The sequence below is a fragment of the Canis aureus genome, chromosome 38 (assembly GCF_053574225.1).
Source record: "Canis aureus isolate CA01 chromosome 38, VMU_Caureus_v.1.0, whole genome shotgun sequence".
NCBI classification, from domain to species: domain Eukaryota; kingdom Metazoa; phylum Chordata; class Mammalia; order Carnivora; family Canidae; genus Canis; species Canis aureus.
Window position 1 is genome coordinate 13415172 of NC_135648.1, and position 72089 is coordinate 13487260.

A 72089-nucleotide genomic window follows, 5' to 3' on the forward strand; every position below is an offset into this window, starting at 1 on the left:
TGAATTTAAGCATTTTTTTTTTAAATGCTTAAATCGCTTTCTGCAATCCTCATGTATTACATGATCCTTTGTGGGGTTTTGGCAGTGTTGTTTCTCCTCAATATCTTATCTCTCCTTATGGATTGTCATTCTTCCAAGTGTATACTGGAGCCAGATGCCAGATCTTAGACCAGCTTTCCACAGTTAACTCTGCCCATCCCTCTTAAACTTGGCGTTCAGTGAATATGAAGTTGATAGCTTATAATCAATCAAACTGAAAGTATTTATAACACAGAAAACTGCAAACACCTCAAATGAGGGCTTCTCTTGTCCCAGAATGCCAATTGTTCAACATTTGTCTACACACTACTGCCTGGCATAATGCTTAGATTTAATAAATATTTTTGAATGAATAAACCAATAAATTAATGTTTGAGACCATATTAACATTTACATAAAGGTAAATTAGAAGACAACTTATTCAGGCTTTTCATAAATTAATATGAATATTAATAACCTTTAAAAATTGTCTTGACAAAAATCAGTACATTATTTGATAGAACCAAGGGTTTGGAGATAGTGAATCATCTCTGCCACCAAGTGATAACCTGCTTGCAAGCTTTTTTTTTACTCCTCACTTCCAGGGGCACTGAGAGAAAATGAAATAAAATAGTCAATTTGGAGTCTTTTGAGTTAATAGAGGAGAAGATAGATTTCTATGCAGAAGTTATTAGGTAATATAAGTAAAAGAACAATATGTTTTAAACTCCCTAAAATTTGCACTTAATGTTCTCTGATCCAGATGCTATGTTTTGAACTAAAGAACAAAAAAATTCAACTAGCCATGGGTATTTAAATTCTCTTGGTCCTGATGAGAGAGAAAACTATAGGGTTATTTGGTTTAGTAGTGAAGATAGTGAGGAAGAAAAAAGTCTGTTTTTCTCTATATACTCACATAGACACTCAGAACATTTCTGTAGTCTGGTCATCAGATGTGTGGGTGTTTTTCCCACACTAAGTAATTCTCTGATTTTTCGGACACCAGCTGGGTGTGCTACAAATTTACTCAATTCTGACACTATGTACCTGGAAATAGCATCAGATTCCACAGATTTAAAGCTTATTCACAAAAGACTCCTTTTCTGCCTAAAGGCAGAGTATGAATTCTTCTTTTACTAGAGACAGACTCATCAGTCCAGAGATGCCACCAAAAGAAAACGTAAATAAGCCTTACTCCGTTAGCTCCCTTTCCCGGGTCTCCAGGATCGTGCCCTGGACCAAAGGCATGCGCCAAACCGCTGCGCCACCCAGGGATCCCAGCTCCCTTTCCTATAATTACTCTCCCATAGTTTGACACCTGTGGAAGCCAAAAACTACTTTCCTTTGTCTTGTCCTTTCTCTACAAATTCATTGTTTCTCTTTGAAGATGCTATGTAAGCTTGAATTATAAACTGCTGTTTCGAGTTACTTCGGTTTGATTTCTCCTACATGAAATGCACTGCATGTGTTAATAAAATGTTTTTCTTTCTTTCAAGAGTGCACAAGCATGGGAAGGGAGAGGGAGAAGCAGGCTCCCCCTGAGCAGAGAGCCTGAAGCTGGGTTTCATCCCAGGATCCTGGGATCATGACCTGAGCTGAAGGCAGATTCTTAAAAGACTGAGCCACCCAGGTGCCCCCATAAAATGTTTTTCTCTTGTTAACCTTTTAGAATTACAGCTGAAAAAAAAAATAAAATTACAGCTGAAAACCTAAGATGAGTAAAGTTTTGCCTTCCCTACATTGCCATAGTATTTTTCCATTATCAGATAGGTTGTCAATATAAGGTCAATATATGACTTTGCTAAAAGGTCATACTTTCACCCCTGTCATTATTCATATCTGAAGATATATTCTTTTTCTTATCTTTGCTGCTCCTAGGCTAGTTCAAATCCTTATCATCTCTTGACTGGATTATTGAAATAATCTCCTAACGAGTTTGCCAATTTGTATCCCACATGACCCAGTACTGTCTTTTTTTTTTTTAACACAGCAATCAGTATGATGCTCATAAAACAGAAGTCAGAATATGTCACTCGTTAACACTGAACCTTCCAAGAGCTGTCATGCCATTGAAAGGCAAAGCTTAAACCATTGCAACTGCCCACAGGGCCCTACACTGTCTGATCCTTAATACTTCTCTGATCTGATTTTCTTCTAATCTACCTCTTTCCGACCACCACCACCCCAGACTCTCTTTGGTCCACTCACACTGGCCCCTCTTGCTGTGTCTTAAAGACAGAGATTTTGAACCAGCTATTCCCTGTGCTGAGAATGCTCTTTCTCAAGATGTATACTTAGTTAACTAAGTTTGGCTCCTTAGATTTTGGCTTAAAATGTTACCTTCTCTGAAATCTCTATTTAAAATTGCCAGTTGCCACCTCTCCCCACCTACCCCCTTGCCCCAACTATTGTGTTTTTCTGTTTCATTTTACTAATAGCAAACACTTCCTTCATGTAATGTATCTCCTTCTAACATGAGAATTCAGGTTACATATGGTAAAGTATTTATTCACAGCTGTGTCCCCAGTGTCAAGAAGAGCGCCGGGCATATACTAAGCACTCAATAGATATTTCATGAGTGAATGAATAAATGAATAACAACAAGGATATAAATCCAGAATACTGAACTTCAAAATTAACATCTTAATTCTGGTAGTCAAATGATCTGATTTCTAATCAAATTTCCGACAATATATGACTTTCGCAAATGTTAAGAGCAAATGGTCTTCAGGGGATTCATTTACTTGGAGAATGTGTTAACTTTCTCTTGATGCTAAAAATACTGCAGAACTATCTTTAGGAATCCTATAGATCCTTAGAATATTAAGCAGCAAATCTCTTGGAATCCTTCCTCCTTTTCTGCTGTCAAAATCTACCAGTAATCGGTGCTTAATTCAAAGGATAGCTCCTGGGGCAGCCCAGGTGGCTCAGTGGTTTAGCACCACCTTCAGCCCAGGATGTGATCCTGAAGACCCAGGATCAAGTCCCATGTTGGGTTCCCTACATGGAGCTTGCTTCTCCCACTGCTTGTGTCTCTGCCTCTGTCTTTCTTTCTCTCTCTCTCTCTCTCTGTCGCTCACAAATAAATAAAATCTTAAAAAACAAAAACAAAGGATAGTTCCTTCATGAAGCAATTCCCAATTAATCTGTTGTTCATCTTTGAGTTGTCCTTAGTATCATAATTTACACATCAAATTTCTTATCAATTTATCAAATTACTTTTTAATTATATCTATATTGTACTTGAATTACCTTTAATCATTAGCTATCTGGGTCTTTAAATATTAGGCACTGGTGTACTCTGAATCAATCATAATAACCCATTAAAAATATTTTTGATTGGTGTGAGAAGATTCAATTTATTACTTGATCAAATTTTAATTACTTATTTATTATCCAATTTCTTTTGTTTAAAGTACAATTCAGAAATCTGTGTAGTATAAAATAAAAGAATAAGACAAATATTAAGTAAAATAGTTAATTTAAAATTGTAGAATTCTATATTGATTCAACTTAGGAAAGAAAACACATCAAAAAGCAATTTTTCAAAGGTCATTTTCTATTTGGAGAGATAGATTTAAGATTCTAAATCAAGGAATATGTTCACTGAAATTTACATGAAAGTTGGACCTTTATAAGGAAACATGAAAGACAGTGCACTCCAAAGAAAAGAAATGAAAGTGTCTCTTCCCATCTCTTGAACCTTCATGGCACTTATTTTTTTATTTTTAAAGATAAATGGTTACTATGATTTTATGTTTCACAGTTATAATTAGAAGTTATAAGACCCCTAACGAGAAAACTCACTAGAACCACTTTTAAATAGACTCACATATTTTCACCTTCACTTAGAAAGTGGATGAAAAAACTATATATAGCTTTAAGAACATAATATTAATATTAAATACCATTTGTTGAATGATGGAAGTATTGATGCTTCTTTAAATGTATATGTGTCTTTACATGTATAAAAACAAGCAGAGTTACTTTAAAAATCTCTGTTTCGTAAAAAAAAAAAATCAGATTGAATTACTGGATACTCTATATTTCAGGTTATTTCTTGTCAATCCTTGCATCTGCCCCCACAACCTTTGCATCCCACAGTACTTTCTTCTCTCCTTATTTTTGAACTAATATTGAAGCCATGTGCTTTGGCATCCTGATTTCTCAAATGACTCCTATAGGATTGTTAGATAAAGAAAATGTGGAATCAACTTAGGTAAAGAAAATGTGAAATATTGTGTTCTGAATTCATGTGCATTTTAGGCACAACTAAAAAGTAGGTTTGGAAAACACGTATCATCAACCTCTACCTCTACCTCTGTCTATACCTCCACCTACATCCATATTTATATCTATTAATTTCTACATTCATATCTATATGCCTTGAACATTAAGTTCCATTTAGCTTGTGAATGGTGAGTATCCCAGAAGAGAAGATGACTCATTATATCCATATTGTTGAACTTCACAAACTTAGATCAATTTTTCACGTTCACAGAATAAAAATGAGAACTTTGCAATACCTCTTTGGGCTAGAAAGTTGAAACCTTCCAACTATGCAGCTTCTAGGAATTTATTTCAGTGCCTGAGGTGGCTCTCTTTAAACTTAAAAGGAAACAGACAGAAACTCTAAATGGCAAGCATGTGATGACTTTTATCTGCAATATAGCAAAATAAGTAAAAAGAATGTTATATTTCTAAATACTCAAGAAAATGAGAGAGAATTCAATCTTTTTGTAGGGAGAAAAGAAACTTTTTTTTTTTTTAAAGAGGAATATTATCTTTGAAAAGATCTGAAAAAAAGAAAAAATTAAAAGATATGAAAAGTACTGTTAAAACATATGTGCTACTAACTCTGGGAAACAAAGGGTTGTGAAGGAGAGGTGGGCAGGGAGATGGGGTGACTGGGTGACAGGCACTAATGAGGGCACTTGATGGGATAAGCACGGACTGTTATATGTTGACAAATTGAATTTAAATAAAAAATAATAGAAAAAATTAAAAAATAAAGTTCCATAAATGTAAAAAAAAAAAAAAAAGTATGTGCTTATGGTATACCAACAATTTTGAAAAGATTTTGGCAAGAAAAAGCAAAACACATTTTATATCTCATTCATATGTAAAATTATTTCTTTTTTTAAGATTTTATTTATTTATTCATGAAAGCACACACACACACAGAGAGGCAGAGATCCAGGCAGAGGGGGAAGCAGGCTCCATGCAGGGAGCCTGAGGTGGGACTCGATCCGGGGTCTCCAGGATCACACCCTGGGCTGAAGGCAGGGCCAAACCACTTAGCCACCTGGGCTTCCCTATAAAATCATTTCAAAACAAACATATACTTTAGGGTGCAAATATATACTCTAAAGTATTTGATGAAACTGTCACATATTTAACTTATAGGAAGATAGAAATAAAGAACGGCTTAGGGGATAATTGAAGATGTTTCTGGGAAGAAATTGATTCAGAAGAACATATAGTCATCCAATAAGAAGAAATATGGTGAAAGAAGTGGATTCAAAGTTTTTTCTTCATTCAGAGGAAGAGAATCAAAACTATTTTTTGAAAAATACAAATAAATCACAAGGAGCAGCTAAATAGAAAAGGTATGAACAACAGTGCTAATTTTCTATAAGAAGATTATTATAAGAAGGACAGTAAAAAACAAAAAATAGACTGAGATTCTCATTAACATATTCCATAGTGGGGAGAAGCAGCCCAAGTGGAGAGTAGAAAGCCCCGTGAGAAAATAAAGCAAATCTCTCCAGAGTATCTCTGCCTACAGAAGCATGAGGCAGATGGTAGGCCACAAGGACTTTCAAAGTCAACACATGTTAAAGAATTGTAAAAATCAATACTTTACCCAACTGCAGCAACCAAAAGATGGGACATAATTCATTAAGTTGAACTACAATGACATTGTCATTTTTGTAGGTCAGACTCACTGAATATCATCAGGAAGAAAGCATATTACCTGAGTTCAATAAATATCACTTTCAGTTGTTATAATAATAAAATAACACATTGAGAACAGTATGGAGACAGCAGAGTTAAAGAAGCAAGGCAAACCCAAACTATTACAAACTCGTTAAAAATGAGACCCAGGGGATCCCTGGGTGGCTCAGCGGTTTAGCACCTGCCTTCGGCCCAGGGCATGATCCTAGAGTCACAGGATTGAGTCCTGCAAGGGGTTCCTGCATGGAGCCTGCTTCTCTCTCTGTCTGTGTCTCTCCCCCCTCTCTCTCTGTGTCTCTCATAAATAAATAATATTTTTTTTTAAGTGAGACCCATAGTAGGCTGGAATAAATTGTGCTAAAAATGTAATGACTGACTTAAGATAGACCCAGCAACCACTTTAAAGGAAAAATAAACAAATAAACAAAAGGAATTAGCAGGAAAATTGTAGATGAAAAAGACAAACTTACCTGATGTAAGGATGATTGGTGTCCCTAAGGAGTGAATCCTGTAATGGGAAAAACATATATTTAGAAACATAATATAGGATGATATTCTTGAGATAATGGAAGAATTAAATCTGTATATCTAAAATGAACTGGAATGCCTAGGCAATTTGACATGGAATAATTAAGGTTGAGACAAATCCTTGTTAAGCAATTAAATGTTGAGAATGAAAAATAAGGACTATTCTCACACAGCCAGAAAAAGCAAGTCAGGCTGGTGTCAGACTTTATCAGAGCAGCCATCAATATGAGCAGACAGTGCAGCAATCTCTATTCTCAAAATATAGAGATTCAGCAAATTGCTGTTTTCATTTTTTAAAAATAGTTTTGGGGTGCCTGGGTGGCTCAGTTATGCGTCCAACTTTTGATTTGGGTTCAAGTCATGATCCTAGGGTTGTGAGACCCCACAATGGGCTCTACACTGGATGGGGAGTCTGCTTAAGATGCTCTCTCTCCTTCTCCCTCTGTTCCACCCTCTCTTGTGCCCATGCAGCACTTTCTCTTTCTCTCTCTCTCAAACAAACAAACAAAAAAAATCAGTTTTTTTCAAACACAAAATACTTTGGGAATACAGAGTACATTTAATCATATTTTAAAACAAAATGCTTGGATGATTAAATCCACCTGACTCTGACATTAATCAAAATAAATTAGGGAGAATAAGAAATATTTTGGCATATGGACTGATGAGCAATGACACAATTTAAATACATAAAGTGAATTAAATACTTGAACAAAATGTAAATACTACAAAGTCTCAGAAAATAAAATAATTGTAAAGCAAAGAAAGGAGATGAAAAAGGAAAGAAGAGGAAAGTGATGTAAGCAAGTCAATCAATTCATCATAGGAAAATCAACTCATCCCATAATATGTAAGACTTAAACATGAAATTAAACGATACCTTCTAATTCATAATGCTTTTCATCATACATTTTTTCAATCTAGAGATCTCTTTGAAGGTTCAGAACTTAGAGTAAAATTAATATATTTTTAAAATCATGTAACTTCTTCAGTTATTTTCTGCTGAATTCAAGATAATTGTAATTAATGCTTTAATTTAAATCATTCCATATTTTTTTAGATTTTATTTCTTTATTAGAGAGAGTGTGAGAGCACATGAGGTAGAAGGAGAAATAAGCTCCCCACTAAGCAGGGATCTTGACTCTGGGCTTGATCCCAGGACCCTGGGATAATGACTCCAGCCCAAGGCAGCCACTTAACTGATTGAGCCACCCAGGTACCTCTAAAACATACCATTTATAGAATTAATCTCTGATTGAAAAATTTGTTCTGTCTGTAGATGTATATCCATCCTTCTATTCACTTTTTGGTCCAGAGAAATGTTAATACTGCTTATTTCTGGATAGTAGGTTTTTTTTTTTTTTAAGATGTATTTATTTTTTTAGAGAGAGAACATACAGATGCAAGTGGGGGTCAGAGAGAGAGAAGCAGACTCCCCACTAAGCACAGAGCCTGACACGGGACTATCTCACAACCCCAAGATCATGACCTTGACAGAAATCAAGAGTTGGACACGTAACCAACTGAGCCACCCAGGCACCCCTGGATAGTAGGTTTTTAACTATTATGTTGAGTTTTACCTCTAACTTTTTTGGTTTTCTTTAGTTTATTGAATTGTGGGCATATATTATTTTTTAAAATGATAAAGTCACAAAAAATGATAAAGTCACTACTTTGAAAACATATATGCACTGGTTGGTGATTTTAGAAATAAAGAAATGTATTCATGAGATCAGTTGATTTTTACTTTATACATTTTTATACTATTGATATGAATTTTAAATATCATATTGTAAGCTATTTCAGGGCCTGTTTCTGAAACTTTCCTTATGATTGAAAAACTATTGTTGCACTTAATTAGAATCTGTGGATAATTTCATTGAAGTATGTTGATGAAGTATCTTAAAATATAATTTTTAAAGATATTAATTTCATTTGGAAGTTACAGGTGTATTGATCATCTTACTGATTTGCTTTCAAATGTGATGATTTTGCAAAAGCACTTCATAAGCCCACTCTACATTTTCTACTTTCATACAAAAATGAGCAAACGATTAAGAGTGTACAATAATACAATGGAAATTTTCAGATGATTTTATATGTTATAAGTAATTAGTAACAAAAAAAAAAGAAAGAAAGAAAGAAAAGTGAGTATACCTTTTAGTGTGTAATTAAGAATTCCAGAGTCTTACATACTTGTCACACCCAATATTCTTAACTATTTATAGTGTTTAATGTTTTCTGTTGTATAGTTTAGTGATGGAACAACTTAAAGTTAGATTCTTTTAAAATTACATATGACATGGAAAATTCTAAGACTGTGGAATTAAAGGAATTGAATGTTTTTCCTAAAAAATGAGTTAGAATAGTTAACAAATATTAAAGAAAATAAAAAGAAATGGAGGACTCATACCAAACAAATTTAAGACTTACTAATAAAGCTAATTAAGACATTGTGATACTGACAAAAGAGTAGATAAAATAGAACAGATCCAAAAATAGACTCACATAAATATGGTTAACTGACTTTTGACAATGCAAAGGTAATTCAGAGGAGAAACATTTTTCTTCTCAACAAATTGTGCTAGAACACTTGGATGCACATATACAAAAAGATGAACCTAGATGCAGGTGTTACCCCCTATTTAAAAATTAACTCAAAATGTGTCATACACCTAACTGTCACAATCTACATGATCTTGGTTTGGTAATGAATTTTCAGATGTAATCGCAAAAGTATGATGTACAAAAGAAAAAATTGGTAAGTTGGAATTTTATTAAAAACTTCTGAAAAAAAAACAAACTTCTGCTTAAGTTTAATAAAATGGAAAGATGAGTCACAAACTGGGAGAAAATATTTGTAAAACACATTTGGTAAAGAGCTTGTATCCAGAATATACAAAGAATATTTAAAATTAAACAACATGAAAACAAACCACCCAACTAAAATGGGCAAAAGATTTATACAGACACTTCACCAAAGAAGATACACATATGGCAGATAAGTATGCAAAAAGATTCTCAACATTTTTTTTTGTCATTAGGAAAATGAAAATTAAAGCACATTATATTAGAAAGCAAAGATTTGGGGAACAAAGAAAATTTAAGGGAATATATGCCCTCATTACATTCTGATAGAAGGACTAGGTAAATTCTTATGATTTTAGTTGATGGTCTGTTAGCCAAAGGAAGTAAAATATTTTTCCCTTGCCTTCCAGATAACAGGACTGAAGAACACATGGTGATGTATATTTGAACTGTTACATGCTTTAAAAAATAATTTACAAGAGAAATAATAGACTGAATTTCTCCTTTGCCTAATGAATGAAACTTCAAAGATACTGCTAGATATGAATACCTTAAGAAAGAGATCACCAGCTATGTTTTATCTTATGGTTATGTATTACCTTTGCTTTAAACTATGTCTGGGGAACAAACAGAAGCATTCGTTATGTTCATTTTCTATTTTATAGCAAGATGGAAAATAAGCTTTCTCTGAAGAGGCCCAAGTGGGATGCTTCCAGGCATTTCTGGTAACTTGTAATACCACGCTGCCTGAAATGATGGTGATATATTCTTTACTTAACTTTACAAACTTGCAGGTTTTATTATTAAAGAATACAAAAGAATTGAATAACACTGACTTGCGATGGAATAATGTTGCCCTAGAAAATGTAAAAGCAATCATTTTGTAATGTATAATTCATTCCTTTGTAGGACAATCAGAAAATTGTTTTCCTGTCTGGATTGTTCTGAATTTTTACTCTAGCTGGAATCATCATTGTTCTCATTCAGAGTGTATAGCCATTTACACGTGGGAGAATAGTAGACAGTTCGATTAATCTAGTAATTATTTGACATCCAAGATTATTCCCTGACTGACTTTAGTTTCCTTTCTGTTAAGAGTTTGTTTGTGTTCATTTATCTTTTAGAGGATAAAGATTATCCCAAATGTCCTGTGAAGGAAGTTAAATAAGGCAAAATATCTCATCCTATCACATGAAATTCATGCAGATGAGCAATTCCATGTTATATGTGTAAAACACCTGAATGAGGCAGAAGGTAAACAGGACAGAGAATATATTTCCTTATTCTGGTGTGGATTGACTGCCAATTTGATCTTTATACAGTCCTCTATTCTCTTAGTGCCAGCATCTGCTGAGCACCAATTCCTCTTGCTTCTATAACGAAGGCTTCTGGTTCATGGCTCAGGTTTTATCCATACGTAAATCTCTCTTGCACTATTCTATTCATTCTCTGGAGGAAATCAACCAGGTTTCTGCACTGTTTTTTTTTTTTTTCCTTCAACTTCCACAGATCGTTAACTAAACACATTTTTATTCAAAATAACTATGTGCCATCCACTCGTCCAGATGCTTGGGATAAGTTTATAAACAAAGATTCCCATTTCTTGGAGCCCACAGACTCCTGAGAGGTGGCAGGTGATAAGCAATACCTCAATTAAGTGAATTATATATGTTAGAGGTAAAAAGTGTTATGAAGAAAAAGTGGCGAGCAGACCACTTTGCAGAAAAGAGTGATCACAAAGGATGGTCTGGACAAAGACTTGAAAGAAGAGAAAGAGTTTGCCAGAGAGAGTGTGGTTAAGTGCATTGCAGGAAATAGACTATTAGAAGATGGGAAGAAGTTTTTAATTTTGATATAGTCTAATTGATCTGTTTAGTTCTGATGCCTGTGCTTTTGTTATTGTATCCAGGAAATCACTGCCAAATCCAATGTCATGAAGATTCTCCTATATGCCAAACCCAGTATCATGAAGGCTTTCCTCTATGCTTCCTTCTAATACTTTTATAGTTTTGACTCTTATGAATAGGATCTATTTTAATTACTTATTTATAAATGCATCTATTTTAATTATTTATTTATAAACCTATTTTTCCATGCTACTTTCTTAGTGATAACAGCAAAAGGAGGATGTTCTCTATTTATGTATTCCCCAAGCATGAAACACTATGTCTGATATAAGTTGTTCATAAATGTTGGATGACTACAAAATAAATGAATGATTAATAATAAAAATGAAAATAAGATCTTCCTATCTTGGGGATAGGTCTCAGCATTCTACTTGTATTAAACTCATTTAGTTCTCACAAAACACCTCTTAAGGAAGAAAGGGATGCACTGAGATGTTAAATTACTTGACCAAAATGATATTGATGGGCAACAAACCTTGGAATTCATGTGCATATATATTAAATGTTGAAGCCATTTATAACAGTATCTTCTAAATGGCAGAGTAGAGTGTAGGTTCACAGATTTGGCTTAGCATCATAAGAGCTTTAAAAAATACAGTCTTGGACTACACCCCAGATCCACTGAGATACTGAGAACTGGAATTTTAAAAATTGTCTTGGGTATTTTATATGCAGTCAGCCTGACATCTGCCTAAGCAAAATTGTTTGCGAATCACTGAACACTAAGATTCCTCATTTGTACTTGTACACAATAGGACTAGAAAGTGCTTGAAATGTATTCTTGCTGCTGTTATTTGCTATTCAAATTATCATCTTCCAAAGACAATTGAAATTATTTGACCAGAGAAGGTATACTCCAGGGACTTGTAGAGCTTGACTTGCTAAACTAGGGAGTATTATTATCATTAGGAGGTAAAACAAGGGTATTAAAGAAATGTAGAGCCTCCACCTGCATGGTAAGCCCTGAAGTAGGTGAGTGTGTACATTAATGTGCACAAATCACATAGAAATAAAATGGAAAGAGGAGCTCACAGACACTTACTCCAAGCAGCCTACTAAGGGTGGGCAATTTGTTTTTTGAAAGAGCAAAATAAGTTTTGAGAGAGACCATTAATGACTAAAGAATGAATTAATCAACTCAATGGATGTGTAATGCCTCCCTGAGTCATATAGAATTTCAACTTAAGCTACCAATTATCTTTCACGCTCCTTACCAAACATCATTCTGCCCTACAGAGTATAGAAAACATTTGAAAAAGTGAGGGGGCAGGGCAAGATGGCAGAAGAGTAGGGTCCCAAGTCAACTGTCCCCACCAACTTACCTAGATAACTTTCAAATCGTCCTGAAAACCTACAATGCAGTCTGAGATTTAAAGAGAGAACAGCTGGAATGCTACAGAGAGAAGAATTTGTGCTTCTAACAAATACAACTCGTTTTTAGCCACTCTGCACTGAGCAAAATGACTAGAAAGAAGAACTCACTACAAAAGAATCAGAAACAGTACTCTCTGCCACAGAGTTACAGAGTTTGGATTACAATTCAATGTCAGAAAGCCAATTCAGAAGCACAATCATAAAGCTACTGGTGGCTCTGGAAAAAAGCATAAAGGATTCAAGAGACTTCATGACTGCAGAATTTAGATGTAATAAAGCCAAAATTAAAAATCAATTAAATGAGATACAATCCTTCCTTCCTTAGGAAGGAAGCTGAGGAAAAAAGAGAAAAACAATTAAAAGATCATGATGAAAGGTTAAGGGAAATAAATGACAGCTTCAGAAGGAAAAATCTACGTATAATTGGGGTCCCAGAGGGCACGAAAGGGACAGAGGACCAGAAAGTGTATTTGAATAAATCATAGCTGAGAACTTCCCTAACTTGGAGAGGGAAACAGTCATTCAGATCCTGGAGATAAAGAGGTCTCCCAACCCCCCCCCAAAATCAATAAAAATCATTCAACACTCGGCATTTTATAGTGAAACTTGCAAATTCCAAAGATAAAGACAAAATCCTTAAAGCAGCAAGAGACAAGAGATCCCTAACTTATATGGGGAGAAATATTAGATTAACAGCAGATCTCTCCACAGACACCTGACAGGCCAGAAAGGGCTGGCAGGATATATTCAGGGTCCTAAATGAGAAGAACATGCAACCAAGAATACTCTATACAGCAAGACTCTCATTCAGAATAGAAGGAGAGATAAAGAGCTTCCAAGATAGGCAGAAACTGAAAGAATATGTGACCACCAAACCAGCTCTGCAAGAAATATTAAGGGGGACCCTGTAAAAGAAGGAGGAAGTCCAAAGAAATAATCCACAAAAACAAGGACTGAATAGGTATTATGATGACACTAATTTCTTATCTTTCGATAGTAACTCTGAACGTGAATGGGCTTAATGATCCCATCAAAAAGGTGCAGGGTTTCAGACTGGATAAAAAAGCAAGACACATCTATTTGCTATCTGCAAAAGACTCATTTGAGGCCTGAAAATAAAAGGTTGGTGAACCATTTACCATTCAAATGGTCCTCAAAGAAATCAGGAGTAGCCATCCTCATATCAGAGGATGTAGTAAGAGACTGTATCTCAAAGACTGTAGTAAGAGATGGAGAGGGACACTATCATACTTAAAGGATCTATCCAACAAGAGGACCTAACAATCATGAATATTTATGCCCCTAATGTGGGAGCTGCCAGGTATATCAATCAATTAATAATCAAAGTTAAGACATACTTAGATAGTAATACACTTATACTGGGAGACTTTAACATGGCGCTTTCTGCAAATGTCAGATCTTCTAAGCACAACATCTCCAAAGAAACAAAAGCTTTAAATTATTGGACCAGATGGATTTCACAGGTATTTATAGAACTTTACATCCAAATGCAATAGAATACACATTCTTCTCAAGTGCACATGGAACTTTCTCTAGGATAGACCAATTACTGGGTCACAAATCAGGTCTCAACTGATACCAAAAGATTGGAATTGTCCCTGAATATTTTCAGACCATAATGCTTTGAAACTAAAACTCAATCACAAGAAGAAATTTGGAAGAAATCCAAACACGTGGAGGTTAAAGACCATCCAGCTAAAAGATGAAAGGGTCAACCAGGAAATTAACGAAGAATTAAAAAGATTCATAGAAACTAATGAGAATGAAGATACAACCATTCAAAATCTTTGGGATAAAGCAAAAGCAGTCCTAAGGGGGAAATACATCACAATACAAGCATCCCCCCACCCAACCCCCCAAAAAAACGGAAAAAAACTCAAATATACAAGCGAACCTTGCACATAAAGGAACTGGAGAAAGAACAGCAAATAAAACCTACACCAAGCTGAAGAGAGTTAATAAAGATTCGAGCAGAACTCAATGACACAGAGACCAGAAGAACTGTAGAACAGATCAACAAAACCAGGAGTTGGTTCTTTGAAAAAATTAGTAAGATAGATAAACCATTAGCCAGCCTTATTAAAAACAAAAGAGTAAAGACTCTAATTAATAAAATCATGAATGAAAAAGAAGAGATCACAACCAATACCAAGGAAATACAAACGATTTAAAAAACATATTATGAGCAGCTATATGCCAATAAATTAGGCAATCTAGAAGAAATGGACGCATTTCTGGAAAGCCACAAACTACCAAAACTGGAACAGAAAGAAATAGAAAACCTGAACAGGAAGAAATAGAAAACCTGAACAGGCTGATAACCAGGGAGGAAATTGAAGCAGTCATCAAAAACCTCCCAAGACACAGAAGTCCATGGCCAGATGGTTTCTCAGGGGAATTCTATCAAATGTTTAAAGAAGAAACAATATCTATTCTACTAAAGCTGTTCTGAAAGATAGAAAGAGACGGAATACTTCTAAACTCGTTCTATGAGGTCAGCATCACCTTGATTCCAAAACCAGACAAAGACCCCACCAAAAAGGAGAATTATAGACCCTGATGAACACAGATGCAAAAATTCTCAACAAGATACTAGCCAATAGGGATCCCTGGGTGGCACAGCGGTTTAGTGCCTGCCTTTGGCCCAGGGCGCGATCCTGGAGACCCGGGATCGAATCCCGCATCGGGCTCCCTGCATGGAGTCTGCTTCTCCCTCTGCCTGTGTCTCTGCCTCTCTCTCTCTCTGTCACTATCATGAATAAATAAATAAAATCTTAAAAAAAGAAAAAGATACTAGCCAATAGGATCCAACAGTATGTTAAGATTATTCACCATGACCAAGTGGGATTTATCCCCAGGATGCAAGACTGGTTCAACACTTGTAAAGCAATCAACGTGATAGATCATATGAACAAGAGAAAAAACAAGAACCATATGATCCTCTCAATAAATGCAGAGAAACATTTTGACAAAATACAGCATCCATTCCTGATCAAAACTTTTCAGAGTGTAGGGATAGAGGGAACATTCCTCAACATCTTAAAAGCCATCTACGAAAAGCCCACAGCAAATGTCATTCTCAATGGGGAAACACTGGGAGCACGACAGGGATGTCTGCTGTCACCACTGCTATTCAACCTAGTACTAGAAGTCCTAGCCTCAGCAATCAGACAACAGAAAGACATTAAAGGCATTCCAATTGGCAAAGAAGAAGTCAAACTCTCCCTCTATGCCGATGACATGATACTGTACATAGAAAACCCAAAAGACTCCAGCACTAGATTGCTAGAACTCGGGAATCCCTGGGTGGCTCAGCGCTTTAACACCTGCCTTCAGCCCAGGGCATGATCCTGGAGACCCGGGATCAAGTCCCACATCAGGCTCCCTGCATAGAGCCTGCTTCTTCCTCTGCCTATGTCTCTGCCTCTGTCTCTCTTCTCTGTGTCCTTCATAAATAAATAAATAAAATCTTAAAAAAAAAAGATTGCTAGAACTCATACAGCAATTTGGCAGTGTGGCAGGATTCAAAATCGGTGGAATTTCTATACACTAACAATGAGACTGAAGAAAGAGAAATTAAGGAATCAATCCCATTTATAGTTGCACCCAAAAGCATAAGATACCTAGGAATAAACCTAACCAAAGAGGTAAAAGATCTATACCCTAAAAACTACAGAATAATTCTGAAAGAAATTGAAGAAGACACAAAGAAATGGAAAAATATTCTATGCTCATGGATTGGAAAAATTAATATTGTGAAAATGTCAGTGTTACCCGGGGCAATTTACACATTTAATGCAATCCCTATCAAAATACCATGGACTTTCTTCAGAGAGTTGGAATAAATAATCTTAATAGCCAGGGGAATATTGAAAAATAAAACCAGAGCTGGGGGCATCACAATGCCAATTTCAGGTTTACTATAAAGCTGTGATCATCAAGACAGTGTGGTCCTGGCACAGAAACAAACACATAGGTCAATGGAACAGAATAGAGAATCCAGAAATGCGCCGTCAACTCTATGGTCAACTAATATTTGACAAAGCAGGAAAGACTATCCACTGGAAAAAGGACAGTCTCTTCAATAAGTGGTGCTGGGAAAATTGGACAGCCACATGCAGAAGAATGAAACTAGACCATTCTCTTACACCATACACAAAGATAAACTCAAAATGGATGAAAGATCTAAGTGTGAGACAAGAATCCATCAAAATCGTAGAGGAGAACACAGGCAACATGATTTTTGAACTTGGCCACAGCAACTTCTTGAAAGATACATCTATGAAGGCAAGAGAAACAAAAGCAAAAATGAATTATTGGGACTTAATCAAGATAAAAAAAAAACTTCTGCACAGCAAAAGAAACAGTCAACAAAACTAAAAGACATCCTACAGAATGGGAGAAGATATTTGCAAATGACATATCAGATAAAGGGCTAGTTTCCAAGATCTATAAAGAACTTCTTAAACTCAACACCAAAGAAACAAACAATCCAATCATGAAATGGGCAAAAGACATGAACAGAAATCTCACAGAGGAAGACATAGACATGGCCAACAAGCACATGAGAAAATGCTCTGCATCACTTGCCATCAAGTAAATACAAATCAAAACCACAATGAGATCCCACCTCACACCAGTGAGAATGGGGAAAATTAACAAGACAGGAAACAACAAATGTTGGAGAGGATGTGGAGAAAGGGAAACCCTCTTGCACTGTTGGTGGGAATGTGAACTGGTGCAGCCACTCTGGAAAACTGTGTAGAGGTTCCTCAAAGAGTTAAAATAGATCTGCCCTACGAGCCAGCAATTGCCCTGCTGGGGATTTACCCCAAAGATACAGATGCAGTGAAACGCTGGGACACCTGCACCCCAATGTTTTTAGCAGCAATGTCCACAATAGCCAAACTGTGGAAGGAGCCTCGGTGTCCATCGAAAGATGAGTGGATAAAGAAGATGTGGTCTATGTATACAATGGAATATTCCTCAGCCATTAGAAACCACAAATACCCACCATTTGCTTCGGGGTGGATGGACCTGGAGGGTATTATGCTGAGTGAAGTAAGTCAGTTGGAGAAGGACAAACATTATATGATCTCATTCATTTGGGGAATATGAAAAATAGTGAAAGGGAATAAAGGGGAAAGGAGAGAAAATGAGTGGGAAATATCAGTGAGGGAGACAGAACATGAGAGACTCCTAACTCTGCGAAAGGAACAAGGGGTGGTGGAAAGGGAGGTGGACGGTGGGGGGGCGGGGTGGCTGGGTGATGGGTACTGAGGGGGGACCCCGACAGGATGAGCACGGGATGTTATGCTATATGTTGGCAAATGGAACTCCAATAAAAAAATTTCAAAATGAAAAAAAAAAAATTTTCAAAATGTTGAAGAATGTGGAACGTCATTTTCATTTATGTGTAGAGAAGTCATGTGTAATTACAGGGGTAAGACCTCCCCTCTCTTTAGAACCTGAACATAGAATGGGACTCTAAGAACTGGGTGTAGTATTATTAGAAATAATTACATGTGTGGCTAGAGTAGTAGCCACTTATGCCTCAGCAATGTGCCTCGTTCTTATTTCTAATAGACTCTTAAATGCCTCGTTTGAAAGCCAAGAGTGAAGGAAGTGAACTAACAATAAATGCATAATAATGTGAACCACTGTAGGTATCTATTTTTTTTATTCTTCATAGTGTGAGATAACCAGAAAACCATTGCCTAACTTCCTCATGTGAGTTTGGATTGCACAGCTTCTGAAAATTAATGTTTTTTTTTATTGAGCAAGTGCAGCAAGGGCAGTTTTTATACAATGGAGAAAAAAACCCATTACAATTATAATTACACACACAAGAAATAAGGAGAAACCCTCAAAAGATTAAAAAAAATTGTAATCAGGATGTGAAAATGAAGGTGCTTGAAACCACAGCAGAGAAACTCTGCAAGAAGGACTGCCTGGGAATGTGTTGCTGGAATTAGTGAGCTGTGAGGGGTCCTTAAGGATCCTGGGAAACAGTCTTTTTTTTTTTCCTCAGCTGTTAGATTTAAGGAGTATATTCTAGAACACTTGATAGAGGTATGAGATTGGGGGACTTTATATATATAAAGGGAGAGTGAAGCTTTGAATATTAAAAGGAAACTTAGAGATGAGGAGATTAAGACTTTAGGATTAAAATTCAAATTCAAACCAAAGTGAACTCAAAGCAGGTTTACTTGTGAAAACTTGGACATTTTTGTACTTCTCTCCTTGATCATGGGAAAAGTCATGCCATTGTGCATCTTTATGTTGCTTTCCTCTTGTAATTTATTTTATTTTATTTTTATTATTTTATTTTATTTTATTTATTTTATTTTATTTTATTTTATTTTATTTTATTTTATTTTATTTTATTATTTTGTCTTGTATAAACACAATATGTAATTCAAGGAAACATTTTGACTAGATCATGCAAACCACTATGGTTCATAAACAAGACAAAATTTCTAAGATAGTTATTTTAAGTTTTGATCTTAAAATTCATCAAAGATACAGAAGCAAATCTATGAAATTATGTGCCTTTTTATTTTCTGCAGAATTCCAATATGCCATCATATTAAAATTACTGTGTTTACAAGAACAAATGTAATATATTTTTCTTGCAATGAATTAATAATATAAAGATGGCATTGATATATTATGTAGAGGATTGTTTCTTATTCACTTTTATAATAACAGGATATTTTACGCTCCTCAAATATTGATGCAAGGATGCTAAGTATACAGGAGGTCTCCTTATCCCCTGAGCAACTCCACCATTGCTTTGTGTTTGACTTATAAAAGAAGAGAGGGGATCCCTGGGTGGCGCAGCGGTTTAGCGCCTGCCTTTGGCCCAGGGCATGATCCTGGAGACCCGGGATCGAGTCCCACGTCGGGCTCCCGGTGCATGGAGCCTGCTTCTCCCTCTGCCTGTGTCTCTGCCTCTCTCTCTCTCTCTGTGACTATCATAAATAAATAAAAAAAAAATTAAAAAAAAAACAAAATTAAAAAAAAAATTTAAAAAATAAAAAAAAATAAAAAAAAAAGAAGAGAAAGCATAAACTGGGAATAATCTATTATCTACTCTCTTATTTTCCTATTTCTTTTACAATTCACCTTTAGGTGTTTTCATTTTAGTCTTCTCTGAGAAGATAAAGACATAAATTCTGCATTAAAAACAGACAGTGATGAGGGAATAATCCACCCAAACTGATTTGCTTTGGCAGATTTCATCTGTCTTCGAACCTAATATGCATTTGTTGTCATTTCCATGAAAATGCTTCTGATTACTAATCAACCATTTTTATTAATGAGTTAATATCACTCCTAATGATTTTACATTTTCCTTAAAATGTAAATGCCACATGTAATGCAAGCCTATGAATTGTGTGCCTACTGCAGGTACTGAGTTTGCATAAGTGAACTGTTAAAATGATATAACTTCACATGCAATGCTATTCCTTCTGATTTTCTCAAAAACAAGTAATCCTCTATATCTGTTTAACTACATGTTCCAGTTCTAGGTGGCATGTTACCTTTGACTTATAGGCTTTTATAACAAGCAGAATGGAATGTTTTCTTAGAGTTGGGCCAGAAGTCAAGGACCACGTGTCCCTTCTCATCATAAAGGGGCTCTGAGCACTGTTTAACCCTGTTAACCACGCTCTGCTCCTAACAGAACACCTCACTTGGCTCCTTACAGAATTTTACTTCTAACTCTCCTTTCATTCACCATTATGGCCACATCCTTCTTCACCATTAATTAACCATTGAAAGCTAGGTTTCCGTGAGGCTTGCGTCCAGGTAATTTCCTTTCTGTTCTCCTCTATAGACATTCTATTCAAAGCAGTGCTTTACTAACCCTCAACATACCAGTAACTACCAAATTTTCATCTTTGGTCAAAACCTTTCTTCGTTCCTAGACTCATGTCAACATTTCCAATTCCATTCCATTCTTTAATCTCAACATGCCCAAAATTGTCCTCATGATATTCATTCCCTCTTCTCCTATGCCAAACCTGGTCATTTCCCAGTGATTCATATAGCAGAATACAAAATCACCAAACTTCTAGCTACACATATCTAGTTTTCTCCTTAAAACTGACATAGGGACCTAGCACCAATTCTTTTCCTCATTACCTCATTACCTCATTAATATCTCTTGCATTCTAACATTGATGATCTATCTCTATATCCCACACACAAGTTACTCTCTTCAGAATAGATAGTTTTTGCCTCTACCCAATATATTCTTTTTCCAGTGCAGTTCTTTATACTGTATTCACAGTAATCTTTCCAAATGAGAAACTTACCATGTCATTCAGTGCTTGCTTCCCCAACTACCTGTCCAAACTTAACCAATTTAAAATATTCAATGGTTATATCCTATTTCTTTTTAATTTTATTTATTTATTTTTAAAGATTTTATTTATTTATTCATGAGAGACTCAAAGAGAGAGAAGCAGGGACATAGGCAGAGGGAGAAGTAGGTTTCCCATGGGGAGTCTGACATGGCACTAGATTCTGGGACTCCAGGATCACACTCTGAGCTGAAGGCAGATGCTCAGTCACTGAGGCACCCAGGTGTCCCCTATTGCTTTTTTAAAAAAGCTAAATACTTTATTCCTTTAGAGTGCTTTTAGGTCCACAACAAAATTGGGAAAGAGGCACAGAGATTTTCCACGCACTGCTTGCCCAGACATATGCACAGCCTCTCCTATTAGCAACATTCCCCACAACAGTGGTATATTTGTTACAATTGATGGCTCTAAGTTGATGAATAATAATTACCCAAAGTCCATAGGTTACATTAAGGTTCATTCTTGGTGTTATAAATTCTGTGACAAATGTATAATGGCATGTATCCACCATTGTGGTTACATGCAGAGTATTTTAATTGCCCTAAAAAAGTTCCCTTGTCCTGACTATTCATCCACCCATCCCCAATCTTGTCAAGCACTGGCTGGCTGTTTTACTGTCTCAATAAATTTACTTTTGCCAGAGTACTATATATTTAGAATTATACAGTATGCAACCTTATTAGATTGGCTTCAAAATATGCATTTGAGGTTCCTCCATTATGTCTTTTCATGCCTTGATATTTCACCTTCTTTTATTACTAAATAATATTCCATTGTTTCATCTATTTCTCCATTTACCTACTGGACACATTGATTACTTCCAAGATTGGGAAATTATGAATAAAGCTTCTATAAACATCCACGTTCAGGGCTTTGTGTGAACATAGTTTTCAACTTCTTTGTGTAAAGACTAAGAAGAATGCTAGACTATATAATGAAAGTATGTTTAATTTTGTAAGACACCACCAGACTGTCCTCTAAAGTGGCCGTACCATTTTGCATTCCTGCCAGCAACGAATAAGAGTTCCTCTTGCTCCACATCCTTGCTAACATTTGATGTTGTTTGTCAGATTTGGGCCATTCTAATAAAAGCGTAGTGGTATTTCACTGTTGTTTTAATTTGCAATCCCCTAATGACATATGCTGTGGAACATCTTCTCATGTGCTTATCATCTCTACATCTTTTCTGGTGAGATGTTAAGGTCTGTAGCCAATTTTTAAAATTGAGTTGTTTTCGTGTTAAGTTTAATAGTTATTTGCATATTTTTGATGACAGCCCTTTATAATATGTGTCTTTAGCAAATATTTTCTGCTGGTCTGTGGCTTGTCTTCTCATTCACTTAGCATTTTCTTTTGCAGACAGAAGTTTTTAATTTTAATGAAGTACACTTATCCATTATTTCTTTTGTGGTGTGTGCTTTTGGTTTCATGTCTAAAAAGTTCTTGATATATCCACAGTAATTTAGGTTTTCTCCTATGTTATATTCCAGGAGTTTTATAACTTGGCATTTTACATTTAGATCTATGATTTATTTTGAGTTAATTCTTGTGAAAATTGTAGGGTCTGTGTCTAGATTTATCCATTTTTTATTTTTTGTACTTTTTGCATGTGGATCTTTAGGTTTTCTGGCACCATTTGTTGAAAAGATTATCTTTACTCTGTTTTACTGCTTTTGCTTCTTTGTCTAAGATCAGTTGACTATATATATATATATATATATATGGGTCTGTTTCTGGGTTGTCTATTTGGCTCCATTAATCTATTTGTTCATTTGTTCTCCAATATCATACTGCTTTAGTTACTGTAGCTTTATTGTAAGATCTTGGAATTAGGTAGAGTCCTCCAACTTTGTTCTTATCCTTTGGTTATTATGTTAGCTATTCTTGTTTTTTATTTGTTTTCTTCTCCAAAAAAATAGACTTTTTGACTCCATAGAATAAGCTTTTCAACATCCACAAAATAACTTGTTGGAACTTTGATTGGGATTGCCTTGAATCTATGAATCAAGTTAAGAAGAATGGTCAGCTTGATGATATTCCTGTCCATAAACATGGACTATCTCTGCAATTATCTAGGTCTTTGATTTTTTTTATAAGAGTTTTTTAACCTTCCCTTCTATAGATCTTGTACATATTTTGTTAGATTTATAACTATATATTTCATGTTTAAGTGTGCTAAAGCAAATGATACTGAGATTTTAATTTCAAAGTCTATTTGTTAATTGCTGATATGGAGGAAAGTGATTGACATTTATATATTAACCTTGATATTAACTTCAGGTTTGCTTCAAAATATTTTGTTCTATTTTAAATTTTATTATATCTTTCCAAAAGCTTCCCTTAAAAAATATTTATTTACTTTTATATAGAGAGTGCAGGAGTAGGAGGAGGGACGGGGGTGTGGGGAAGAGAGAGAGAGAGAAAGTCCTCAAGTAGACTCTCCACTGAGCCAGAAAGTCCCATGTGGCATTCAATCCCAAGACTCTGAGATCATGACCTGAGCAGAAATCAAGAGTCAGAGGCTTAACTGACTGAGCCACCCAGGCACCCCTTTATCTTTTCAAGAACTTTGAAATAAGGTAATCGTGTTTTATTAACACTGTTTGTTTTACAGAGAAAACAAACAAACTTGATTCAAAGATATTCAGTTACTGTCTATGACTCAGTGATGGTCTTGGCAATGATCATAGCTGCCTACTACTGGAACACTGCATATCACCATGTTGGCTGAGAACTTGATGAAAAAGATACCTCCTGGAGTTTTCCAGACTACAGCCTTCACAACCATTCCCAGTGGCCTAGCAATAGAGTACCCACTACAACAATGCAAATTCTGATTTAGTATGTTTTCCCCAGGATCATTTTGCTGTTCTACCAACAGGGGCATGTGCAGACACACAGTCATATGCACACACAAACACACATTGCTCTGCATTCATTGTTCTTAAGTCTTCCAAATAAATACTACTCTTCCAGTAGTAGAAGTGGGAAGAAATTTCTAATATCAATCCTTCTGCTAAGAATGAACAATGTTAATTATTTTTAAATATTGCAGGGTGAAGTACACAGTAAAGTATTTTCCTATGAATATTTGCACAGTACACATATTTATCATTAAATACTCCTCTCTAGTCTGTATATGATCATAGTTTAATGAAGCAAAAATTTTGAATAATGATCTTACTTAAAACATTCTGGAAATACCTGGTAATCTGATCCTATATTTCAAGATTGAAGTTTAAAACAATAATTAATTTTATAATTTCTGTCAAAATATTCTAAGAGAATTTAAACATAGATGCATGCTAGAAATAATTTAATCTGTTGTTTCTTTGCATGTGGCTATCAAGTGTGTAGATAGCAATACATGAAGAATTTGATTTTTTTTAACAGAAAAGAATTTACAAATTAATCATATTCCTTAAATGTTACTAATTGATTTCAAATATTTAGTTAATTCCAATAAGGATAATTAACAAGTAACACAAAACATGTTTCCTTTTTGAGGAATAACGTTCTTTGCAATCTACATTAAAAACCTGAAATAAATTAAAAAAAAAAACCCTGAAATATAAATTACTGCTGAAACAGAAAAATTTTAAATGACCTAAATTAGCTTCATGCAGATTACCTAAAATTAAAATGCCACTGTCATTTCAGGTCACTAACTAAGTAAATATAAATAGTCTTTCTTGTGATACCTAAATATAACATCTGTGACCTAAAGTTGGAGAAATGGGAATTGTAGTTAGATAAACTTTTCTCTTGGGATCATGGTCTTTCTAGGTTGGCTAGGTTATTCATTATACAAATATTATTTTAGGTTGAAAAGTTTGTGAGGGAGGTGCCTGGTGGCTCAGTCAGTTAAGCATCTGAATCTTGGTTTCTGCTCAGGTCCTAGGATAGAGTCCCATGTGGGGCTCCATGTCCAGCATGGAGTCTGCTTGACCTCTCTTTCTGACCTCCCTCCCTCAAATAAGTAAGTAAAATCTTTTTAAAAAAAGAAATATTTGTGAGGTTCATTATTGTTGCTGAGAATACTATAGTGAACAAAAATCTATAAACAAAAATAATAAAAACCACCAAATTCTAAAATTTGTGTCCTTATGGAATTCAAGTTTTTGAATAACTAAACAATAGGCAAATAAAATGGTGAATAAATATTATAATTTTACATAGTAATAATCTAAAATATAAAGGAATGAATGGAAATAGATGGGAGAGTTAGTTGTAAAGGTAATCAAAGTAGGATTCTATGAGGATGTGACATCCGAACAAAGACCTAAAGAAAGTGGATATATGAACATGGGGACAGAAATGAGCTGAGCAATCCAGACTGAGGCAATTGATGCAGACCTAAAAGAGGAGCATGACTGGGTGTCTGAGAAATAGAACAAATATTAGTATTGAGCAGAGGGGACCAGCGGAAGAGTAGTGGTAGGAAATATATTTAGAGGTTGCCCACAGTCACACCAAATAGAAAACACTAACAACTTAGATTTTATTTTTATTATTATGAGTAACTACCAAAAAAGAATGACCAAAAAAGAATGACATAAGTTGTGGATATATATTTTGAAGAGGGGACATGAACTGCTGTATTTAATGTAGGTTAAGAGAGAAAACAGAATGAGGCTGGGAAGCTATTGCAGCAGACTTTACGGAGACCATTTTGGCTTGAATATGGAGGATGGAAAAGAAATGTTGACTATACCTCACATTGGGGCTGGGGTGAGAATATTCTAAGGGTTGCCTCTCATCACCTCAACACTAGGCAGCCCCTCTGGTGAGCTGGAGGAAGTATGTGCCATCATTAACCATGCTGCTCTCTTCAACTGACCTTTCCTCAGCAGTGGATGAGTATAATGATATCTGAGAACTCCATGAGGGGAAAAATGGGAGAAAACAGTCCAGTCAATGTTAGTTCTAGGCTTTACCTATATAGTATTTACATGCCATAGCCTTATTCACTGGTAATCTTCAGTGGGACTTGGAAAAATAATTTTACAAATAGGACATTAACCTATCTATATATCTGCTACAGTCTGTGTATTTACATATACCCTGTGGTGCTATTTCTGGAACGGTGGCTGATGAATGACAGACACTTGAGTGCTTCTGTGCACCCTGGTCAAAGAACATCTTAATGCTATTTTTTTCTTTTCTTCTTCTTCTTCTTCTTCTTCTTCTTCTTCTTCTTCTTCTTCTTCTTCTTCTTCTTCTTTTCTTCTTCTTCTTTCTTCTTCTTCTTCTTCTTCTTCCTCTTCCTTTTTTTTTTGTTTGTTTGTTTGTTTTGTTAGGGTAGTGGGTAGAGGGAGAGTCAGAAAGAGAATCTTAAGCGAGCTCTCACTCAGCCTGGAGCTCAAGGCAGGGTTTGAAATCATGACCCTGAGATCATGACCTGAGCCAAAAGGAAGATTCAGATGCTGAATGGACTAAGCCATTCAGGTACCCTTTAACGTTATTATTTTAGTATGCAACACATGACATAGTTTCTGGCCACAAACTTTATTCTTAACCTCCAGCTAGGAATTTTGCTAATGCTTGAGAGAAGAAATTCCCAAAATGATTCAATTATCTAATTATCTATCATTTGGTGATTAACTGGTGCTCTCTCCATATAAAGTATGAAATATAGAAGAACATGTCACTTCAGAAAAAAGAAAGAGAAGTGGAAAGAAGAAAAATTTGAAAGTATCATTTAAAGATACCACTCATAATAGACCAGTATAACTTGCAAGTGTGTAACAATTAAAGAGGCAATTCTGTCTGGCTAGTAAGTAAAAGATGAGATACATAAAAATATGATTCCTATATTTTGCTAATTCATTCAATAATTACTATTAGTTCCTAATTCCCAGGGATTGCCTAGGAGCTGAGGGTAAAACAGTTAAAATTTGATCACAAAAGTACCTGGAAACTTGGGGGAAAACTAGGTATTTTCTAAGTTTTAAGTCTGAATATCTTGCTAGTGCTTGTAACAAAAGAATCTGGATTTTAAAAGCCCCTAATATACAGCTTTACTTAGTAACCATCAGTATGAAATATAGTTTTTCATATATGATTGACAGCCAATCATCAAAATCATTCCAAACTCTGAGAACAGCTATCAAGTTTATATTAATAAACAGCACAGAAAATCACAAGACAAAAGCTGTATTTCTCTGGTCTTCATTGCTTATAACATTAATATTATAAGCTATTCTTATTCCCAAAAGAATTATCTCTTTCAAGACATTCATCACTCCCTCTGCCACATTACTTATGAATATTTTATTACTTAAGAAAAAAGAAATTAAATATCCCAAATGAAATTTGTATCATTTTAAGTATTAAAATCTTTCAAACAAGGGCATTCTGATCAAGGACTGAGTTTATAGTCACTTTTCTCTACTCTATCTAAGCGTTGTCTAGAATTTCATGAAATTAGATTAGATATTCTAGCTAATATACTTTAGCCTTTGGCACCATGTTACATGGTTAATTATATGTAGAAAGCCTTAGATGTAAACACAAGGGGATATTTTTTCTTTCATTAATTTAATTAATGTAATATAACACTAAATATAAGAAAACTTCATGGGGCATAGCATCCTTCAGAAATGAAGGAGAATGAAACTTTCCCAGACAAACACAAACTGAGGGAATGTATCACCATTAGTACTTCCTTACAAGAAATGATGAAAGGAGACCTTTAAGATAAAATAAAAGGATGCTAATTTAGCAGCACATTGGTAAAGGTAAGTACAGTCATCCCCTCTTATCCATGAGGAATACATTCTGAGACCCCGAGTAGATAGCTGAAACTTGGGAGTAATGAAACCTCTATATACTATATTTTTTTCCTATACATATTATGATAAAATTTAATTTTAAATCAGGCATAGTAAGTGATTAACAATAATAACTAAAAATAGAATAAAACAATTATAACAGTACACTGTAAGAAAAGTTATGTGAATGTGGTCTCTTTCTCAAAATATCTTACTGTACTATAATCACTCTTCTTCTTTAATGATGTGAGATGATAAAACAACCTATATGATGAGATGAAATGAGGCAAATGACATAGCCATTGTGATGTAACATCATGATACTGTTAACCTTCTCATAATACATCAGAAGAAGAATCATCTGTTTTCAGATTAGGATGGACCACAGGAAACTGAAACCCTGGAAAGGAAACCCCCACAGATAGGGGAGGAGGGGAGTATTTGTACATCGTCAAATCCAGAATATTCTAATACTGCAATGTGGTGGAGAGTTAGCCAGTTAACTCAAGCATAAAGAATATAGGACAGTAGTATTAAAAATAACCATGGTTGGGTGCGTGGGTGGCTCAGTCGTTTAAGCATCTGACTAGATTTTGGCTTAGGTCCTGATCTCAGGGTCCTAGGATCAAGCCCTGCTTCATGCTCCATACTCAGTTGGGATTCTGCTTGAGATTCTCTCTCCCTCTCCTTCTACCTATCGTTTTCTATAAAATAAATAAATAAATAAATCTTAAAAAATAAATAAACAGGGCTACAATAAATGTTTGGTGTCTTTGGAAAGTAATGTTGGATGGAAGAAATAGTAAAATACCAGACTAGAAAATAATAGGCCATGGAGAACATTGGATATTCATTTTAAGAGTTTGGTGATTGAATCCACTAAAGCCAATTAAGTGGTCATAGTTGTACGTTAGGTCCATCTGCAGAACATGAGTCTAGTGCATTTGATGGATTAGTTTATGATGATTTCTTCATCATAAGCCAAGTTTTTGACAGTTAACTCAATGTCAAATGAGGAGACAGCTTCCCAGTCCTGATGTTTACTAGCAGGAAGCATTTGTCATTCTTATTCCTACTTAAGTGATGGCCAAGCAACTTCTTCAGCCAATAGCCGATTATGAATGACTAATTGTTTAAACATAAATCTCATGAAGCACATCCCTGTAAGATCTTCTGTACCAATAAGAAAGCTGAGGAACATATCATCATCCGAATAAACACAATCCACGATTAACAGGCTGACTTTTCATTCCTTCCTGGAAGCATGGAACACTTTATCATCCTTCCTACATCCTTTTTGCCTAGTTTTTCCCTGAGATTTTCCAGTTCTTAAATAATCCTTAAATAAGAGGAAAATTTAGGGGGAAATACATTTTAAATGAAAACAGTATGCTTTATTACTTCAAAGGTAGCACCCAAACAACTGTATGCTATTTAACTTTTTGACTTATGTAAACCTTTGTGTGAGGGCAGGGGGTAAACTTTCAGAAAAGGATAAAGCCTCTTTAGATTTTTTAAATGTAAATAATTTTACTTTAATTCTGAATGCATATCATACATTTTTCACTGAATTTGTTTGTTTAGTTCATTTAATCGTATGCTTAAATGAAAGTTCTCTGCATATTCTGGTTTCTTCCCAGGTTAACATATATTTCAAGTTTCTGGTGTTTTTCATTCCAGGTTAATAAATATTTAAGTTGAAAATTGTAAAAGAATCTATCCAACAAGAGGACTTAACAATCTTCAATATATACGCCCCGAACGTGGGAGCTGCCAAATATATAAATCAATTAACAACCAAAGTGAAGAAATACTTAGATAATAATACACTTATACTTGGTGACTTCAATCTAGCTCTTTCTATACTCGATAGGTCTTCTAAGCACAACATCTCCAAAGAAACGAGAGCTTTAAATGATACACTGGACCAGATGGATTTCACAGATATCTACAGAACTTTACATCCAAACTCAACTGAATACACATTCTTCTCAAGTGCACATGGACTTTCTCCAGAATAGACCACATATTGGGTCACAAATGGGGTCTGAACTGATACCAAAAGATTGGGATCGTCCCCTGCATATTCTCAGACCATAATGCCTTGAAATTAGAACTAAATCACAACAAGAAGTTTGGAAGGACCTCAAACACGTGGAGCAAGGACCATCCTGCTAAAAGATGAAAGGGTCAACCAGGAAATTAACGAAGAATTAAAAAGATTCATGGAAACTAATGAGAATGAAGATACAACTGTTCAAAATCTTTGGAATGCAGAAAAAGCAGTCCTAAGCGGGAAATACATCGCAATACAAGCATCCATTCAAAAACTGGAAAGAACTCAAATATAAAAGCTAACCTTACACATAAAGGAGCTAGAGAAAAAACAGCAAATAGATCCTACACCCAAGAGAAGAAGAGTTAATAAAGATTCGAGCAGAACTCAACAAAATCGAGACCAGAAGAACTGTGGAACAGATCAACAAAACCAGGAGTTTGTTCTTTGAAAGAATTAATAAGATAGATAAACCATTAGCCAGCCTTATTAAAGAGAAGAGAGAGAAGACTCAAATTAATAAAATCATGAATGAGAAAGGAGAGATCACTACCAACACCAAGGAAATACAAACGATTTAAAAAACATATTATGAACAGCTATACGCCAATAAATTAGGCAATCTAGAAGAAATGAACGCATTCCTGGAAAGCCACAAACTACCAAAACTGGAACAGGAAGAAATAGAAAACCTGAACAGGCCAATAACCAGGGAGGAAATTGAAGCAGTCATCAAAAACCTCCCAAGACACAAGAGTCCAGGGCCAGATGGCTGCCCAGGGGAATTCTATCAAACGTTTAAAGAAGAAACCATACTATTCTACTAAAGCCGTTTGGAAAGATAGAAAGAGATGGAGTACTTCCAAATTCGTTCTATGAGGCCAGCATCACCTTAATCCCAAAACCAGACAAAGACCCCATCAAAAAGGAGATTTACAGACCAATATCCCTGATGAACATGGATGCAAAAATTCTCAACAAGATACTAGCTAATAGGATCCAACAATACATTAAGAAAATTATTCACCATGACCAAGTAGGATTTATCCCGGGACACAAGGCTGGTTCAACACCCGTAAAACAATCAATGTGATTCATCATATCAGCAAGAGAAAAACCAAGAACCATATGATCCTCTAATTAGATGCAGAGAAAGCATTTGACAAAATACAGCATCCATTCCTGATCAAAACTCTTCAGAGTGTAGGGATAGAGGGAACATTCTTCAACATCTTAAAAGCCATCTACGAAAAGCCCACAGCAAATATCATTCTCAATGGGGAAGCACTGGGAGCATTTCCCCTAAGATCAGGAACAAGACAGGGATGTCCACTCTCACCACTGCTATTCAACATAGTACTGGAAGTCCTAGCCTCAGCAATCAGACAACAAAAAGACATTAAAGGCATTCAAATTGGCAAAGAAGAAGTCAAACTCTCCCTCTTCGCTGATGACATGATACTCTACATAGAAAACCCAAAAGCCTACACCCCAAGATTGCTAGAACTCATACAGCAATTTGGTAGCATGGCAGGATACAAAATCAATGCCCAGAAATCAGTGGCATTTCTATACACTAACAATGAGACTGAAGAAAGAGAAATTAAGGAGTCAATCCCATTTACAATTGCACTCAAAAGCATAAGATACCTAGGAATAAACCTAACCAAAGAGAGAAAGGATCTATACCCTAAAAACTATAGAACACTTCTGAAAGAAATTGAGGAAGACACAAAGAGATGGAAAAATATTCCATGCTCATGATTGGCAGAATTAATATTGTGAAAATGTCAATGTTACCCAGGGCAATGTACACGTTTAATGCAATCCCTATCAAAATACCATGGACTTTCTTCAGAGAGTTAGAACAAATTATTTTAAGATTTGTGTGGAATCAGAAAAGAACCCGAATAGCCAGGGGAATTTTCAAAAAGAAAACAATATCTGGGGGCATCACAATGCCAGATCTCAGGTTGTACTACAAAGCTGTGGTCATCAAGACAGTGTGGTACTGGCACAAAAACAGACACATAGATCAATGGAACAGAATACAGAACCCAGAAGTGGACCCTGAACTTTATGGTCGATAAAGGAGGAAAGACTATCCACTGGAAGAATGACAGTCTCTTCAATAAATGGTGCTGGGAAAATTGGACATCCACATGCAGAAGAATGAAACTAGATCACTCTCTTTCACCATACACAACGATAAACTCAAAATGGATGAAAGATCTAAATGTGAGACAAGAATCCATCAAAATCCTAGAGGAGAACACAGACAACACCCTTTTTTGAACTCGGCCATAGTAACTTCTTGCAAGATACATCCACGAAGGCAAAAGAAACAAAAGCAAAAATGAACTATTGGGACTTCATCAAGATGAGAAGCTTTTGCACAGCAAAGGATACAGTCAACAAAACTAAAAGACAACCTACAGAATGGGAGAAGATATTTGCAAATGACATATCAGATAAAGGGCTAGTTTCCAGGATCTATAAAGAACTTATTAAATTCAACACCAAAGAAACAAACAATCCAATCAGGAAATGGGCAAAAGACATGAAGAGAAATCTCACAGAGGAAGACGTAGACATGGCCAACATGCACATGAGAAAATGCTCTGCATCACTTGCCATCAGGGAAATACACATCCAAACCACAATGAGACACCACCTCACACCAGTGAGAATGGGGAAAATTAACATGGCAGGAAACCACAAATGTTAGAGAGGATGCGGAGAAAAGGAAACCCTCTTACACTGTTGGTGGGAATGTGAACTGGTGCAGCCACTCTGGAAAACTGTGTGGAGGTTCCTCAAAGAGTTAAAAACAGACCTGCCCTACGACCCAGCAATTGCACTGTTGGGGATTTACCCCAAAGATACAGATGCAATGAAACGCAGGGACACCTGCACCCCGATGTTTCTAGCAGCAATGTCCACAATAGCCAAACTGTGGAAGGAGCCTCAGTGTCCATTGAAAGATGAATGGATAAAGAAGATGTGGTTTATGTATACAATGGAATATTCCTCAGCCATTAGAAATGACAAATACCCACCATTTGCTTCAACGTGGATGAAACTGGAGGGTATTATGCTGAGTGAAGTAAGTCAATTGGGGAAGGACAAACATTATATGTTCTCATTCATTTGGGGAATATAAATAATAGTGAAAGGGAATATAAGGGAAGGGAGAAGAAATGTGTGAGAAATATCAGAAAGGGAGACAGAATATAAAGACTCCTAACTCTGGGAAATGAACTAGGGGTAGTGGAAGGGGAGGAGGGTGGGGAGTGGGGGTGAATGGGTGATGGGCACTAAGGTGGGCACTTGACGGGATGAGCACTGGGTGTTATTCTGTCTGTTGGTAAATTGAACACCAATAAAAAATAAATTTATTATAAAAAAATAATAATAGTGATGACTCCATCATGGATTCACTAAGAATTTCATGAATAAGAACTTCATTACTTTTTAAAGATAAATATTAGCATGTTAAGTCAAGTAACTGATGTTGTTAAGATAAATGTTAGTAATTCAACAAACATTTATTGTTACTTCATAAGCAGCAGGCATTATAATATGGATAGAATGATGTATATCATTTGGTTTGTGTCTTCAAGGAATACACAATTTGTAGGAGAGGACAAATATAAAAATAACTATAAAAAAAGAAAATTGTGAAAGATTTGATTAAGGACTATGAAGCAAACTACATTTACAAAGAGTATCCTGTTTTTTTTTACTTGATGGAATATACTAAGAAGTTCTATGACTGGTAAATCTTAATTCTAAAGAAATAAATCAAGAAGATAATTTTCAGTATGATATTATTATTTATGGTCCTTTTATATGTGACTGTTCAGAAAGGTAGACGATTTTCAATATCTTTTTCTGAGAGTCCATGCATCCTAGAGAATAAATTGTTAGGTATGGAGCAGGTTAAAAAAAATAAAAATAAAAAAAAAGCAAACTTCCCTTACCTGTTTGTATGCTCTTGTAAGGTAACTTGCTTTATCAAATGTGACACAGGCAGACACTTAAGAAATACTTGCACACAAGAATTTGCTATACTTAGAACTCTCTATTTATAATGCAAATAAATACAAGCTAGTCTTCTGGATAATGGGTGCCATGTGGAGAAAAAGTGATATAATCGATTGACATTCAGTGATCAAATATGTGAGATGTGAGTGAGACTGTTCTAAATCATTCACCATGTAGCCGACCTGATGGTTAACCTGACAGCCACACTACTCATGCATAAAAGAGCCAGCATAGGTCAACCTCTGCTGGCCAAGCCCAGAAGAATTGGCTGTACTAAGAAAAAGAAATGTACTAACTCATAACTAAAATAACTTTTCTGTATATAGACTACAACATTTTAATTGAATGTATACATCTAAATAAGCTATAATTCTATCCATAGAAATCCACCGTGAACTGACATCTAAAATATCAGCTTGAACCAACTCTATATGACCTATATTTACATACAGATTTTTTTAAGTTTAGCTATTTCAGTGGGATATTAGATATTATATTAGCATGCAAGAGTGAATTCCAAAATTATTTTAAATCTTTTTCATATAATGTATGTAAGAGTCATTCCAAAATTCTATCAATACTTAACTCTGTCCACAAATACTGATTGCACTATCTACTACGTGAAACCTCAAATTTATAAAACTTAACCATAATTGTCAAGGTACTTTGTCTCTCTTGGTAAACCATAATTAGCTTGTGTCATTTACTGGAAGGATTACCCTTGATGATGCATTCTGGCCATCTGCCGAATTTAACAAGTCAAAATGAACATATTAATGTTTGCATCAACTAACAAATAATTGAACTCCTTTAATATCTTATGGATATGATGATCTGATTATTCTCCTTCCTCACTTTTCCAAAATTCCCCAAACTATGAAACAAATGTACTCTCAACTTAAAAGCTATATTTATGCCATGCTATTGATAATTTAATCAAGTTTCTAAAATCAATTACACTCCACTCTATATAACCTCACATTACCACTAAAGATGCAGAAAATGAAATTTGATTGCTTTCTCAGGTTATCTGTCATGAGTACTTAATGGAAACTCGCCAAGCAAGTTTCTCACCAGACCGACTATACACCATACCAAAGGTACTCACCAGTGTTTTATGACACTTACTATTCAGTAATCACAGTTATCGTTCTAGGTCCCACAGTATGAGTTTGTCCTATTGAAGAAAATGAAGCATTATCAAATATTGAACCTCTCATATTTCTTGATAATGCTCAGAGGAACTATTCAGATCTTATCCATCATTTCTGCATTTTAAAATTCTGTGCATTATCTACAAAGTGATATCTAGGATTCTGGCAAGCAGAATCTTAATGCTCTGGATATTTAGTGTGAATGTCAAACTCTGTGATTTCCCCCATAATAAATTTCAATTGACTGGTGTCACTTACTGGAAAGGTTACATGTGATTGAATTTATGACCATTTGCTGCTGAACTCAGCTTATAAATTGCTAATGATTCTGGCAGATGATCCAGTTTCTTATGCCAGTGAAATATTTGAGGTTAATTAAATAGCCTTCATCACCTCTTTTCACCAAAATGCCAATGAACTGCTGAGAAGTTAAATAAATGTACTACCTGGTACCCACTGATGCCAAATAAACCACTCTAAGTACATACTTTCCTGAGCTTATTATAATGATCATCTAAAACAGAGCATGAAGTCTTAGATCCTTAAACATTACTAAATGGAGAAATTATTTGAAAAGTAATTTTTTTCCCCAGCACCATTAGGGAAAATCCCATAAGATCAAAGTAAGAGTAAAATAAACTTAAAAATAATAATAAAATAAATTTAAATATACAACAGTCAACAAATATTAAGATCATAAAATTCTTTACAGATACAGAACATAATTTTTCGCTTCACATAAATATTCTAAAATCAGTTATTATTGAACATTAGTTCAATGTTTAAAATAAGTCACACTTCAAAATTATGCTAAATTACACTAATTCAGGTAATAAATTATTTAAATAAAACACAATTGATTTCCTTTAAGAAACAGTATCTTCAGCTCTCACTATCTAAAGAAATATTTCTCTTTTGCCTTAAGTATGGTGTTATATAAATACTTCTACAGTGACATCGTTCAAAATCATTAGGACTTATCTGCACAAGACTATTTTCCTATCCTCTATCTATTATACTCTTCTAAGATTTTTTTAAGGATTTGTTTGTTTATTTGTTTGTTTATTTATTTATTTATTTATTTATTTATTTATTTGAGAGAAAGAGCAAGAGAGGGAGCACACATGAGCTGGGGGAGGGCAGAGAGAGAGGGAGAATCTCAAGCAGGCTCCTCACTGAGCGCAAAACTCGACATGGGCCCCAATCTCACAACCCTGCTATCATGACGTAAGCCAAAATCAAGAGTTGAGGGTCCAAACAACTGAGTCACCCAGGCACCCCTCTTAGTTTTTATTAGAACTCTAGTTTGTTATTGTTGTTGTTTTGAGGTGGTAAAATTCTTAGCTAGAAGATTCTGTTCCCCACTATTCCCTGTAGTCAGGGGTTGACACTGAAATGTTAAGAAGTTAGTGGGTAGAGTTTCAAGTATTGGTCCTTAAGACTTTACCTTCTTTCTGTTATTTTTCTTTTAAGAATTCTCAAATTCTGGCATCCAAGTTGGGTCATAGGTGATCTTGAAAATAATAGAGCAGAAAAATTAAACCAGTTAATGAACCACAGACTTATTTTATGTAAGAAAGAGAAAGAACGTGCTACATTATTTAGGTCCTTTATTTGGTCACTTAGCAATTGAACTTTAGTCTAACTTATATAGCTAGCAACTAATTCATTAATTCATCAGGTGATATAAAATGTTTTAATAGAAATGTTAGCCATTAATTAAGCAATAATTTGAAAGATGGTCAACAAATTTTCTGTAAATTTTTGAGGTTTTTTTTGTTTGTTTTTTGTTTTGTTTTGTTTTGTTTTGTTTTTGTAGACTTTGCAACCAGCTTAGAGCCCAAAGCGGGTCTTGAATGCACTACCCTGAGATCAAGACCTGAGATCAAGACCTGAGCTGAGATTAAGAGTTGACCACATAACCAATTGAGCTAATCTTAATAGTTACAATATTTACTACTCAAGATAAAATAGAATAAGCTGTTTTTTAAGGTAAATATTAATTGGTATATGTGGAATTTTAACCTCATCAGTTCTTACCCACTCTGATCAAACAGTGCTGCAATCATCTTCAGCATTCTGCATTCTTTGACATTGTATTGTCTACCTAAACTAGCTCACCCATCCACAATATTTTAGATATTGTGGGGATGACTTTAAAATTATAATCTCCAGCTCTGACTTTTCCACAGAACTGCAAAAGCAGTTGAATGCTTCTGTGTGGCTTGTGCTGTGCTCAGGGATGTGTATATGTGAACAAAATAGATTCAGTACCTGCATTGACAAGTTAGCAGTCTAGTGCACATGATAGACATTAAACAAGCAAATTCAAAATCAGTATATATTTGTTATTGTGTAAAATTCCATGAATAACATTTCAGGATTGTGGAATACAGAGTGACAGGATAAGAAAATAATTATCTTTGTCAGTCAAGGGAAAGATAATTACAGAGTCTAGAAGGAAGAAAGAGAGATGTCTAGGAAGACAAGAAGGAAACAGCATGTTAAAAAGTCCCTAAAGTCAGGATAACTTTAGTAACTTTTTGCCAAAAAATGATGTAAAAAAAAAAAAAATTCAGGTGGAAATCCCTGAAGTGCTTAAAGCAAGTAAAATAAAGAATGTGATTTATTCCACTGAAAAGATGACTCTTGCTACTCTGCTGAAAAAATAATAGATTGGATTGGAATACACTCAATAAATTTGTTAAATTAAGCCAATAGAAAGTCAAGAAATGTGATTATGTGAAAGACAGTCTAATCCACTGATTGATAAAAAGTAAAAAATGTTTAAACTAAACACTTTCATTGTTTTACTACAGAAGATTACTTACTCATGATGACAAAATGCCCTTAAGAATGATAATAGCAAATATGCAATGATGCATCTGAGAGATGCTCAGATTGTTGGTGAGCACATAATGACTTTATTGTAAGTATTCCTATGTGTGTTTTATTTTATTCTATAAAATAAAGGTGGTAATATGGAACTGTTATTAAGATATGGATAAGTCATGATTTATTATTTTAAACATTATTTTAAAACATTTCTTATTAATCTGATCTTCTTGTATGAATATGCATGCATTTTTAGCAGGGAAAAGAAGTTCAAATTTTATCATAAAAGTCCAAAGATGAATTGTAATTATTTGATAGAATTTCGCTTGTTGCAGCTATTGACAGAAAATGTGTGCTAACAGAAATTCCTATAGTTCAGTAGAGAGACATGATAAAATAATAGGATGAGCACAGAAAAAAGGAAAAGAAATAAAATATTTTAGTATTTAGCATTGCACTGTCTTAGCATCTCCAGGGTAATAGCCAATTAAAGAATAGTATAATAAATGTATAGCTAACAACCCCAAAGATAGGAAAGATAGAATAATGAAAATTCTTGATTAAAAAGAAACCAAATGATAAGGAAAAAAGGAAATAACGTTAGTTGAAAACAAAAAACCAGAGCAAAATGTAGATGTAAATACAAATATATCAGTGATTACATTAAATGTTAATAGTGATCTGGTTAATATTGGATACATTAAACCTAAGCACATGCTCCTTATAAGAAAAATCACTTTAAATATGAGGATACATAAAAATTGAAATTAAAAAGAAAATATGCCATGCAATACAAAGCTAACGTACATCAAAGTAGACTTTTTGCAAAGATATTGGTTTTAGTAGTAGGTAAAAAGTAACATTCCTACCAGAAGAAAAATAATAATTCTCAATTCATATGTACTTAGGAATATAGTTTTAATTATATGAAGCAAAAACTGAATGAAAAGGAGAAATAGATAAACCTATAACCCACATGAGAGATGTTTAACCCACCTCTCTCAGTAACTGATAGAACAGAAAAAATTAAGTAATGGAAAGTCTGGACTCTCTGATTAACACACCGAACTTCTGAACTGACATATTTAGGACACCATGCCCAACAGTGACGGAATAGAGATGTCCATAGACACTTGCTGGACCATAAAACAGGACTGAAGAAATTTCAAGTGATTGAAATCATTCAGTATATTCTTTGACTGCACAATTTAGAAATTGAATATGAAAAGATTACTAGAAAATCCACATAAGGATCCATAAGCAGCTGTTGAGAAGAAATTGTAAGATAGTATTTTCATAACCTGGAAGCTGGCAGAGATTTCTTAAGCAGGGCACAAAAGCACTGCCCATAAGGAAAAAACTGATCGATTAAGTCTCATTAAAATATTAAAAATTATCATAAAATCAGACAAAACTAATTTACCTTGTATAAGTTGGGATGGTAGGAGTAGGATCTAGGGTTTGTGACTGTAAGGAGGCAGAAGGGAACCTTCTAATATGTTGACCATTTTCTATATCTTGATTTGGGTGATTGTGACATGAGTGTGTTCAGTTTGTGGAAATATATTGATTTTTATTTTTAGCATAGTGCTCTTATTTTCATATGTATTATAGTTGAATTAAACATTAAGAAAAAAAACCCCAAACTTCTCTTCTTCAGTGGATACAATTAAGAGAGAGAAAAGGTAAGCCATAAAGTGAAGATATTTGAAATACATACATCCAACAGACTTACATTTGTAAGTCAATAAAAGATAGTCAAATACAAAAGAAATATAAAAGACTTAAACATTTTATAATGTTCTTACGATGACCAAATGCCCAATAACCACCTTAAAAGTTACATTAGGAACTTTTAGTAACTATTACTAACCGGGAATTAGGGAAATGCCAATTAAAACCATAATGGTTACTACACACCCAGTAGAATGATGATTCTAACAAGACTTATAATATCAAATGGAGCAAATGGAACTTTAATATACTGATATCACAATGTAAGCAGATGGATCCAATTTTGAAAACTGTCAGTATTTTATAAAGTACCTTTTAAATATATATCTTTTAAATCTACAGTGCCACTCCTAGATGCATAGTCAACAGAAATTCTAACACATATGCATCAAAAGTGATGTACAAGAATATTCATAGCACCACTATTTATAAGAGACAAAAGATGGAATTACTCAATATGTCCATCAGGAACAGAATGCATAAAAATTTGTGATATATTAATATAATATTGCAATAAAAATGAAGGCAGTAAAGTTACACAAAACATGGATAAATTTCATGAACATAATACTAAGAGAAAGTAGCTAGATGCAAAATAGGTCATTCTGCATGATTTCATTTAAATAAATTTCAAAAAACAGATAAAACTAATTAATGGTGACATAAATAAAATTAATCTTTATCTTTGGATGGGAGTTACTGGATGGAAATTTATAAAGCTTCCTATCTGCTAATAATATACTTTATTTCTTATTTTTATTTTTTTAAAGATTTTGTTTATTTGAGAGAGAGAGAGAGAGAGAAAGTGAAAGAACATGAGCTATGGAGAGGGGCAAGGGAGGAGGGAGAAGCATGGAGCCAGATGCGATGGGGGTAACGGATGGGGTTAAAAGTTGTTTTTTGAACTTCTAAAATAAGCATGAGACAATCAAGTAGTGATCTTTCTTTCTTTCTTTCTTTCTTTCTTTCTTTCTTTCTTTCTTCCTTTTTTTTTTTAAATATTTTATTTTTTTATTCATGAGAGGCACAGAGACAGAGAGGGGGCAGAGACACAGGCGGAGGGAGAAGCAGCCTCCATGCAGGGAGCCGGATATGGGACTCTATCCTGGGACCCCGATATGGGACTCTATCCTAGGACCCCAGGATCACACCCTGGCCGAAGGCGGCACTAAACCACTGAGCCACTGGGCTGCCAAGTAGTGATTTCTTTAAAAAAAAAAAAAAAAAAATTGTATCTATGAGTAAAGGGGAGGGAAAAAACATTAGACTATCAGATAAAATTAGGGAGTTGTAAGCATATTGATTTCAACTATGGGAATAAATGGCAAAAAAGAAAAAAAAAACTTTAATAAAAGGAGACTCACCAAATATGAGACCTCTTCATCAGCTCCATATAGGCATAGAAATAAATTCATGAAGAACAGTAATTTAAATGTATTTTAAAGTTAAAATGACCTACACATCAACTTCAAGAGAAAAAAATATACCTTTTTTTAACTTCAAATTTTATGTGTCTGCTTAACGTATCTGGATTGTTTCTGTAGAAAAATCTGAAGGTTTAGTAGCAAATGGCTACTAGAAAATCAATTTTATTTGAAAACTCCATTTCAAATGAGCAGGGGCTGATAGTCCAGGTGACAGATTTAATAGATTGTATTCTACTCTCTGGAGTGCACTGAGCCCATCACAGTTCTACACTGATACCCACACTCAATCTGACAAACACACAGAATTTCATGTCTTTATTAAAAGTCGTGATGTAATTTTCTCTTATGTAACTAAATCATATTCTTAGACAAAACTATTTTAAATAATCTCTTTTTTCCATAAAGAGAACCCTTGCAGATGTTATACTTCAAACTTATGCTAATCGCTGAGAATTACATATAGCAAGCTTACAAAAACAAAAGAACAAACAAACAAAAAACACCTTTTGATTGAACTGAAGAAGGTATGATAAAGTACTCTTTCCAAAATCTGCCTTATTAGTAATGCTTGATCTTTACTAAGGCTATTTGACCACCCATTTATTTATTACTCAACCTACAGTTTTTACCTTTTCCATTGTGTTGAACTCTGAAGATATTTCTGTTGTTGTTGTTCTATTAAACTCTGTGGGAAGTTGAAAACCTTTAAATGACTTAGAAATGTTAAAACAAAAACAAAAACAAAACTCAAAAAAAAAAAAAAGACCACTGTATCTTATTGCTTTCACAAGTGATGTCTTTTAAATATAAAAACAGTTGCATTAATCTACATTGCATTAATGAAATGTCAAGGAAAATACAACAATGTCAAAGGTTACTAACAACTCCAGAGTCATGCATTCATATGAGCAAAACGATGAATCAGTTCATCTAGTTTATTTAGGAGGGCAGGCAATTTATTTTCTTTCTTTTGTATAGAGTAAGTCACAAATACTGATATTTTTAAGATGCCAAAGCTTGTAATAAATTAGTCAATCTCACTTTTGCATAAATCCTAAGTCAAATATAAATTAGGACAGTTAAGCAGTACATTTAAACAAATTAATCCGAGGTAATGTGTGTTTTGTTCTGGAAAGTTTGCAAATATTTAATATTTGGAACTCTATTAATATGTTAATAGACCAAAGCAAAAAATTTGATAATAGTTAAAATGCACATTCATTCTGTATAATTCTTCCTATACTAGTAATATAAGACTACTTCTTTAACATGATAAAGAGATTTATCTCAAGCCACCATTGAAGCAGTTAACAATTATGTGCTTAAATAGCTTTCTCATTAGTGTTGGACGAGCTAAGCATAACTGTTATCTCCACTATTACCTAGCAGTTCTAACCATTATAATAAGAGAAGACATAGAAATAACAGAGGAAGCTAACAAATCAAATTATTATTATTATTATTTTCAGGCCCTATGATTGTCTCAAGAAACTAGAAAACTCAAGTAAATCAACAGGCTAATACTACAACTCTTAGAAGTAACTGATGTGTTATATCAACAAATGGCCTTCATACACTGGGAACAAGCATTTATTTGTATTTTCCAATGGACTGGCTTCATAGATTGTTTTCACAATATATAAAGAATAATATATTTCTATTATCGGATAAAACATGGAAACGTGTTAGAAAATGATACCAGAAAAAAAAAAAAAAAAAAAAGAAAATGATACCAGGTATCTCAGCACGTTTGTGTTGCACCTGAAATGTACCTGTAAGCATATGTAAAAATGTAAATTATATAGCAGAAGTGGGTTATTAGCACATATTTTCCCCTAAAACACTTGTTTTGGTTTTTTTTTTTTTCCCATTCTTACCCCACCCCATACTTCTCCACCACTCAATTTTCTCCTCTCCTCTCAACTAATAACTGCAGTGTGATCATTAACAACTCAATTTTATTTTTTCTATATTCCTTTCCCCAGTCTCATGTTATAATGCATACACATCCACACATGCCTCCCTGTGCATACGTAGTTCTTTGCCATTGTTTGCTTAATAAAAAAATAAAGATTCCGAGTGCCTGGGTGGCTCAGTGGTTGAGTGTCTGCATTTGGCTCAGGTCATGATCCCTGAGTCCTGGGATCGAGTCCTGCAATGGGCTCCCTCCAGGGAGACTGCTTCTCCTTCTGTCTATGTCTCTGCTTTTCTCTCCATGTCTCTCATGAATAAATAAATAAAATTTTAAAAAATATATAAATAAAAAATTAAGATTCCATCAAGTAGGCTATGTATCTCTCTTTTCCCCCTCAGCAGGACATCAACAAAGTCTCTACAAATCAACTATTATAGCTCTCTCTCATATATTATAGTAACTGTGTAATATTCTTGACATAATGTTCATAACTTATTTTAACTTGGTAAAATACAGACATTGACTATAATCCCAATGTTTCAGTTACCATAACAATGTTGAATAAACTTTTCTATATATGCTTATTTACTTATAATATTTTTGTTTCTAGCTCTGGTACTTACAAGCCTAGAGAACCATAGGGAATTTATTTTCAGTGTACGACTCCACATCTTGGTTCATGGAGCCAAAGCCATAGAATAGAATAGAAATTGTCTCAGTTTCCAAACACCAAGTACAAATGTACCTTATCTTTACTTTTTCCATCCTGGTAACATGAAATGGGTGTTCACTCTCCTGTTTTAGGAAAATACCTTCCCCCTTGATTTGAATCCTATCCCCTTTTACATTTATCAAAATCTTTATTAGACATATTATCTTCTCTATTCCAAATATTCAACCTCTTTTCATATTTACTTGGTACTTCTCAACAGAATTTAAGCATGTGTTTTATTCCATTTTGAAAAAAACAAAACAGATAACCAGAAACAACCTCATCTTTAGATCCCATACTCTCCTCTTGTTTCCACCAGTTTCTTTCCTTTTACTGACAAGTTTCTTGAGTTATCAACACTTACTATGACAATTTTCCCTGTCTTACTGATTAACTCTAAATTCCTGAGATCTAGTTTTTGTGTTCATAAATGCCAAGGTCCACAATACCTTTCTGATAAGAGTCAGCCTTGATCTTTCATCAGCCTCTTCACTCAAGTAAAAGACTAAGAATAGTTGCTGCAATGGTTAGTTCTCTGTGTCAACTTGACTGAGCCATAGGGTGCCTAGGTATTTGGTCAAAAATTATTGTTTCTATGAGGTAGTTTTTGTATGAGGTTAACATTGGAATCAGGCTGAGTAAAGCAGATTACTCTCCCTTTGGGAATGGGTCTCACAGGACCAGGTGAAAGCCTGAATAGAACAAAAAGGCTGGTGCTTCATGAGTAAGAGAGAACTTCTTCTGCCTGATTTCTGGGAGATGGGGCATAGATCTTTTCTGAACTTCTGACTCAAATTGAATTATTAGTTCTTAGATCTCAAGCCTTTTGACTCTCCGACTCAAACTTACATCGTCAGATATCCTGGTTCACAGGCCTTCATACTCAGATTGGAAGTGCACATTGATTCTCCTGCACCTTCAACTTGCCAACCACAGATCTTGGAACTTTTCAACCTCCATAATTGTGAGAAAACTTCTTTAATGAACCTATCTATCTATCATCTATCTATCTATCTATCTATCTATCTATCTATCTATCTATCTATCATCTATCTATCATCAATCAAATTTCCATCCTCCCAAACTATTATTAATAGCAATATCTGACATGAAATTACATGCAAATTTTAATTTTCAATATCTGTGTTTTCTAAAATGAGTACGATTAATGTTTTTTAATGTTTTTTAGAATAAAAATAATAATGGTAGTTTTTCTTTCTTATTACAATATCTCAAAGAATAGTGTCTATTTTTGACTGAATGTGTCTTCCCAAAATTCATATGTTGAAGCTCTAACCTCCAATGTGATGTATTTGGAGATGGGGCCTTTGGGAGGTAACTAGGTTCAGGTGAGGTCATGATGATGGTGCTTCTTTGATAGGATTGGTGTCTATAAGAAGAGGAAAGAGTAGAGCTTTTTCTCTCTCTTCGGCATAAGATACACAGTGAAAAGGCAGCCATCCACAGCCAGGAATAGGGCCTTCCCAGAACTGGCACGCTAATCTTGGACTTCTAACCTCCCAAACTGTGAGAAATAAATTTTTATTGTGTAAGCCACCTGGTCTATGGTATTTTGTTAAGGCAACCTGAGCTGACTTAGGAGGTATCATGTTTAAAAAGAAACATTTTAGGTAAACAAATGTGGTTAATTTTTAAAATAAAAGGCAAAAGAGCATAGTGGAAAGTGTGTGATATTTGGAGTACTGTGACAAACTGGTTTTAGTACTAGTTCTGCCAGTGGACTTTGGATCAGTGACTTAATCTCTGAGGGCCGAGGAAACTTATCCTAGTAACACCTGTCTCAAAGTTTTATAAGAAATTGTGAAATAACAGATTTAATGTGCTCACCCTATTGTAGATGATCAAATCAATACAAGTTACTATATTTAGACTATTCAAAATACATCCTAACAAACATAATTCTATTTATATATTACGTTTTTCCCATTAAAATAAAAGCTCCATAATGGCAGATACCATTTGTTTTATTTATATCTGTATGCTCAGAGAAATATTTGGCACATGGAAAGTATTCAATAAATGTTTTTGAATAGGTGCATGAATGAATAAAAATTAGGAAAAGAAAAATCCATCTTTATGTTTATATCTTAGTTAGAACAATGTCAAATAATAGCAACTAATTAAATATTGATATTGAGGTGTCTGTATTTTAATTGAAATGCATCCCTTAATACTGAAGATTTTAAGGAACTCAGAAGAGTGTTTATTATTTGACCTATTAAGAAGAGTCAGAATTGTTCTTTCATTAACAAATCAAAGCTCTAAAAAGGAAAAAGAAAAAGATGAAAGAAATAGGAACTAAGGTTAAGGTGATAAATTAATGCCAAAGAACTTTATAACCACTGATTAATTTCCTGTTAGTCCAAGTACCCTATTATTTATTATAATTCTAAACTAAGATTTACTTAGCCCTTTCTAAAAGATGAATGACTTCAAAATTATGTCCCAGGACCTATTTCTCTTATTACCTAGCAATTTTCTCCTTCTGACTCATTTTGGAAAAAAAGCATATCATTTATATTATATATGTAAATATATATTTATATACTCACAGTTGCATATCTATCATTTTAATAGTTGAGTTAGTTATCAAGTGTTGATTATTTTAAAAATATATTTTTAAGCTGTAACTCCATATTTAAACCATAGCTCAATTTCTTTTCCTGACAGATAAATTGCTCTAGGAAGTTCAAGGAGCAGCAAAAGAACATTTAACACTTGAAACTGTGTTCTTTAAATTATAGATTTAGGACACTTGGGGATGAAAAGAACTTTTAACATCTTTTTGCCTAATCAGTAAAAATGAATTTTCTTTACATAAAGAACCACCTGTTCCAAATTGTTATTTAGCTACTATTTAAATATCTTTGGCGATGAAAGTTCTATGAGGGAATTTTTTTCCTTGGTACTGTGTCCATAAAACCTTGAAAAGGGTTTGCATATAGTGAGGACTCAGTAAACATTTCTTGAATTAGTGAATGGAAAAAGAATTACTTTCTCAAGAAAAGCTAGCTTTTAGTCTTTTTTTAAAGCTTCCTTAGTGGTACTGTAAAAAAGGAGAACAAAAATGAAAAAAAAAAAGAAAAGAAAAAAGAGGTACAATGCCCGTGGTGGAAGAAAAATTTGAAAGAGCAAATACTGCATGGAATAGTAAGTCATGGAAATCTTTTCTCATCAATAAATATAGCTCAATTACATCATGTTTAATAGATAGAAAGGATCCTTTAGAATGTACATATCATAAATTATCTTGTCAATTCTCCTTTGGTGAATATTTACATTGTAACACATTTTTGTTGTTAATAATAACATTGTGATAAATATCCTTGTCCTTACATTGTTTCTTATCCATGTAATTAAAAAAAAGGACTTGATATAAATTGTAATATTGCCTTTTAAAAAGCTCAGATCAATTTATATTCCTGCTGAAAGTGCATTAGATGCCAACAATGGGCATTTTCTGGGAGTTTTAATCTGTGTATAGCTGATAGGTGAAAAATGTCATTTCGCTGCTAATACTACCACATGCAATGTAACACAAGTGGTCAGTGGTGTGGACTTTGGGCTCAAGCTGCCTAGGCTGGAATCCCTACTTCACCAATCAATACATATGGAGCCTTAGCCCCTCTGAGTCTCAGCTTTTTCACTCATAAAATAGAGTTGGAAAAGATACGTACTATATAGTGACCTCGTGGGATTCAAGGAAGTTATGTATGTTTAAAGCTTGGTATAGTGCCTCATGTATGGTTACATGTTTTTTTCAAGTTGTTTATGTTTTTTAATTATGATTGTTATGAATATTAAATATATTTTCTTGTCTTTATAATAATATCCTTAGCTAATACTATTTTGGTTTTCATTTATGTGTGTGTGTGCATGTGTGTGTGTGTGTATCCTATCATCTATCTATCTATCTATCATTTATTTTTTTTAAAGATTTTCTTTTCTATTTGAGAGAGAGAGAGTGTGTGTGCAAGCAGCTGGAGGAGCAGAGGTAGAAGGACAAGGCAACTCCACACTTAGCACAGAGCTGGAGTCGACTCGGGGCTCTATCCGATGATACTGAGATCATATGCTAAGCCAAAAATCAAGAATGGGGTGCTCAACTGATTAAGCCACCCAATCTTTCCTATCTATTTAATATATTTAAGATAGTAGGAATGCATGTGCTTTTTATACCATACTGATATATTTTTTTTCCCTTGGTCATTGTACTAGTTTGCTAGGACTGCCACAATAAAGTACCACAGACTGGGTGACTTAAACAACAGAAATTTATTTTCTCACAGTTCTGGAGGCCGGAAGTCCAAGATCAAGGTATTCGCAGGGTTGATTTCTCCTGAGGCTTCTTCCGTTGGCTCCTACAGCTTCTCATTGTGTCCTCACCAGACTTTTTTCTTGGCCTGCATATTCTTGACCTCTCTTCCTCTTCTCATAAGGAAAACAGTCAGATTGAATGAGAACCCCACTCTATGACGTCATTTAATCTTAATTACCTCATTAAACACCCTTCTCCAAATATGGTCCCAGGATTATAGTTTCAACATACAGATTTGAGAGAAGGGGGACAATTCAATACATAACAATCATTTTTACTAACCATTTTATTCCCTGTAATATTTTTGCCTTAAGGAAGTTTCTTTTAAACATTTTAATGTAAGCTTAACATACATTAATATGAGTTCACAAATCACAAGTGTGCAATTCAATACATTATTAGAAAGTGAACGGATTTAGGTACCAGTACTCAGGTCAGAAAATTGAATGACTACCACCAAAGAAGCTCCTCACCCCACCCCTTAATTCCTCCTCTTAAACACAATGTCTTCCTTCTCTGGTGTGAACTTTAAATAAATAAATCATATAGTGTTTGTTTATTTGTGTCAGATTTCTTTTGGCCAACATCATATTTATGAAATTTGTCTATGCTATTGCATGAAATTCATAGTTCATTCATTTTAATTGCTAGGTAATCCATGTTTGAAAAATTTAAAACTCATTCATACATATTACTTTTAACTTTTTTGTTATTTCTAGTTTTAATCTATTAAAAATAATGCTGCTATAATAAGTTTCATGCATGTCTATTGTTGCACTCATGCACACATCACTGTTGGATATGCACTTCAAATGAAATTGTTGAGGCAAAGGCCATGTACTTGATCAAATATATAGGATCATATCAAAGAATTTTCCAAAGTAGCTATACAAATTTGCCCTCTCACTGGCAATGCATGAGATTTCTAATGGGATTATATCTGCAACAACTATTGTCAAGCTTTTTCACTTGGGCCATTTTAATGGATATGTAGCGCTATCTATTTTTTGGCTTTAAGTTAAATTTTCCCTGATTAATAATAAGTTTGAATGATTTTTCCCATATTTAGCCCTTTGAGAAATAAGGAAATTTTAAATGTTTATGTAGTTAAATGCATTTATGTAAAATTCATAGTTTTAAAACCATAATGAAAAATTCTTTCAATCTAAAGACTTTTTAAAAATTTAATCATGTTATCCTCTAGCATTTTTATGTTTTAGTATTTTACATTTAAATGTTTAATCTTCTTGGAATTAAGTCTCATAAAAATTTGCCAGTAGGAATCAGATTTAGGTTAGTCCAAGTACATTTTATTGGTTGGGCTAACCTTGGCTGGGTTAACATTAGTCTTCTCATCCACTAACTGAGATTTTGACTTGTCATTGGTGTTGATTCTTCTTTCTGTAAGTACATTATGAAGCATCTGCAGAAAGTTGACATATCCATAGGATGCATGTAAATATATTTTGTTTTATTCCTAGAAGTATTTCCCTTATTTAGTGGACCATATTTTCAGCATTATAGGGTCATGACTTTTCTTGAGCTAATTCAACCTTTCAGTTTATTCTTTACCTCACTCTTTCAGAAGGAATCACAGGATGAGCAGGGTGTTCTGGAAATAAACTTCTCTAATGCCTCCCTATCATATATCAGACATCCAGCAGTCACTACGGTTCTTAAAATAGCTGTATTATTTTTTGGTAACATTTTTATCTTTCTCATTTCTAGTATTTACCTACCATTCTCCGTCTAAACTCAGTCTCTTGTGTTAAAAGTAAGAAATCCAGGGCACTAAATTTCAAATTTCTTTATGTACAATATTCTATAATTAGTTTTATAAATTCATCTAATGTTCTAGATCCCATAATCTTAATCAGAGAATGAAATATTTATTTAACAGCCTCACCTAGAAAAAATAGAATATCTTTAATTATTTAGTACTCACAATGTGTGCTAAAAGTCAGTATCTTCTGAGGTAATTATGGCTGAAACAAAGTAGGGCTCAATAAATAATTTTGAATGAATGCGTGGACTCAGCTCATAGTGGGAAATGTGCTCATGATCCTTATGAAAACGCCGTTAATCTAGTTCATAAATATTCATATGTTTGGTATATTGTAGGAATTTGGACCATGAAGACAAAAAAGGAGGAATAGTGCCAAAAACACATAGCTAAAGCCAAAATTGCAATTAAATTTTTTGGAAAGGAATCAACATTTTAAATATACCCTTAGAAGAGAATAGGTAGTTAGCAATGTATGGACCAAAAGAAAAAAAAAATCAATGTTATATAAAAATCTTATTTATAGATACTTCAAGAGAGCCCTTTTGACACTCATTCCTGTGATCTAACTTTTCAAGGACAAAGTATGAGCCTCAGCTCTGATAAGATCTCTTATTATACCTTTCTGGGGCTTTCTCTCTAATCCTTTTTCTCTCAAGTTGAATCAAGTATTCTTCCTTTTTGCTCCAGCACTGTCTTGTGTCTGTATCTGATGTTAAAATCACCACAGTTTTTTAAATAAGCAGTAAATGTTTTTGTGTCTATTCTCCACAGAAGTCTCTGAGGGCAGGGACTTCTCTAACTTTGTGCTCTTAGCACTCTGCATAATATTTAACACATTATAAATCTACTATACTTAATTCTTTAACAGAAACAACTTTTGAATTGAAAGGCAGAGCATAGTAACTCCAGTGTGAGTAAACTTAAGTAAAAGACTTTCCCCTCTACTCACATACTCTATGTTCTCAACATTCACCTATGTTCTAGTATCCTAAAGATAATTGACAGTAAGTAACATCTATTTTTCATTTACTATGTCCAGGCCACATGAGAGGGGATTTTGGTTTCCTAGGGCTTCTATAGCAAATTATCACAAAATTAGTGGCTTAGAATAATGTGAACTTGTTCTATCATAGTTTTGGAGGTTGGAAGAGTCCAAAAACAAGGTATAAGTAGATATTTTGGCCACACCTTATATCTGTGCTAAAATCTGGAAATTAAAAAGAAATTACAGTTCTCTCTGTGATTCTTAATCAGAGAGGTTGGAAACTTGCTGCCCCATGAAACCCTCCTCCACCTCATAAAAAGCTTGCTCTTTGAGTTTTAAAGCCCCAATTCTAAAACGTTTAACCTGGAACCCTCACATGCATAAATTATGTATCAGTTTGTTCATGTTTAAGATAGACATTTTTACCTTACATATTGACAATGAGGAGTAAATGTGGAGACATAATCAATAAATAATGATAACAGCTACCATTTGCTGATTTCTTATCATGTGCTCAACATTGTACTCAAGTCTTTTCATGCATCGTTTGTATATCCCTGTCAAATAACTGAGCTTCATTAATAGATTCCTCTTTTCCATGGAGCCTGTATTCCAAAATGTGGTTCAGTATAATGTGAATAAAACAAGACACTTTTCTCCCCAGAGTCTTTAAGGAAGCATATTCAGTAAATCAGTGTTCCAAAAAGGGGAAATAGGGAATCAACATACTAAGAATACAGTAAGATTTAGATACCATAATTATTCAAAGCAGTGAAGCCGTGGGGTGAGCGGAATGGTCCAGGCATCTCGGTGCAAAACCTGGTTTATCACTAATGTGTGATGGTTTTTCTGAAGCCAAAAAAATGTTTACACCATAAGAGAGGCATCTGTAATATGGAGATAAGATGCTTGCCCAATATTATATAAATATATAAAATACATAAAAACAGTTTAAGACATCAAAAGTACTATAAAAATTCTATTAACAACAACAACAAACTACCATTGAATGGTTTTTAAAAAGAGATAGTCTAGGGAAATATGACGTATTTTGAAAGTTTAGCAGATGGGAACAAAGTAAAAGCAGTTGGTTGTGGTGGTTGTTCACGATGTTGCTGTTGTCTTGCTTCTAAATTTTTTCCAGGTTAGTCTTTTAAATTTTTCATACCTGGAGTTGAAGAAAGTTTTAAACTTTGCTTTATATGTGTGTGTTTGTATGGGGGTGAGAGATAAAATTACTCAAAATAGCATCTCCAATCAAATATTTTTAATATGCTGTTAAAAATAGTGTTATTGTTTTTTCTATATATTGTGCTCTGCTCACCACAAGTGTTGCTACCATCTGTCACCATACAACACTATTACAATATCATTGACTATATTTCCTATGCTGCACCTTTCATCCCTATGACTTATTCATTCTATAACTGTAAAAAAAGTGTTATTTTTCTAATAATATTACACACCAAGAGACTTAAAGCCCAGAAAAAATGATGCTGCCAGTGATTTTAGGTACAGAGAAGTTTGTCATTTAGACACCAGAATAAATCCAGTAATGATCAGACTTCAAATAAATGCATATCAAACTTCAACTATGCTGTATTCTAAAGATTTGGATGTAATATATTTTAAGATTCTATTACCACATTATATTTCATTTAAGCATTTTATTTAAACTATTAACTTTAATTTAAAAATAGGCAACTTTATGCATTTATTGCTACGTTGTTTGTTTTTGACCTAGTAGATCAATAAGAGAGAAATACATATGCTAACATAAGTTTCAATCTTTTCTCCAAATTTTGTCTTCAGTCAAAATCTTTTAGAACTTTAAAAAAGTTAAAGCAAAATTCCATTTTCACTACTTTTTTTTATTGTTGATCCCTCAGAGCTTTCAGATAATAAGCGAAGCGGGAGCTAGAAATGTTGAAATACTGTCAACCAGGTTTTCTCATTGAATTTCCAATCTAAGCAGAAATCTCATAAGGAAACTGCTTTCACAGTATCTCAAAAAAGTGTGGGGAGTTTAAATAGAATCCCAACGTTTGGATTATTATTTAAAACAATCCCCAAGTCACCCAAGGTTATCCATTTAGTCCTTTCTTTATGGTACAAAGGGGATTGTATAAAACATTTTCATAACTGTATGCAGTTAGTAAAATACTAAATTTGTAAATCTTAATACATTGGTAAAACCAATATAGGTCTTCATAAAACCTAATTGAATTGGAATTTAGCAAAAAAAAAAAAAGTCAATGTTCTCAAGTTTCCTTATTGTTTACTAATTATTTGGTTCTCTATATATTTAAGTTTGAGATTTCTCATTCTTTAAGAGATCATGCTGTATTTTAGTTTGTTAATCTGATATCATTTTAGTTTGCTAATCTAATATCAAGACTTTTCTCCCATAAACATTGCGTATGAGAAAAAGGTTTTGAACTACTCTAGCATATCTTGTTCTCGGAATTTGACCTTAAAAATAGCTTTGAAAAACTGTGAGCAATCCTGCAGTAAAGCAGCCTTCTAAATTTATTTAACACAGGATTTCACAAAGTTTTTAACATGAGACTTTTTTCTTACATATGAATTCTCATATGCAAGAAATATTAATATTATTCTTCATTAAAGATATACATTAATGTACATATTAATATCATTCTTCATTACAAAAGAATAGTTCAAGATGGAATGTTCCTTTTCCTCTCCCCTGAAACCCTGTTGAAATGTCAATGAAAGGTGAAAAAGGATTCAAATGCATAGTATGGAAGAGAAGGTAGTGGATGTTATCAGTTTATACAAGTTGTTATTGGATTTGTGGAAAATGGAAAGTAGATAGAAGGGTGTAAAGGTATAGTTAGAACAGAGGAGGAAAAACCCAGATGTCTCTGACAGACACAATGAAAATGGGTTTGTTTTATTTTCAGGGCCATGGAGAGCCAATACGCACAGAATTCTTAGATAGAGATTGCAGAAGAAATACAGGAGTGACCAGAAAAAAGCTGATTAATAGGGAGTCCAGGGGATCCCTGGGTGGCGCAGTGGTTTAGCGCCTGCCTTTGGCCCAGGACACGATCCTGGAGACCCAGGATCGAATCCCACGTCGGGCTCCCGGTGCATGGAGCCTGCTTCTCCCTCTGCCTATGTCTCTGCCTCTCTCTCTCTCTCTCTCTGTGTGACTATCATAAATAAATAAATAAATAAATAAATAAATAAATAAATAAATAAATAAATAAAAAAGATTAAAAAAAAAAAAATAGGGAGTCCACAAAGAGCCTTGCTGGCTTACAGTATTTTCTGCCTCTGTGTGCTGAGTCACTCAGAGTTCAGCCATTATTCCCAGACAAAAATCAGAACGCTGTATACATCCTATTACACATTTGAGGACAAATTGAGATTTTGATATTATCAATGTTCTAGCATTTGGGATGATTGTGCTCACCTGTTTTCCAGTCGTGTACCACAGAACAAAGAATATCAGTTGAAATCTATGTGAGCAGATCCTCTAGTAAACTCTCTCATAGGTGGAGGGCTGAGGCAGCTACAGAAGAAGAAAGCTTACCCATACAGCAATGAAAAAAAATCCAAGCTAACTGCTAATATGAGTCAATTGAATCTTCATTTTAAAATAAGAATAGAAATCTAAAGTGACAGCAGATATTTGAGAGAACTGGAACAAAATTGAAGAATCTAAATGAATAAAGAATATGACTAAGCTGAAATAGTAATTCAGAATAGAGAGAAGAATTTCAAAAAATTATAATTAATATTCTTTTAGAGATATGAACATATTCATGAAAACCTAGAAATCTATCATGAAAAAAGAAACAGAGGAAAGGAAAGAATCCTTTAAAATTAAAATGTGATTTCTTAAAAAAATTAAAAGTCCATTAAAAGCATGAAGGTAAAAATCAAGATATTTTCCAGAATATTAAGCTCGAAAGTATTAAGTCAGAAAGTACAGAAGAGGAAGAGAACAGGTAAGAAAAAACAAACTGACAAATGTCAATTTAAGAGGTTCAGTAGTCAAGAAATTGGGATTAAAGAGAGAACATGAATAACAACAATAGCAACAGTAATAATAATGAATGGAAGAATGTTTTCAAGAGTTTAAAATAAATCTTCAAGTGATGGGGGCTTTAAGTGCCAAATTCAGTAAATGAAGAATGACTCACACAACTTTCATAAATTTTCAGAAATATAAAGACAATTTCCTATGTAATGTATAATCTAATCCTGAACAATTTTCTTGATAAAGAGGTGCCACTGAAACTACTCCACGGCAATCGGAATAACCCAAGACCATCCCAGACACAGGGTGACCTCTGGTAACTCTATCTGTAAAGGAACAAAATTGAGATTGGCATTTAAGTTTCCAAGAGGAACACTAGATATTAGAAGATAATACAAATGAATTTTCAGCAAAGCTATGGAAAATGACTACAACTCATTATAAAAAAGTCATTATAAAAATTTCTGGAAATTAAAAGAGTTCAGCATAATTTCAAATATATATTTTCATCGATATATAGCCTCATATTTTATGAACTTTTTCTGAAAAAAAGTCTGTATAATAATTAAATGGAAACAATAATCCAGGAAGAGGAATTATAAAGATAAAAGAAGCAGTAGAAACTAAGGAACAGAAATCCTAGATTAACAGGTCATTCCCTAGTGCAAATATTTTATGCTTTAACAGGAAGATGTAGGTCTCTTATAGGGATATCCTTTTGAAGAATGTGGTCACCATGTAATAAATAGTTTAGTTAAAATAAATGATAATGCTAAGGATATAATAAAGGTAGGTGCTTAGGGAAAAGGCAGGAAAACGCAGGTAATGATAACCCCTGGAACCCATTTAAAATGCTATTCAAGAAAATTGTGGGAAAAATATGCAGCACTTTAAAATGTGGCATACCTTTCATCTATTCAATTGCTCTTATAATGTTATTTTTTAAATGGCACAAGGTAAGTGTCATCGGGTAATAGAGTGATACTTGCTTTCTTGTATCCCTATCCCAATACTATGCTTGGTTGTAAACGGAACTTAGAGGAAGGAAGAATGTATTTAGGGGAAATGTAAATGAGCTAAAGCTTTATTTTTCAAAATTGAGATTTAATATTTACTGTCTAAATTTTGATTAACCAAGAAATAGGAATATAAGCATATTTGAATTTATAAATGACTGTAGATTTACTAAGAGAAGCATTAAAAATGCTTGACTTTGGTGGAAGAGAATTTGAGTTAGGTGATAGTTTAGAACTTTCATTTTTATACTTTTTTTCTTTTTATTTTTTTATTTATTTATTTATTTATTTTTACTTTTTTTCAATTGTTTGCATTTTTCTTCTTTTAATCATCTGTTAAATTCATGTTTTATAACCATAATTTTAAACTTAGAAATAACATTGTCCAAACTATACATTAATGCATAGTTGGATGAACAGAATCCCACTATCCATACTGTTTTGCAATCTGTTCTTTTGTTTAATTTACTTTTATTTTTTAAAAAGATTTATTTATTTATTTGAGAGAGAATGTGTGCACATGCTCGAGAGCCTGTGCAAGTTGGTGGGGAGGGGCAGAAGAAGAGGAAGAAAATTTCAAGTGGACTCCTTGTTACTCAAGGCTCAGGGCTTGATCTCATGACCCTGAGATCATGACCTGAGCCAAAATCAAGAGTCAAGCCCTTAACTCACGGAGCCACCAAGGTTCCCCACAATCCGTTTTTTAATTCAATTGCATATTTTGGACAGTTTTCCACGTCCACACAAATAGGTCTAACATCCACCTTAATAGCAGAATGATTTGACTGGGTCACATTTGATCAAACATTTTCCTTTCTCCTCAGAATATAGATAGTTCCCATTTATTTGATATTATAAATTGTGCAATGCATACATGTGTGCATTTGTCATTGCTCACTTTGCAAATTTTAATTTAGGGTAAATTTATGGAAAAGGAAATATCAAATAAACTGATTAGAACATATGTATTTCTACACTACTTTCCAAAATAATTTAAACCAATAGAGATACCCCAAGTGGCATAAAATAGTGCCTGTACCCACATATCCATATTGACAAACTTTAACATGCATCAGAATAAACTGGATGACTTATTGAAATACATGTAGCTAGGCCCTACTTACTTCCAAAGTTTCTACCTTTGGAGATGTGGATAAATCCTGGTGATTTGTATTTCCGGCAAGCTCCCTTGTAATGCTGATGTTGCAGGTCAATGCACTCTTATTTTGTGAGCCACTGTAGTAGAGATTAGAAAATGCATTCTTGGGATGCCTAGCTGGCTCAGTCAGTAGGACATGTAGCTCTTGATCTCAGGATCATAAATTCAAGTCCCTTGTTGGGGGTAGAGCCTACTTCAAAAAAATTAATAAAATAAAAAAAAAATGAAAATGCATCCTTACTTGAAAACATTCTATTTTGAATTATCATTATACCACTTAATTTACAGGATAAGAACTTTACAACAGCATAATAATTCCATTGTCACTCCCATTCTCTTTGGTATTGTCATTTATTTACATAGATAGTATAATAGTGAAACCCACACTATGTTACCATTTGCTTCTGATTGTTGGTAATCTCATAGTGATTAGAGGGAAAAAGAGTCTTTACATTTACCCACATTTCATCCCGGTCGATGCTCTTCATTCTCTCTGGTAGATACAGGCTGCTCTCTGACCTGATTTCTCTTTAGCCTGAAGAAGCCCTGTTAGCCTTCCTTGTAATGAGAGTCTCCTGGAGAGATAGCCTCTTAGCTTTTGTATATTTGAAAACATCTTGATTTTTTAATGGTATTTTTACAGGGTATAGAAGTCTCAGTTGACAGGTTTAACACATTTTCAAAAATTTTCACTTATTACAACTGAAAAAACTACAGTTTCTATATCTGGAAGCTGGGGCTTGCCTGTTTGTTCTCATTTTGACTTTGCCATGTTATCACCCTCTTCTCCTGTCTCACACATTTTACTCTGGCCATAGTGATTCATTTTCTTGTTTCCCATATATAGCCAGGGCTTTCTAAACTCACTTATTTGCTCATTTTATTTAAGTCCCAATCCCTTGTCTCTTCCAGCCAATTCTTGCCTCAAAGTCCAGTCCAAATGCACCTTATGTACGAAGTAATTCATTTACAATGAACCATCTGAACTATTCTAACTCCCAGCATACTGACTCTACATAATGGTGTTCATTATTATAGAACACTTACTGGTGTCACCATCTTGTCTCTTCTAAACTCTGTTAGAGTTGGTGGTAAACTCTGTTAGAAAAAAGAGTTATGTTACTATCTTAGTCATCTTTCTATTTCCTTAATTCCTAACATGCTTCTTCCATAAATAACACAATTACTTCTTATTCAAAAATATCCCACAGAAGATCCAATTAGCATAATAGGTATATTGTTGACTAGAATAACTTTGCTTTTGCTGCTTCATGAATTTTAAACTACTAACATAATTTTCTATTACATTTTTCTTTTTGAATCTAAATGGAGACAATTGACATGACTGATTCATGGCATATGGCATGCCCATCTGCGGTGAATGCTGTGCTGCCCGGATCCCCCTTCAGGAATGAAGGACTTACACTCCAGTTTCTGGGAGACCTGATGGCAGGCAGCCCTCAGCTGTCGATCACTTTTAGGGGCTGTTTCAACTGCAGAGAGCCACGGTGCCCAAGACCACACTCTTGGACAATCCTTCACCATAACAACCAATCAACATGACCAAGTTCAGCTTATTCTCCCCAAGACAAAATAAAACTCCATCTAAGTTTAACTGAGGCTTTACAGAGATTGCATTATAGCTTGACTTCTCCCTCTGCCCGGTTCTGTTCTTCTCTTCTACGCATATTGATTCCTGGAGCCCTTCACAGTACACCTCCTTCTTTCTACTCTTCATCTCAGAGATTGTTTTCCTGGGGGACCCAGGCTGCAGCACAAGACTATGACCAAAGCAAATGCTAAATATTAATGTATCTTTCATTTGCTGGACAATATGCTTTAAAGTTCTTCCCTTCCTCCTTGCATTCCTGATCAATCAGTATGTACAATACAGATACAAACAGAACACTTTATTAGTCTAGAAAAGTAGATTTATTCTAAAAGTTACAATGGATTTTAAAGACGTATTTGCCTCATATTACCGATATCCCACTTATTTCTCATTAGATCATATAGTGCAAAAGAGACAAAATATGTGGCTCAGCCTAATTTGTGAACATCACAGGAATAAGCCCCAACGCATAGTTAACATAGGTACCTATGCAGAGATCCAGATACTGGTCTGAGCTGGCTTTTGTCAGGCAGTCTGACATTACGCAGATTTAAGGAAGATAAACTGTAGGTATTTATAGACCTGGTCATAAAGCCGTTTTGTAAAAACTGTTCCCTTTTCACCTGCTGACTGAAGCAATATTTGATTATTGTGGTACGGAGGATAGATCGATCATACCTTTTTACTAGAATAAAAATAAAAACAAATTCAGGAGAGATGAGGAAAAGGTTTTTGTTCTATTTAATACCCATTCAAACTGCTTAGATCTTGGGTTTTAAATTGAACTGGAGCCTTTTTAGATTTCTGTTCCTTTCATGGGTAGGAACCATTTCCCAGTTTCAATATAGAAAACAAAGAGTAGGTACTAGTGTTCCTACTTAAGTATACACTAGCCTTCTAGCATTATTGGAAAAGATAAGTTTCTCATGAAAGCCATATAAGTTTTCTTTTCTGCTGTGCAGTACTCAGTTTTACTATAAATGAGAGCTATTAAAAAGAAAAAGTGTAGAACAAAATTCGGTGAATAGAGATCAGGTCGGAGAACACAAAAATCCTAAGTAATCGAACTATAGTTAAGTCAGGAATAGATTAATGAGAAAAATCAGTGTTTCTGCTATGCCTAAATATGGGAATGTATAAAAAACCCAAATGAGTCACAGTGAAAGCACTCCCCAGAATGCAAATGAGTTTTGATTCAAAGGAGTGTGGAAGTCAAGGCACCCGGAAAGGAAAGAGGAAGGAAGGTATTCCACTGACTAGAGGGAAAAAGCTCTCTGTCCACTCATTTCCCACAATGGGGTAGAAGCTTCACCACATTTCTGTGGAATTCCCGTGAGGAACATAGTGTATCCCTTCTTGAATTAGTGTCTGCGTGTCATGTATAAGCATATATGAGTCATAAAAATTTCATTGCAGCTTTATTTTTTTTGTTGTTTATTATTTTTTAAAGATTTTAATTATTTATTCATGACAGACACACAGAGAAAGGCAAACACAGGCAGAGGGAGAAGCAGGGTCCTTGTGAGGAGCCTGCTGTAGGACTCGATCCCAGGACCCCAGCATCAAGCCCTGGGCCAAAGGCAGATGCCCACCAGCTGAACCAGCCAGGCGTCCCTCATTGCAGTTTTAAATTCTGTCCACATCTTGATCCATTTCACTATGTTGAACAAAATTATTTCTGGGATTACTTAATTTTGCTAAAGCACTATTCTGATCAATTAGGGAATGGGACAAAAGTATTTTCTCAAAATTCAACTTGCAGGATGAAACTAAAATGTTTCTGGTCATGTTAATGAGTATTTAGATAAAAACAGGGTTTTAGGTAGAAAAGTCTCTTTTGAAAAACCTAGATGTATACATTTTTCTTTGGAAATGGATGTGGAATTGAACAAAATAAGGAGAGAGACCCGGGGACCAAGATTCATTCATTCATCATTCATTCATGCATTGTAAATATTTTTGTTTTGTTTTCTTTATTTTGGTAAAGAAGGAATTTTTTAAAAGATTTTTTTATTTTTATTTATTCATGAGAGACAGAGAAAGAGAGAGAGCATAGACACGGGCAGAGGGAGAAGCAGGCTCCATGCAGGGAGCCTGACTTGGGACTCGATCCCGGGTCTCCAGGATCACACCGTGGGTGGAAAATGGCAGGCATTGAACTGCTGAGCCACCCGGGCTGCCCAGGAATTTCTTCTTTAAGATTTTATTTATTTGACAGAGAGAGAGAGAGCACAAGCAGGAGGAGTGGCAGAAGGAGAGGGAAAAGCAGGCTCCCGCTAAGCACAGATCCAATGACAGGGGGCTCCATCCCAGGGTCCTGGGATCACAACTAGAGCAGAAGGCAGAGCCACCCAGGCACCCCAAGATGTTTTACTTTGCTCATTGTTTCTGTGCTTGTCTCAGACTGCTCGGACTGCTGTAACAAAGTATCAGAGACTGGCTTGCTTATAAGCAACAGGAATTTATTTCTCAGAGTTGGGGAAGCTGGAAGTTCAAGATCAGGGCTCTGGGGAGAGTCCTCCTCCAGGTTGCAGACTGCCACCTTCTGCCTGTGGCCTCAGTTGGCAGAAGGGGCAAGGGAACTCTCTGATACCTCTCTTATGTGGCACTAACGCCATTCACAAGGCTTCCACTTTCATGAGCTTATCACCTTCCAGAGGCCTCACCTCCAAATAACATCATACTGGGGAGTAGGTGTTTAAACTTACAAATTTTGAAGAAGATACAAATGTTCAATCTCTAGCTATGCTCAAAGATTTCTCAATCAGAGGAAGCATAGTCATCGAAACAAACAATTAAAATGATTTGAATGTGATGCAGACGAACATAAAAAAAATTAAAAAAGAGAACAGATTTAAAAGTGCACCCAAATTTGCCCAAAGCATTAGGAAAAACCAGAAAGTTGGAGTTAGGACTTTGCCAGGGGCAGTGTTTTTCTAAAGGGGCCAAAGGACCATTTGGCCTGTGCCACACATTCAAGACAAAACCCAGATGTAACGTTTGTCCTTATCTTCAGATGAAGCACATACACTAGAAACCTGTGTGTAAGCTGGTATGTGTGTTTGCAAAGTGTATTATTTTCTAAATGTGAGCATTTAAAATATACATTTTAAAACCTGCTGATAATTTTTTGACTTTTTTTTTAAAGATTTTATTTATTTATTCATGAGAGACACAGAGAGAGAGAGGCAGAGACACAGGCAGAGGGAGAAGCAGGCTCCATGCAGGGAGCCCGATGTGGGACTCAATCTCTGTACTCCAGGATCACGCCTTAGGCCAAAGGCAGACACGCTTAACCCCTGAGCCACCCAGGCGTCCCTTTTTTGACCTTTTTAATAGTATAATAGTGATTTAGTAAATGGAAGAGACCAACACTTTTACAACCCCTAAAAGACCCCAGTTAGGTATGTTACTCCTCATATAGACTTAGTGTGAATGTATTATTTCTTCTATCTCACAGGCTGGAAGAAGCTTTTCATAGTTCACTATAGAGCACATGACATTCCTACATATGTTCACTTGTCGTGAATGTACCCAATCCCATGCTTTCCTGCTTATATCTTCTCATCCCACTTCTGAAACTCCACTCCTTGATCTCCACATTCTTACAAAGTATATTTCATAAGAAATTATTAAGTCTAAGAAAGAGTGTATCTAACCACATCCACTCTGAAGCTAAGTTTTATATTAAAAATGCCTGGTACTCATTCAACCATATTTGAATGATTACTATGGGCCAGACAATATTTCAAGACCTGTAATAAATAGTGAATAAGATGGGAAGGGGGGCCCTCTATCCTCATAATGCTTATAATTTAAAGTATATTTTTTACCTGTCATTTGTGTGATTTTCTGTTCACACAAATTTCATTATTAGATAGTTCTCTGAGAAGATATTTCATACAGAAAAAAAATAAGAATTGAAAAGTAACGAACTTCCTGCTTGCCTCATAATAGGTGAGGTTTAGATTAAGCATATGAAAATGGCTTGTGACAAGATCGTTAAGAATCCTGGAAACAGAAAAATATTTAGGAGAGATTTGTTTTCTCAAGTCAACTATCAAATTTCTTTGCAAAATTATTCCCTCCAGGAGGAAATTCTCTGTCAGTAACAGTGAAAAATAACAGATTCTAAAGCAATATTTCCATAGTTTTCATTTTTGGAAATTCACTTGCAAAATATATAACTTTTCTCCCAAGGTGGAGTTCTGCTTTCCCAAAGAGGTACTTAGACAGACTGTTGGCGTGGGTACTGGAACACTAAATAGTCAGCTGGCTTTGAATTCTCACGTTGCCCACCAACACATTTGTTTTCTCAGAGTCTATTTAGCCCAGCAGGAGTTGTTATGATACCACTGAGAGCCAAGCTGCTCCCCAGTAACGCAGGATGTTTGCCACTACTTCCTTAATTACTTCAGTTGTGCATATGGCTGAGCATTTACTGTGTGTGAAGAACCTGTGACGTATAGATCATTTTATGGCTAAATCTGCACTTTAATCCTTTTTTTATGAGCAAAGGAACTAGGTAAGAGCACGGTATATGAAAAAAAAGAAAAGAAGTTAATTCCCTTAAAAAGGGAAATTTCACTTACCAAGAAGTGAGATGGATTTGGGTACATCTACATATAAAGAAAAGGAGGAAAATATACCACCCCAAAATATGCCTCTTTGGTATATTAATTATTTTAAACTAGTTATTTTTAAGAACAGCAGACCCAGGTGAAACCCTCAAAACAGAATAGAAGTTACCCTTTTGTAAGACACATTTCCATTTGTAAGGAAATCTCCATTTGGAAGTTTGTCTCCCTCACAGTACCAGGAAGAGGAGGATGACTCTAGAAACTGGGGAATGTTTTTTTTTCCTACCTATGAAAGGAACAAAAATCTAAAAAGGCTCCAGTTCAATTTAAAACCCAGGATCTAAATAAACAGTTTGAATGGGTATTAAATAGAAGGCCTGGGCTTCAATCTTCACAACAACCCTACCTTTGTTTACTGTTATTTTCCTGGTAACCCCCTAGAACTGACTCCCCAGCAAAACATCTTCTTTGGTTTTTAGATGAAGATGATGTTCCAGGTGATGATTTCAGTCATTTGTGGGAGTTAAGTAACATTCTTTGGGTCTCTCTCATGTTTATATTTGCATGAGTTGCACATGTTATTAAACATTTTTTTTCTCCTGTTCATTTCTCTTAAATCCATTTAGTTATTAGACCAGCCAAAGAACCTAGAAAGGAGGAAGGAAAAAATCGTCCACCCCTACAGTTTATAGATGATCCCTAATTATTTAGCAATGTGTCTTTTTTTTTAATTTATTTTTTATTGGTGTTCAATTTACCAACATACAGAATAACCCCCAGTGCCCGTCACCCATTCACTCCCACCCCCCGCCCTCCTCCCCTTCTACCACCCCTAGTTCGTTTCCCAGAGTTAGCAGTCTTTACGTTCTGTCTCCCTTCCTGATATTTCCCACACATTTCTTCTCCCTTCCCTTATATTCCCTTTCAGTATTATTTATATTCCCCAAATGAATGAGAACATATAATGTTTGTCCTTCTCCGACTGACTTACTTCACTCAGCTTAGCAATGCGTCTTAATGAAATATAGCAAACTACTCTCTTCCAGTAGAATCCCACCATCATCCTACTTCTCACTTCCCCTGCTAGTTTTAAAAGGGCACATGAAACCTGGCTAGAGAGTGTGTTTCTCAAAATTCTCTTTATAGCTTAAAGTGGTTATCTAAGTTCTGGCCAATGATATGCAGCTGGACTTAATATAGGCAACCTGTACCTTTCACCCTTATAAAGGAAGCTATTTGTTCTTCACTATCCCCTTCTCATTCCCTTGGTCTGGAACACAGTGGTGGTAGAGCAAGTGAGGCTTTTCCATTTGGAGTTATAAAGGACAATATCCCACGGGTGGCAGAGCAATAAAAGGATGTATATTTATCCATCCGTGTATTCCTATATAATGTTCACAATAGGATATTAATAAAATTGTTGTATGAAAATTATTGCATGTATTATGCCTCCTACAAAATCAATTTTTTTTGTTAAAAGACTAAATTATCCTGCGCCCACATAACAGAGATTTTTTTTTTTTTTAAGATTTTATATATTTACTCATGAGAGACAGAGAGAGAGAGAGAAGGGGAGAGGCAGAGACACAGGCAGACGGAGAAACAAGCTCCATGCAGGGAGCCCAGTGTGGTACTCAATTCCAGGTCTCCAGGATCACGCCCTGGGCTGAAGGCGGCACCAAACCGCTGAGCCACCCAGGCTGCCTCAGAGATTTCTCTTAATAAAGAGTCTACTAACTTCTTAATTTTGTAAGATAATAAAATATTTTTTTTGATATAGCATGCTTTCAAAATATTGCCTTTAATAATTTACTAATGGCTTATGTTCACATCTTATCTTCTCTGGCAAGTTCTGGTTGTGTGGTTGTGCCTTTTGCAAACTCAAGTTCAAATTCAGAATACCAAAATTGTTAAGACTTCTTTTTATGCCTAAATTGTATTTTGGCTTTCTGGAATGAATGACTATCAGTAAAACAAAGCTTTACTTCTTCATCTTATTTTTTAAATAGGTTAGGTGGGTGGGAGGGAAGGAAAAGTGAATATAATCAGGTGTTTTAGTGTTCCTTTAATTTTGATGACTTAGAAACTTTTGAGGACCCCCCCACCTTTTTAACAGTATTTGCAATTTAACACAGACACACGCATGCACTTTACTCTCAAGTTTAATAAACATTCTCATATTTAAGAATAAACACTGGGCAGCCCCAGTGGCTTCACCTTCAGTCTGGGTCATGATCCTGGAGATCTGGGATCGAGTCCCATGTCGGGCTCCCTGCATGGAGCCTGCTTCTGCCTCTGCCTGTGTTTCTGCCTCTCTCTCTAATAAATAAATAAATAAATCTTAAAAAAAAGAACTAATACTGGCATAATAATTTTCTACAAAACATTTGTTTCTAGATATCTATATTGATATACTGTTGTCAATCATAGTTTTTTTTGTGTGTGGTTTTGTTCTTGGAGAGAGAGAGTGCATGTGTGTGCAAGCAGGGGTGAGGTGGAGAGGGGAAGAGAGGGCAAGAGTCCCAAGCAGGCCCCACAGTCAGTGCCAAGCCCAACATGGGGCTTGATCTCATGACCCTGAGATCATGACCTGAGCCAAAATCAAGAGTCTGATGTTTAACTGACTGAGCCCCACAGGTGCCCCCATAATACACTGAATGAAATAAATTAAAGGATCTGATTTATACCCTCACGATTTCTTTCCCCTTCACATATCACTATCTGTCACTGTAAAAACCTGAAACCAGCAATCTCCTTCTCCTGCCTAAGGAATGAAAATTCCTTTAGTTTGTACCTCTCAGAAAATTATTTACATCATATGCACAATTTTTAGAGACTCGATGGGATAATTGTGATTTAATTTTGTTAGTTAATAGATCATATTTAAAACCCAACCTGGACACTGTCCAGAAGGCAATATTATCACAGATTCAAATTTATTTTTGGTATATTAACTCCCAGGAGTTAAATCAATTCAGACGACTAGGTTAATTGACTTTGACTGAGCCTGCTATGTACCAAAAGAAAAACAAACAAAAAAGCCCAAATATTTATACAAGCATCATGTGAGTTTTAAAATGTTTTGGTCTTTTTTCTTTCTTTCTTTCTTTCTTTCTTTCTTTCTTTCTTTCTTTCTTTCTTTCTTTCTTTCTTTCTCTTTCTTTCTTTCTTCTTTCTTTCTTCTTTTTTTCGTATTTTCTATTAGGACTGAGGACTTTCTTTGCTTGTAAACCACATTTTACTGAGAAATTTATTTAAAAATGTGTAAGATCTTTCACTCAACAAACTTTATTGCCCTTAACCTCAAACTTCAGGAGTAAATAAAGAGTACCGATGGAATTCTAAAACCAGAAATTAGCTAGAGCACCTGGGTTGCTCAGTCTGTTGGGCCACTGACTTTTGATTTCAGCTCAGGTTATGAGCTCAAACTTCATGTTGAGCTCCACAGTGGGCTTGGAGCTTACTTAAAAAATAAATAAATACATAAAAAATAAAACCAAAAATTAGCAAAGTTCTAAGAACTCTAAAACTATGTTCTCCAATATGGCAACCACTAGCCTTGTGTGGCTATTTGAATTTAAATTTGAATTAATTAAACTTAAGTAAATGAAAATCCACTTCCTCCGTGACACTATCCCCATATCAAGTGCTCTAGAACTATGTGTGGCTGATAGCTACCATATTAGTTAGCAAAGGTTAGAGTATATTCATCACTACAAAAAGTCCTAATAGAGATCACTGCTCTAGAACTTCTGTGGTTTTCTAGGGAAGCCTTGATGACACAGGATCTGTCCTTCAGGTACCACTAAAATCTTATATTCAGTTGGAGATTCTATCCTATAGGAAACAAATAGAAATAGTTCTTATAACAACAGAGTCTTATAACAACAGTCTTAACATTAAACCAGAAGAAGCAGCCTTTCAAGACAGCTACATAAATAGCCATTGGAAGGCCTGAGAGAGAGAGAGGAGAGAGTAAGAGAAAAAGATTGATTCACCCTTCCATCCCTAATGGAAAAAGTTTTATCACACTATTAACAATGATCTCCAAGAAAAATCGTGATCTTGGATTTATATTCCCCAATTTAAAAAGACAAGGTCATCATCTCTCATTCACTGGATTTAAATGCTTTGGGGAGACCTTGAGCTGAGAGTAGTCTATAGAATACTCCAGAAGCTGACAATCCTGGTAGACAGTGACCAAGAAGGCATTATGATCTCTCAGCTTGGCTAAACTTTAGAAAAATTTCTTCCTGACTGATTTTTCTTAGGGCATTTACTTTAGAAAACTTGTCATTATAAATCCTTTCTCTGCTCCTTTGAGATGTAAATCATTTTAAAAAGTCTCTTGCTGGTTTACAATTGAGGACTATCATTTGCACGGACTTCGAGGCATCCCTTTGAAATGTAGTTATTGAAGGACACAGAGCACCTGCCCTCCAGTCTTTGCGGGAAGGGAGGGACCTAATTTTGGTGAGCCCCTTGCTCCAAGTTGAAAAACTACCTTGTGCCATAAAGATATGAGAAAGTTTACTTTTCTTTTGGATAAAGACAATTAGCAAACACAGAGGACCTGGGATCCCCCCTAATCTATCTCTTAAAAATTCTCCAAGCCTTTGTTTCCATGGAAGTGAGTATCTAAACTTAGCCTGTGCTCTCTCCTACAACTGTCAATAGCATCCGAATAAAATCAGTGTTGTCTGTTCGTTTGCTTTGTCTGGTACACTTTTTCTTTAACGGTAGATAACTGATGCCAAGACTCGTGGTTTAATGACAAAACAAAATAGACAATTTTCAACCAAGAATCTGAAATACTACTACTTTTCCAGTACTTCTGTATTTCCTTCTGCAATCCGAATCTTATTTGTTATCATACGCCTATGCTCTCTAGTGATCAATTGAAGGTAGTCACTGTGCTCTTGTAACTTTTTCCACATCCATCCTCACGGTCTTTAAACTGCCATTTAATGAAAGAGAAACCTCTCTTGTTCGATGTTTTCAGACCATAACCAATGATCTGATCCTAGCTATTGTGGAATGTCAGCCTTCCCCTGATCTTGCTGATAAAAATTCAAATACTGTTCTTAAACTTTTCAGAAGGTTGATTCCCTTCTTTACATTCCTCTAAGTATTTACATTTTTCTTTCATCATTAATTCCAACTTTAAATCTCATTGCAGTAGAATTTGACCCCATGTCAACAAAATATTTCTACTGAAATCAGTACAGTACTCTCATTAAAACAGAGCCTGATAAGAATAGAAACAAGTATCAGGACTATCCTTTGATGCTCCACTCAGCTTATTTATTGCTTTACAGGTCCTATTTAACTTCAATCAGGAAATCTGTTCTTTTATAGGTACCTAAGATTACCTCACTTGTGTTGCCATAATGATTCTTATATTCCTGATTATTCTGTGGTCCCACAGTATTATTTCTTCTATGAACATAAATTTTCCTCTGAAGATTAAACAAACCAATTTACAGTATTATCTAGTGTTGTTACGGACAATCACATTAGCCCTTAATTTCCTTTCAACTAGCTGAGAAAGTATGCGATAGGAAACATTTCTAGTGTTTCTATATGGAAGAGTTCATGCCCAGGCCCATAAAAAAAAAAAAAAAAAAAAAAGAAAGAAAGAAAGAAAGAAAGAAAGAAAGAAAGAAAGAAAGAAAGAAAGAAAAAAAGAAAGAAGACACTTGACTCTCTGAAAAAAAAAAAAAACTGGTCTGGACTGTGGGATATGTGTTTTGTAATCAGGTTTGGTCATCTAGTCTCCTGGATTTAGTCTATTGCAAGGACGAGTAGTTTTTTGTTTGTTTGCTTGCTTTTTTCCTGATAAATATCTGTACTAAATTTGGTTGATGAATCTTTTGAGAGTCCCAAAAATTACTGTGTAGGTATTATCAAATTAGATGGTAACTTATAACAGAAACTGAAAAGATTAACTTTATTCAATTAAAGAGAACCCACAGCTCCATGATTGGTAAATTCTCAGCAATATCCTGCAGCTGCTTTTATCAGTCCTTGGCCAAGAGTACTTTGGAGAAAGAAAACAAAAAACAAAAAGAGAAGTAGCTCTAAGAGGTATAAGCTAGTGCCTGTCCTAGTTGCTACCAACTAGACAGTGATATTTCCCTGATGAACATGATCAATTTCATAAAATATCAGCATTCAATGAGGAATCTCCATGACTATGAAAATCAGTCCATTGTCATGCTTGAAGATAATAAATAAATAAATAAATAAATAAATAAATAAATAAATAAGAAGACTCTCAAAACATTACTAAATATCTCCTGTTTCCAGCTCATACTGACTATTGCTACCTCAATGACAACTATAGCTTCTTTGTCCTTCTTGACTCCTAGAGAAAAGATACCCAAAGAGCAAATTGCAGCAATTTTTTTACACCATCTGATCCAGAAGAGACCTCAGCTTCCTTTGACCTCTTCTCAAATTAAATCCTGTAATAAGTCTCTTCTAACTCCTTTTAATTGAGGTACTTAGATTTCACTTGGTGTGGTATATTGCCTTGCTTATTACAGAACTTCACAAACTTAACTTTTTTTTAATTACAGATTTTATTTTTAAGTATTCTCTCCACCCAATCGGGCCTTAAACTCACAACCCCAAGATCAAGAGTTGCCAGTTTCACTGACTGAGCCAGCCAGATACCCCATAAACCTCTTTTTGATCATGGGTGCACTTTCTATTGATCTTTGGCTTTGATGTGGGCAAAAAGCGCCCCAGACAGAGGAATCTAAGGCAGAGATGATAATTAACTTTTTCTGGGTCACACAACCAGGTAGAGGAAAAACCAAGATTCAAACACAAGGAGTTTGGCTGAGTCCATGCTCTCAAATTTATGCTATGCTCAAATGATGTGATGTGAACAGAAGCTGTGCCAGCGTAGTTCTTTTCAAGCAGTTGTTATTGAATATATGAAACAAAAGAGTTCAACACATTTAACTCAAAAAACTGCAAAATAGATAATCTAATAGGTCCTATGTACCTCAGTTCAAAAGAGTCTAGCAATTTATTTAAACATTTATGATTATATATGTTATTCATGAAATTACAGCTCATTCTATTGCCTGGGGTCTAAATAAAATTGTAAATGTAAAGGAAATCTGTTGTACAAAAATATGAACATGTCTTATCTTTATAATCCTTTTCTTTTATCTTCATAGGAATATGTTATTTATGGAAGAATTTATATTCTAACTTAGTAACAGGAGAACAGAAAAGGTGAAAAAAGAAATAAGAGGTTGGTAAAAATGAATCTGAGTGGTGTCAGGTCAATGTTTTTCGGCTACATAGAGTTACTGTGGGCTTAGGAGAAATCTGCAAAGCAACTGACGAGGAGTGTTTAATCTTTATTGTTATTATGAATTTCTCATTCGGTTTCATTGCCTTATATTTTATGAATTTTATTTCCCGTAACTTCTTATGATACAAGATGATTATATTCTAGAACAAATATCTTTCATCCATTGAAAACACAAAATGTATTTTGCAATCTTTAGGGTCAAGCAATTGATTAAAATGAAAGGTAATTATGGATATGCTATGGAATGCATATTTGCTTTTAAGTATTTTTCCTTTGAGCAAATTATAGCTCTTTTGCTATATTTTCTGTGCCTAGTGACAGGGCAATTAGTAATCTGAACTATCAAATCCGTTTGGAGATAATGGAGCTTAACAATTCTTGTGTTATAATTGCTTTTTCAAAGCCCCTCCTCCTGCTTGCCTCTTCGCCCATCACTTACCCAGTACACTTAATCCTGTTTAAATAGCAACATGTCAAACATGTCTGCTAATCAACTGGCTGGCATCCCCATGGAGATTTCCGCAGTTTTAAGCACTGCATTTCACTGTGTAAGGATTTTTCCCAAATATTGACTTTTGGTTTTCAAGGTTACTGATGATGTGCTCTGGCACATTAATCATTCTAACCACCTTAACAAAGAAGCTCATTAAAAAGACAAATACATTTATCAAGCAAATCATCAAGCAGATTATATACTTTCTACCCATAATAGATTATAGCTGAATAAATGACTTGGGTATTTTATAATTAAATATGCAGAACACTTAATATTTTAATACTCATATCCTTCATTGAGAAATGGGGATGAATTTTATAGCATATAATTAATATAGCACAATTTAGTTGCAATTATGTGAATTAAAAATAGAAATAGTACTTTGAATATGCAAACCGAATAATATTTTGATATCATGATAAAGCATCACATACAAAGACATTTGAAGTTCAAGTGATTAGAGATTTAGCTCTGTAGAACAACAGCTGAGTATTTCTAACACATAGTTTCTGCCTTGGAAATAAGGCTGTAGGTTGGAAGACAAAGGTAACTAGTCCTTTGCCCTCAGGCTGCACTACAACCGGAGTGATTATTTCTTTTGTCAGCCAAATAATACTTTAAAAGCTTGAAAAGGGCCTATGGGTCAGTTTCACAGGTTCCAATCTTACCTTTTGTTAAATTTCCCACCAGCCCATCTCGCACAAACCTAAGTTTTGTTTGGAGAAGTTTGCTTTTCTATCTCTGTGTCTTCAAATTAATGGACCATAGATAACCTTGGATTGCAGCCCTCAGGCAGAAAGTATTTCTCTTGGCAATGCCAGATTTCCTTATTTCTCTATTTTTAGTTTCAAAGTAAATAATATTGCCTTCTCATAAATTCTTCCCAAAATATGTGCAAAATAGCTAACACACTTTTCCTTAAAAACATTGCTATCAAATCCTCCTGTGCTGCACACTGAATCCTAAACAACGATAGGCAACAATTTTCATTAAAATTTTTGTGGCCATTCAACAAGGCTTTCTGACTTTGGTGAGTGGTGTCAAAAGAAAAAGTTAAACAGATAAGAAAGATTTTATTCAAATCTATTGCAATAGAGGGGATAGAAGACCAGAACTAGGTCTGAGCTCAACCTGG

The 72089-nt window shown here is 34.7% G+C and overlaps 2 long non-coding RNA genes across 3 annotated transcripts; one reads left to right on the forward strand and one right to left on the reverse strand.

The window, feature by feature from the left end:
• Window positions 1-4553: 4553 nt before the first annotated feature.
• On the reverse strand, window positions 4554-41704 carry LOC144307039 (uncharacterized). Of its 2 annotated transcripts, XR_013374004.1 has the most exons (5): window positions 41642-41704; window positions 36464-36529; window positions 34991-35039; window positions 6447-6484; window positions 4554-4679 (listed from the first exon to the last, which is right to left on the reverse strand). It is a non-coding gene; the product is annotated as an uncharacterized LOC144307039 (long non-coding RNA). The 2 variants fall into 2 exon arrangements; XR_013374003.1 differs by lacking the exon at window positions 4554-4679 and having other exon boundaries at window positions 6337-6484.
• LOC144307038 (uncharacterized) lies at window positions 33445-42780 on the forward strand. The gene is made up of 4 exons (XR_013374002.1): window positions 33445-33593; window positions 34888-34962; window positions 37836-37945; window positions 42482-42780. It is a non-coding gene; the product is annotated as an uncharacterized LOC144307038 (long non-coding RNA).
• The last annotated feature ends 29309 nt before the right edge of the window (window positions 42781-72089 follow it).